At 45.6% G+C, this 72,089-nt stretch overlaps 1 protein-coding gene across 4 annotated transcripts; it reads left to right on the forward strand.

The window, feature by feature from the left end:
• The first annotated feature begins 21,068 nt into the window (after positions 1-21,068).
• On the forward strand, positions 21,069-36,410 carry MAS1 (MAS1 proto-oncogene, G protein-coupled receptor). 4 transcript variants are annotated; one of them, XM_032837237.1, is made up of 2 exons: positions 21,069-21,415; positions 35,084-36,410. In XM_032837237.1, exon 2 carries the CDS (start codon positions 35,120-35,122, stop codon positions 36,095-36,097), a length of 978 nt encoding a protein of 325 aa, XP_032693128.1. In that variant the 5' UTR covers positions 21,069-21,415; positions 35,084-35,119; the 3' UTR covers positions 36,098-36,410. The 4 variants fall into 4 exon arrangements, with proteins under 4 accessions (XP_032693128.1, XP_032693127.1, XP_032693130.1 ...); XM_032837236.1 differs by having other exon boundaries at positions 21,069-21,350; XM_032837239.1 differs by having other exon boundaries at positions 21,069-21,317.
• Positions 36,411-72,089: the final 35,679 nt, after the last annotated feature.

Below are 72,089 nucleotides of genomic sequence, written 5' to 3' on the forward strand. Positions count from 1 at the left end.
ATTAGAACCATTTGTTAGAAACAGAAAAGCCACATAGTGGCAGCAAAAATCAGAAACCAAAAAGGGGTTTCCACTGGTCAACTATTTTCTCTCGTATATTTGGTATGTAGGCCTGTCCTACAGGAATCTCCTTTAAACAATATGCAATGGGCAAAAATATTCAAGTCCCAAACTTCCATTCTTCCTCCTCCTTGTTTCTTCCCAGATACGTTCATAAAGAAGGTAACAGGCTTGTTTTCTTTCTTCCTCCTCAATCGTTTGTGTTGGGCTTCCCTTTGCCTTCGGTTGTCCTCCTGGACACGCCCCCTTCCTTCATTACATGCCCTTGCAGGATTCCTTTCCCCTGGCCCCCACACGGATTTGCTCTCTCTGAGTGGGAGCCAGAGGCGCTGGTGGCAGGGGGGGAGTGTCACAGACAGCGGGATGATGCTTTTGTTCCCCAGACGAGGGGGCCACAGTTGGGAGCATCAAATTCATGGAAAAGGTTTTGAAGAAAACTTCCTGATGCCATCCCTGTGTCTGTCAAAGCAAAGACAGAATTGAGTTGAGTAAAATGTCTCTCAGTCTTTTAAAAAAAATCCACACTGGGTGGTACATCTCTTCCTCTGTATCTGCGTATCCTCGCCAGCCCAGAAAAAGTTCTTTTTATTTTATTTTATTTTTTATTAATCTATAATGTATTATTTGTTTCAGGAGTACAGGTCTGTGATTCATAGTTTTACACAATTCACAGCACTCAGCATAGCACATACCCTCCCCAATGTCCATCACCAGCCACACCATCCCTCCCACCCTTTTCCCTCTGGCAACCCACAGTTTGTTTCCTGAGATTAAGAGTGTCTCATGGTGGGGCGCCTGGGTGGCTCAGTGGGTTAGGCCTCTGCCTTCAGCTCAGGTCATGATCTCAGGGTTCTGGGGTTGAGCCTATATCAGGCTCTCTGCTCAGAAGGGAGCCTGCTTCCTCCTCTCTCTCTGCCTGCTTCTCTGCCTGCTTGTGATCTCTGTCTGTCAAATGAATAAATAAAATCTTAAAAAAAAAAAAAGAGTGTCTAATGGTTTGTCTCCCTCTCTGGTTTCATCTTGTTTCATTTTTTCCCTCCCTTCCCCTATGATCCTCTGTCTTATTTTGCAAATTCCTCATATCAGTGAGAGTGTATGATAATTGTCTTTCTCTGATTGACTTATTTCACTTGCCATAATACCCTCTAGTTCCATCCACATTGTTGCAAATGGCAAGATTTCTTTTTTGATGGCTGCACAGCATTCCACTGCATATATATACAACATCTTCTTTATTCATTCATCTGTTGATGGACATCTAGGTTCTTTCCACAGTTTAGCTATTGTGGACATTGCTGCTATAAACATTCGGGTGCACGTGCCCCTTCGGATCACTACATTTGTATCTTTAGGGTAAATACTCAGTAGTGCGATTGCTGGGTCATAGGGTAGTTCTATTTTCAACTTTTTGAGGAACCTCCATGCTGTTTTCCAGAGTGGCCGTACCAGCTTGCATTCCCAGCAACAGTGTAGGAGGGTCCCCTTTCTCTGTATTCTTGCCAACACCTGTCGTTTCCTGACTGGTTAATTTTAGCCATTCTGACTGGTGTGAGGTGGTATCTCACTGTGGTTTTGATTTGTATTTCCGTGATACTGAGTGATGCTGAGCACTTTTTCAGGTGTCTTTTGGCCATTTGGATGTCTTCTTTGCAGAAATGTCTGTTCGTGCCAGAACAAGTTCATGACCCTCAGGTAGTTTGTAGGGTGAAAACAAAGGTTTCACTCAGAACACGAATGGTGATTCTTACATGAACTTGGGATTAAAATTTTATTTGATTTTTTAAAGGTATTTTTAAAAGATTTTATTTATTTGAGAGAGAGAGAGAGCATGAGCAGGGGGAAGGGGCAGAGGGAGAGGGAGAGGGAGAAGCAGGTTCCCTGTTGAGCGGGGAGTCTGATGCGGGGCTGGATCCCAGGGCCCTGAGGTCATGATCTGAGCCAAAGGCAGATGCTTAACTGTCTGAACCCCCTGGGCGCTCCAGAGATTAAGATTTTAAATCTCCACAGCAGGGGCTATCAGTCCTGGCAGTCGCTTGCAGAATGTGACAGTCACTGGGACAAGCTTCTGTGCCAGTCGTCAGAGGCGCCCACAGCAGCCTCACCCAGCAGGGGGAGGAGTCGCAGTGCTGGGAACTGAAGGTGCCTGCTCAGAGCCACAGAGCTGGGGGATGGTAGAACCAGATAGGATCTGAGCCCAGGACAGCTGCCAGGTAGAGGGCAGGGAGATGGGGGCAGTTGCCTTGCTGGGGACGGGCTCGAGGCAGCCGGCGGTGCTGCGGTCCCTCAGTGAAGGGCGGACAGATCTTGTGTTCTGAAGGCTCTAGAAGCTGCAGCATCTCCCGTCTTGTGAATTCAGAGCCACCAGTTCCACCCCTCCTGCCCCTCATGGCTCTGTCTGTAGGGGACAGCGGCTCTCTCGCTCCTGGGCCTCGGATACCCGTCCCAGCAGCCGCGGCTCGTCCTCTGTGTCTTCGTTAGAGTGTGTCCTGTTTGATGGGAACATGGTCGCTGTCCAGTGTATGTGGTTTATTAGTGCCACTGGGTGGCATCTGTGTCACGTCAGAGCCGTAGAGAATATCTCCTCTGTGTAATATTATTACTCACGCACGGGCCAGCGCCGGGTGGGCTCCTTTAGAAAACTGGGAGTCACTGCCCGACTGTTCTGGGCGGCTGCTGCGGACGCCCTGCAGATACCCGGGACTCCTGCAGTGTTGTTCATTTAGATTCCGATACAGAACAAAATAATTGCCTGGGACTGTATCCTTGAACAGCCTGATGATCTACTTTTATCAAGAACCTACCTAGAGAAATCTGAGTTTATGGAAAATATTTTGTGAGGATTGTCAGTCCATTCCTAGGTGATGTAGCCTTTGAAGCTCATTCTAAGCTGGACCTCTAAAAAGCTGCGTACTTGGGCTACAGTGTTTTTATGCTACAAAAGCATTCATTATTCCCTCCAAAGAAGACCGGGGAGAAATTGTATTCAGCTCTAAATGCAAGGAGAGCTAAGAAAAAAACATCACTGTAGTCTCCTTTTGGAGAATGCCAACGACGTTTCCTGTTTGCTTTGACCACCAGGAAGCTCAGATCAAAATCTGTAGATAACTGTGAATTCATATTAGTATCTGTGAGACTACAGTCTGGAGAGCTACGTGCTAATTTTTCCTTTGGACTCAATCTTACATCTTACCTGTGCTTCTAAGGTCTTAATTTTATGTACATCATTTATAAGCATTCATTAAAGTCATCTCGAATGTTTTATGTAGTTGAGAAGGCTGGAGACAAAGTAATAAATACATACTTATGGACAGACATGTCTTTTTTAAAAATTTTATTTGTTTGTTTATTTATCTATTTTTAGTGGGCTCTATGCCCAATGTGGGGCTTGAACTCGGGACCCCAAGATCGGTAGTTGAATGCTCTATTGGTGGAGCCAGCCAGGAGCCCCCTTGGAAGGACATTTCCTACAACTGCGGGTCTGTAGGGGTTTATTGTGTTCCCCTTCTTTTTCCTTGCAGCCATGTGACCAGGGCTATGGGAACAGGGCTAATATTCCTGTGGGTCACCACAGCGGCTGGGGAAGAGAGGGCAGGGGACAAACGTACCTGCCTATCCAGGAACTCTGGCCCTGTTTGGTCCTGCGAGCTCCCGTTTGCCGGATGGCCTCTGGCTCGCCTCCCACTCCTGGAAGATGTGGGGGTGACCTCACCTTCAGGACTGCCAGTCTCCAGTCTTGAGCCACAATCCTCTGCTTTTGTGTTTCCTACCTGAGAAATGCATTGAGAAAATATAATATAGATAAATGGAAGAAGTTTGCTTTTCATGTGCAGAACAATAATCAGTTTTGCCTAGTATTTTAAGACATCTAGCAGCCACATTCACAGGACGTGGGGCAGCCCCAAGGATCACTCTGAGTTTTTTGGTTACAACAGGTGTTCCTGGGACCCTGGGCAGAAGCAAGCAGGACCCCTGCCCGAACCTCCCTGGAGAGCCAGCCCAGCAAGGCCCCAGAGGTCCTCCTGGGGGCGCTCTAATGATAAAGCAGAAAAAGAACTCTTCTCTGGTCTTTAGAGCCTTCTTTATGCCATGATAGCTTTTGTGTGCTTGTCTTTTTCATCATGGCTCTATTAGTGATGTAGGAGCCCACCTTTCAGTGTCCCCAAAGGGAGAGAGGGACAGTTGTCATTGGCTGCCTTCATTGTCAGCCATCTTGGGGCATAAGAGAGGAAGTCAGGCCATCTCACAAAAGGGGAGTGGGGCTGGGCCGGGTCCAGGCTTCGCCCACCCTCATAAGTCTCTGCTCGAACCTTTGGAATTCAAGGAGGAAACATCGATGAGAAGATGTGGACAACTGGGGCGATATATGAATAGCGTGATGGTGTCTTGTGTGGGAGACAAAGGGACTTCGTTAAAACCCCTTTTGAGTGCTGCCTTTTAGAAATTCAGAATCTCTCACTTGCTTAAAAACAGCCTCTCTCTCACTCATTTAAAAACAGATTTAATTTGGGGTCTGCCAAGGTAAGGGGATCTTCCTTGGTTTGGGGTGGTGAAATTCCCCTAAAAATAGCTGAAGAGATAAAAATACCACTTCTTATAGAAGCAGGGAAACCGAAGAATACATATAAAAATTACGAGAACGATTTCCATTTTTTGAAAACCTGAGTCACCACTTGAGGGCACCAAAAATTAAGAAATCCAAAAGGGCTTCTCCTTGCCTACAGGTGGAGGCGTTTAAAACTCAGTTTTTTTTCCCAAATGGAGGGAGGGATGCTATTTTTTGAACTATGTTTTGATGTATTTTTGTTCTCAGGAGGTTTTGCGACCTGTGTCTGTCTTCCTCTGCCTGAGACAGACATCACTGCTCACATGAGGGTTTAAACCAGTTGGAAAAAGCTTTCTGAGACGCTCCAAGGAACGGCTTCCTGCGGGCTGTTTGGTGGGGCTGTGGGTATCAATAGCTCTGGCCAGGAGGACAGGACCCAGAGAGTCTATTTTAAGATACATCGGACATTCAGGGGTTAATGCGGGTCGTGAAGCCCCTGTTGGGACCAGTGTGGGGCCTGGGGACGAAGGCTGGAACGTGGGATGCTTGACACGGAGCCCGGCGGTGGAGCGCCCCGGGGTCTGAGAAGGTGCAGGAGAGGCGGTTTGCCCCGCTTCGGGTCTGGAACCCTGGGTGGAGGGGTTCAGGGTTCTCCAGATACCATCCCACCTGGCTGTCGGCCTCTCCTCGCATCCTGCTCGACGCCAGCCCTCAGGCCACGGGATCCCTTTGCTGTCTGTGCTCTGCAGGGGGAGGGAAGGAAAGGGGTCTTCAGGGAGGGACGGCTGTGTTTGGAGTGGGTCTTCAAAACAGCTGAACTGAAAGTCTTCTTGCCTTCCTACCAGAGAGAAACTATTTAAACTGGAAGAGATGAGTACTGTTGGGGTGCCGAGGTTAAGGACCCCTCCTACCCAGGGCAGGAGGCCATGGCGATGGAGACAAGCGGTTGGTGATGTGGCCTGAGCCAGGGGACACTTGGAGCCAGCAGACGATGGAAGAGTCAGAGAAGGACCCTTCCCTAGGGACTTTGGGGGGAGAATGGCCCCAGCTGGTATCTTCCGGTCTGCGGAACAGTGACAGGATACGTGTCTGTTGTTCTAAGCCCCCAGTGTGTGGTGGTTGTTTCTCTAGGAAGCGAACGCACTCTCCAGTGTAGATGGTGAGGGTAGGCCCAACCCCAGCGATTCTGGCTCAGAGAGGAGCGCACACCGTCTGCAAATTGCGATCTCCACGTCCTAAAACCAGATACCGGCCCCCCACCCCAGGCTGGCTGTTATTAAACACACAAACACACAGCGAGGATGTGGAAAGATCCAAGCCCGCCGCCGTTGCCCACCCGGCCAGCACCCGGCCCGGGGGGTCCCACTGCTTAGGAACAGACCCCAAAACCCACAAGCGAGGACTCCACACCATGTTCACAGCTGCTCTGCTCACAGCAGCCGGAAGGGGAGCGGCAACCTGGAGTCTGTGGCCTGAAGACGGGGTGACAGTGTGATGTCCCGTCACCCCTCTCGCCCCCGCCCAGTATGATGTGGCCTCGGGGAACTCAGACACTCGCTGCAACGTGAGCGGACCTGGAGGAGTCGGCAAACGGGAGACGCCGGAGCACAGAACGGATACTCTGTGCGGCTGCCTCCAAGGGGCTCCTGGAGACAGAGCAGGGCTGAGGTCTCAGGGGGTGCTGGGCAGGGGTGGAGCCTTTCTGCTCAACAGGGGCAGGGTTTCTGTTTGGGAAGATGAGGAAGTTCCAGAGAGGGTTGGTGGTGGTGGTTGCCCAACAGCGTGACTCCATAAGGCTGCTGAATGGTGCCCTGAAAAGGGGGGAACGCGATCAATTTTATGTTATGTCTGTCTTACCCCACACCCCAGCTGCTGCACTGTTCGCTCCGCCCTGTCCTTCTCCCTTGACAAATCCACCTTTGTCACAGTTGGAAGGCCAGCTTGGAGTTCTGTGCAGAGACACCGTGGCGCGGGGCATCTGGCCCCTTGGCCCGTGTCCCGCCCTGTTCCCTGCCTGCACTTGGCCCTGTCCCTCACCAGGAGCGGCCTCACGGACACAGGCGTGGGTACCCTGGCAGCACGCTGACTGCACACAGCCTGGTTTGGGGGCCGCTCCCAGCAGCACCGTTCATCCGCGGGTGGGTAGACCCAGGGTTAAGGTCTCTGCACGTCCTGAAAGCAGGCCGAGTGCTGCCTGGCTGATGGTACCCAGAGTGTGACCTCCAGGAGGAAGACACAGGCCAGGCACACTGCTTGGTGGCCATGGACTATGGTGAATGGGACATGATGGAAGTGAGCCACGGGGGGCTCAGGGACAGGATCCCACTTAATCAGGCCAAAGTCCTTATTGGATGGTTTGGGACACCTGCTACCTGGGCTGAGGCTTGCCATAGGCCCGGATAGGTGACTAAAAGTTGACGTGGAACTTCATCCCTCCTTCTGGCCGTGCAGAAGCCGGGCAGTTCCCATGCCAGGAGACAGTCCACCCTGGGAGGTCTCACACTCCTGGCCTACCTCTCTCGGGGCTGTGGGCATCTGCCCTTGGGGCCGCCAGCCAGCCAGGTCTGGTCCTGACTTTGCCTCAGCTGCTGGTGACAAGAGGGAGCGGGGACACCAGGAATACGCTCTCTGGTGGGGGCGACTGGTGGCCGGGGAGACTCCGACGAGCCCAGGGCGGCAGGACCGCGCCCGGTGCCGGGCGCTTTGCTGGTGAAGGAGACACTGAGTCATCAGAGGCTTGGCTGAGCAGCCGTGTCCTGACCGAGCTAAAGCGGCCTCACGATTTTCGCAATCATGCAGTTGTTTTTGGCACCCTCGCTGAGCCCAGAGTTTTCTGTCCTGGAGGTTCTGTGAGCTAGCTATATCCTTTGAATAAATCCCCTTTCCACTCAGATTAGCTGAAGTCTGTCTCAAGACCCTACCCAAACGGGTCCCCGGGCACACGCGTGGTTTCCGGGCAGCAGGATCTGCAAGGCACCTTCCGGGTGTCCTGACGGTGGCTTCGGAGAGGGGTCCTAAAAACTAGATGGAAAGAAGGGGGTGTAGGCATGTCCCCCAGGCAAACTCTTCAAAAGGACATCCTTCAACAACCCAAGCTCAGCGACAGATAAGTGGATCGGGAAAATGTGTTGCGATCACATTCCGCTCCATACAATGGGGTCTTAGGGAGCCGTAAAAAGGAAGGCGAACCTGATGCACACGACAAGGGGGCCGGACCTCGAAGAGATCGTGCTCTGTGAAATAAGCCAGTCACAGAGGGACAGATACTGCACGCTCCTGCTTACAGGGGGCACTTCGGGTGGTCGGACTCAGAGACAGAAGACGAGAGCCCAGGGGCCGAGGGGAGAGAGGGACACGGGGTTCCTGTTTCATGGGGTTAGAGCTGAAGTTTGGGAAGATGAAAAACATCCTGGAGGCGCGGAGGTTGTGTGGTTGCACAATGCTATGAATGTGCTTAACACACTGCATTGGGGGCTTAAAATGGTCAACGTGCTAAATTTTATGGTAGGTACATGTTAACATGGAAAAAGTACGTGGAAAATAAGAGGTTTTCCAAAGAGCTGCTTTCGGGTTCATCTGTCTGATGATGAGACTTGAACCTGCATCAGGCTGCATTTCCTAGTCCTCAGGGGGGCCTTGGCAGGCCGGTCTTGGGAGCAGGGGTCTCCTCATGGCACTTCTCACCGGGACCGAAACTGAGGCTGGCTGCCGGGTGCACGGCCTTCTCTGCTGGTGGTTCCTCATGGATGGTGTGGACGCTCGCTCCTGCAGGGACCACGTGTCCAGGACCCCAGGGAGAGCTCGAGAAAACTTGAGAGGTTAGCAGGGGTCTGCCATGGGGAGAAGCCTCCCGAAAGGGGCAACCAGAATGCTCGTGGGAGAGGAGCAGGGTCACAAGCCCTTTGCCCCAGGGGTGGACACGTGTTTGTTGTGTGTGTGTGATGGCACACATGGGGCCACATCTTGCTGGAGAAACAGACTCAGGACAGAGTCCCAGCTCCTCTCTTGTGGAGGGAAACCAGGCTTAGGGCACCAAGAGGTTCTAATATTTCCATTGTCCCTCTCTTCGTCATGGTACCTTGAGGGCTCTTCCCCAGCCCCCTGCCTGCATTGCTCAATCATCGGAGGCAGTGACAGGGGAAAAAAAAAGGAGGCTGCAGTTTGCTAAGATGGAAAGAATCAGGCACGTCCTTGCAGAGCAATTTTTCCACTGACCGTGACTGGGTGAGTGATAAGGGGCTGGAAAGAAGGGGGAGAAGAGCCATGAGGACCGGCGAGGGGCAGGGCGGGGGTGTGTGGGCTGGAGGGTGTGGGGGGCCACCCCTTCTTGCTGTTGACGGCCCCTGAGGTCAGTGTGGTGCACAGCCCAGCTCGGCTTGTGCCCAGCTGGGCCAGACTCCCCCAGCAGTGCCACCCCCTTGTCGAGGAGATGGCCCCTTGCTCCACAGTCCTCCAGAGCAGAGCTGGAGACTTGGTCATCCTCAGACTGATAAAGGGAAAGGCTCGATCCTTGCTGGAGGGAGGACAATTTTACACACCGACAACATGAATGCTACAAAGCCATCCGCTAAAATGCCCAGTGCGTAATAACGTTATACCTGTGTTTTCTATCCTTTCACTCTTTCTTGTTTCTGGACATTTTGGTTTTGTGTTAGTTTCAAAGAAAAAAAAATTTTTTTGTGGGTATATAATTTGCATACAAAAAAGCAGCTCATTTTAAGTACCCAGCTTGGTGACTGTTAACAAATGCATACACCTGTATAACCACCACCCTATTCAAGAGGGAGACATTTTTTCTTTGTTCTCTCTTATGTTTATTTTTTTCTTTTTAGTTCCTTCATGTGAGTTCCTTGTACACATTTTAGAACTACACATTATTTTATATGTAGTGTTTTGGTATGGCTGTTTTAGTAGTTGCTTATAAACCCAAGGCTACTCACGTCATCTTTTTAAAAATTCAAGTATAATTCACATGAAGCGTTATGTTAGTTTCCGGTGTTCAATATCATGATTCAGTGCTTCTATACATTGCTCAGTGCTCCTCGTGATAAGTATCCTCTTAATCCCCTTCACCTAGTTCACCCGTCCCCCCGACCCCACCCCGAAAACCACAAGACACTTTTCTATTGGGATGTAATTGATATAGAACACTGCAGTAGTGTTTTTTGTTTTTGTTTTTTTTAAAGTAGGCTCCACACCCAGCATGGATCCCAGTGTGGGGCTTGAACACACGATCCTGAGATCAGGACCTGAGCTGAGATCAAGAGTCAAACGCTTAACTGACTGAGCCACCTCGGTGCCCCATGACATTGCATTAGCTGGTTTTAGGTGTGCAATGTAAGATTTTTTTAAAAAGATTTTATTTATTTATTTGACACAGAGAGAGAGATCACAAGTAGGCAGAGCAGCAGGCAGAGAGAGAGAGGGAAGCAGGCTCCCTGCTGAGCAGAGAGCCCGATGCAGGACTCGATCCCAGGATCCTGAGATCATGACCTGAGCCAAAGGCAGAGCCTTAACCCACTGAGCCACCCAGGCACCCCCAACGTAAGATTTGGTATATGTATGTATTGCAAAATGATCACCACCACAAGGCTAGTTAATATCCATACCACACGTAGTTACGTCTTTTCTTGTGGTCAGAACTTTTAAGATCTTAGCAACTTCCTTCTGTACATTACGGTATTGTTAACTATCATTACCTTGCTTGCCTTACATCCCCAGGATTTTATTATCTCAGAACTGCAAGTCTATAGCTTTTGACCTCCTTCCCCCATTTTGTCCATCGTCCACCCCCAGCCTCTGGTAACCACCAATTCTCTGTTTCTGTGAGTTTGGCTTTTTCCCCCACATGTAAGTGAGATCATGTAGTATTTGTTTTCTCTGTCTGACTTACTTCCCTTGGCATAATGCCCTCAAGGTCCATCCATAATGCCTTCAAGGTCCATCTGTCCAACCATTTGGTTGCAGATGGCAAGATTTCCTTCCTTTTTATGGGTGAATAATATTCCACTGTGTGTGTGTGTGTGTGTGTGTGTGTGTGTGTGTGTGTACAAACAACAATGTGGAATATATGTAAATGTGCTGTATAATACATTTTCTTTATCCATTCATCCACTGAATATTTCGGTTATTTCCATAGAAATGGCTTAAAAGGATAACACCAAAGGAGAACCACTTTCTTTCTTAACGAATCCCTTTTCTCCCTAGTCACCGGCCCTCAACACGCACGTGAGATTTTTCAATAATATTAAAATGCTTTTGTGTTCCATGAGCATGCACCAGCGGAGGGCGGGGTTGGGGTCCAGAGCATCCCAGTGTCAAGGACAGCTGCTCACGGCACACAGGATACCCTGTACCCCTGAACAGAGGTGTTGGTGTCCCAGAGCTCCCTAAGCACTGTCCAAAGGACAAGTTCCATATCGTCCTGGGATGTAGGAGGGCAGTAAAATTCAACTCTGTAAAGCTGTTGTTTCGAGCTGAGTCATGTGCCCCCAAATACCGGTTGATGTGCTAATGCCCCAGTACCCCAGAACGTGACCTGATTTAGAAATCAGGTCAATGTAGGCATAATTAGTTCAGATGATGGAATCCAATATGACTGGTGTCTTCATAAGAACACAGCCACATGAGGACATCTGATAATGGAGACAGAGATTGGATAATGTAGCTGTAAGCCACAGACAGTCACGGATTGCCATGGATAGTCACAGATTGCCATGGGGCACCGGGGATCACCAGAAGGCTGGAGGAATTTGGGAAGGATTCTATCTCCAGAAATTCAGCACAAGGTCCTAGCAACACCTTGACCTTGACTCTCAGGTCCAGAACTGTGAGTGAATCCATTTCCATGGTTTGAAGTTCCCCAAGTTTGTGGTATTTTGTTACCATGGCCCCAAAACCATGCCACCTACCACGCCTTCCCATTCTGTTTTCACTGCATCTCATCGGTTAAAAAGACTCTGCTAAACCCTAGTTTTTATAGTTTGTATTCTAAAAACAACTCGCTGACTTCTTAAAAATTTAGGCTGAATTTTAAAGGACACATTCTCTGAGCCACACTAACCCAACCCCACTACAGCCACAGAAGCAAAAAGAACAAAACAGCTAAGACTTACGAACACTTGGAGGATTCTTGCTGCATCTCCCATTTAATGCCCACAGAGCCTGATGGAGGGAGTATGATGATGTCCCCATTTTACAGGTGAAGCAGTTGAGGCTTTGGAAAGTTAAAATGTTGTCTGAGGACTCCAGAGGTGAAGTGGATTGAAACCCTGGATGGTGTGAACATGAAGTCTGTGCTATGACATGGGCCTGCTTGTCCCCACAGCTCCTTCCCTTTCCCCTGCTCTGTACAAATGTCTGCCCAGCCCCTACCTTACCAGCAGGAACTCACCATGTTAAGGTCTGGTTGGAGGCTGATACGAGGAGCAAGACTTTACTGTATGTGTAACTGGATTGTTTCTTTTTTTTAAATTTTTATTTATTTATTTTTAAAATTCCTTTTTAGTGTTCCAGAATTCATTGTTTATGCACCACACCCAGGGCTCCATGCAATATGTGCCCTCCTTAATACCCACTACCAGGCTCACCCAACCTCCCACCCACCACCCCTCCAAAACCCTCAGTTAGTTCCTCAGAGTCCACAGTCTCTCATGGCTCATCTCCCACTCCAATTTCCCCCAACTCCCTTCTCCTCTCCATCTCCCCATGTCCTCCATGTTATTCCTTATGCTCCACAAATAAGTGAAACCCTATGATAATTGACTCTCTCTGCTTGACTTATTTCACTCAGCATAATCTCTTCCAGTCCCGTCCATGTTGCTACAAAAGTTGGGTATTCATCCTTTCTGATGGATGCATAATACTCCATAGTATATATGGACCATATCTTCTTTATCCATTCGTTCATTGAAGGGTATCTTGGTTCTTTCCATAGTTTGGCGACTGTGGCCATTGCTGCTATGAACACTGGGGTACACGTGGCCCTTCTTCTCACTACATCTGTATCTTTGGGGTACATACCCAATAGTGCAATTGCAGGGTCATAGGATAGCTCTATATTTAATTTCTTAAGGAATCTCCATACTGTTTTCCAAAGTGGCTGAACCAACTTGCATTCCCACCAACAGTGTAAGAGGGTTCTCCTTTCTCCACATCCTCTCCAACACATGTTGTTTACTGTCTTGTTAATTTTGGCCATTCTAACTGGTGTAAGGTGGTATCTCAGTGTGGTTTTGATTTGAATCTCCCTGATGGCTACTGATGATGAACATTTTTTTTAGAGAAGTGTCTGTTCATGTCTTCTGTCCATTTTTTGATGTGATTATCTGTTTTTTGAGTGTTGAGTTTGAGAAGTCTTTTATAGATCTTGGATATCAGCCCTTTGTACTGTCATTTGCGAATATCTTCTCCCATTCCGTGGGTTGCCTCTTTGTTTTGTTGACAGTTTCCTTTGCTGTGCAGAAGCTTTTGATCTTGATGAAATCCCAAAAGTTCATTATCACTTTTGTTTCCTTTGCCTTTGGAGACATATCTTGAAAGAAGTTGCTGTGCCGATGTTGAAGAGGTTACTGCCTATGTTCTCCTCTAGGATTCTGATGGATTCCTGCCTCACGTTGAGGTCATTTATCCATTTTGAGTTTATATTTGTGTATTGTGTAAGAAAATGGTTGAGTTTCATTCTTCTACGTATAGCTGTCCAATTTTCCCAGCACCAATTATTGAAGCGACTGTCTTTTTTCCACTGTATTTTTTCCCACTTTGTTGAAGATTATTTGACCATGAAGTTGAGGGTCCATATCTGGGCTCTCCCCTCTGTTCCACTGGTCTATGTGTCTGTTTTTGAGCCAGTACCATGCTGTCTTGGTGATCACAGCATTGTAGTAAAGCTTGTGTTTGGATCAACCAGGAAATCAAAGAAGAACTTAAACAATTCATGGAAACCAATGAGAATGAAGACACTTTGGTCCAAAACCTATGGGATACAGCAAAGGCGGTCCTAAGGGAAAATACACAGCCATCCAAGCCTCCCTCAGAAAACCTGAAAAATCCAGAATACACCAGCTCTCTTTATACCTTAAAGAACTGGAGAATGAACAACAAATTAAGCCAACCCCACACACAAGAAGGTAAATAATCAAGATTAGAGCAGAGTTGATCAATGAGATAGAAACTAGAGATACAGTAGAATGCATCAATAAAAGTAGAAGCTGGTTTTTGGAAAGAATCAATAAGATTGATAAACCATTGACCAAACTAATCCAAAAGAGAGAGAGAGAGAGAAGGCCCAAATTAATAAAATTATGAACGAAAAGAGAGATCATGACTAACACCAAGGAAATAGAAATAATCATCAGAAATTATTATCAACAGTTATATGCCAATAAGTTAAGCAACCTAGATGAAATGGATGCATTCCTGGAAACCTATAAACTTCCAAAACTGAATCAGGAAGAAATTGACAACCTGAATAGACTAATATCTAGTAACGAGATTGAAGCAATGATCAAAAACCTCCCAAAAAACAAGAGCCCAAGACCTGACAGATTCCCTGGGGAATTCTACCAAACTTTCAAAGAAGAAATAATACCAATTCTCCTGAAGCTGTTTCAAAAAACTGAAGCAGAAAGAAAACTTCCAGACTCTTTTTATGAAGCCAGCATTACCCTGTTCCCCAAACCAGGCAAAAACCCCATCAAAAAGGAGAATTTCAGACCAGTGTCCCTGATGAATATGGATGCTAAGATTCTCAACAAGATCCTAGCTAATAGGATCCAGCAGTACATTAAAAAGATTATCCACCATCACCAGGTAGGATTTATCTCCATGGGATGCAAGGGTGGTTCAACATTCCCAAATCAATCAATGTGATAGAACAAATCAATAAGAGAAGAGAGAAGAACCACATGGTCCTCTCAATCGGTGCAGAAAAAACATTTGACAAGATACAGTATCCATTCCCGATTAAAACACTTCAAAGTATAGGGATAGAGGGAGCATTCCTCAACTTTATAAAATCTATCTATGAAAATCCACAGCAAATATCATCCTCAATGGAGAAAAGCTGACAGCCTTCCCTTTGAGATCAGGAACATGACAAGGTTGCCCATTCTCGCTACTCCTGTTCAACATAGTACTAGAAGTCCTAGCAACAGCAATCAGACAACAAAGAGAAAAAAAAGGTATTCAAATTGGCAATGAAGAAGTCAAACTCTCTTTTCACAGATGACATGATACTTTATACGGAAAACCAAAAGACTCCACCCTCAAACTACTAGAACTCATACAGCAATTCAGTAATGTGGCAGGATACAAAATCAACGCACAGAAATCAGTTGTCTTCTTATACATTAACAATGAAAATACAAAAAGGGAAATTAGAGAATTGATTCCATTTACTATAACACCAAGAACCATAAAATATCTGGGAATAAACCCGAACAAAAAGGTAAAGGATCTGTACTCAAGGAACTACTGGATTGTTTCTTGATGTAGCTCAGGGCACAAACAGCATAAGAAGCCGGCTTCCAGATGCAGCACTTAGAGACCCACCTTCAGGTCATGGCAGGCAGTAAGGTGCCGCCTGCTCTGAGGCTTTCTGATGTATCAGAGTTGAAAAAAACCTCAAATTTCATCTCTAGGAAGATCCCAGGGAGGGCCCATCGCCCCTGGGAAAGCAATGAGTCAAATGGCGTGTCATCTTGTCGAGACTGCACCAGGTGTGGGGTGAACACAGTATCAGAGGATCTGTGTCTGTGGAGTTGGTCAGGAAAGACTTTCCTGTTCTAGAACTTTCACCTCAGGTTATTCGTTTTACAGTTCCAGGGGATCAGCCCTATTTAAGGGATTTGACAGTAACACAGATAAGTGATGACATCAACCTGGGTTGGGCTGAGCTGGACCTATGTTAAGAGGTCCCTGCCCATGACCCCTGACCTCTCCCTGCAGGCTCCAGGGATTCCCTGAGGGATGGAGGTGCACTTCTCAGGGGTCACTCATTTTTGCTTTGTGTTTGGAGGCCTTCTGCTTCCTTAATCCTCCATACCTCTCCTCTCAGCACTCAGCAATCCCCTTCTGTACCACTCCCTTCACCCCTGCATCTTCTGACACATGGACAGCGACCCACCCACACATCCTTGTCATCAGAGCACAGGGAGAAGAGAGAATGTTCAATGGAACATTCTGAAAATCCCTCAATCTCATTTTGGCAAATAGTACAACCTCCCTCTCAGGCACATTCTCCCAAAAGTATGGTGGGCATACCCTCCTCTTGTTCCTCTGGCTCGGCTTTATACGGTGATGGGTCTGCAGGACGAGGATAGAGCAAAGGCTGGAAGGACCAGGTCAAGGACTTGGAGAGCCACTGACCAGTGGTCCAGTCCGAATCACTGGAACTTGACTGTACTTTCCTCTTCACCCTGAACAATGATTGAAGTTGGGCCAAAATTGAGAAGGTTGATTTTATTTATCTTGTCTCTTTATACTGTCGTAGGCTGGACATTTTTGTTTCTGATACAGTTTTTATTAGTAAACATGGGGAAGCTGGGCAACACTAAGGGAGATACACCTGCCAGAAATATTTAACCATTGTTTTCTTGGCCACAGATGCTGAGTGTCTCTCTTTAGGGCAACATACGGTTGTCAAATTACTGATAATGAGCCCCATGAATGGTGTGGAATTTGGGTGTTAACTCCGATTGTTTTCAGACAAGGGAGGCAAGGCTCCATTTTCACCTCTGTAAACCACCACTAAAACCATCTGCGGAGTGTCCATCAGGCCATGACTAGACACTCTGGTTCAGCAAGAGAGAGATAGCAAGTCCTCATCTCTGTACTATGACAGGTGGCGATGACTGATGCCACGCATACCCCAAACAAACCTCAATCATCAGCATGGTATCGCGTTACACTCAGGTGACTGGTTTGCTAGATGCTGCGGGGTAACCAGCCAAGATAGACCGTTTCAGCAAAACATCAACCTGGGGCCCCACCAGCATTCCACGGAGCCCAGTACCTGTCCAGTTGCCCGGCAACACTCACCTCCACTGTTCTCAGCCCTGTACGGGCCACACAGGGAAGCCCAGACGTGGTTCCTTTCCCGGGACTTACAGTCTATTGGGAAAATCAGATGAACACTCAAAAAATCATAAAACAATTTTATAACCATTATAAAACCGTCATAAAGCAACCAATATCTGAAATTGTGGCAGCAATTCTAAACAGAGTTGGCTTATCTAATTTGTTCTTTTGCTCAGCTAGTACTAAATGAGTAAGGCATTGCCCCCACCTCACGGAGCTCAGTTTTGTGGGGAGAATGGACACGTAAACAAGTCCCTCTAAAAGTGTCATTTAATAGGTGCGACCACCGTACTTAGAGAATTCTTCTCTGCACGGGTCCAGTCACTGCTGTGGAAGTTAGATACTCGTGGTAGACCCAACACTGCCTTTGGAAGTGACTGACCTGTTTCCAGCTCCTTCAAGATGTTGTAGGTAAAAACGAAAATATTGTCCAAATCCACGTTCAGGAGCAGGAAAGGGATAACGAATGCAAGTTTAATGGTGCCCACATACACCCCTGACTCAATTTGTGATTGCAGACATTTTTTCTTTTAAATAGCCCTGGGGTCCATTTTCAAATGCAGGTCAAATATGTTGCTTTCCAACAGAAAAAAAAAAAGAAAGCCCAGTTACACAGCTGATGGAAGCTCAGCTATTCCTAAAGCAGCAATCTCCAGGAGGAGACTCTGTAGGTCTGGTGGGAAGGCTGCTAGCCAGATCCTACATGAACACAGTTTTGATCTTTTTATGTCTCTCTCTCTCTCTTTTTTTTATAGAGCCTCTAAATGCTAGCTGATGACTATCTCCAAAGGGTAATTTAGAAATTAGAGTTTTATGAAGGGCCAAGACAATGCTGGCCAAGTACGCAGGGCTGAACCCAGGGTAATATTTAGAACATCTAGAGGAGTGGATAGACTCCATGTCCCAAGGCGAAGCTCCAAAAATATTCTTTCTCACAACTGGATTTTTTTCATGATGTTTGGACAAGGGAGAGCACAGGATTACAATCTAGGTAAAGAATCTAGAGGATAAAGTGTCTGTGTAGCCGATTAGGTGCTGATTGGGAGGACAAGGAGATATTCCCTTTGTTCAAATTAGGGAACCTGCCTGAGATGTGTCTTTGTGGAGGAGTGCCATACAGGAGTGTCCCCACGTCCCCACACAGCCTCATCTCACATCCTGCACACTCTCCTCACCACCTTGCAAAGAGTCTCCTTTCTGGCACATTCTAAATCCGGTGGGAGGCTGGAGGCCTCAACTCTCACAGCTGGGTCTCATCCTCCCAGGGTTCATAGAAGACGGTGACCTCTGTGACCTCCTGGTGGGTTCGCTTCCCCGTATTATCTTACCTGCTGTGGTCTCTGCCCCACCACGGGGGCCTGTCTCCTTGCAGGAAAAGAAATGACAAGGGGGAGAAGTATGCCATTTTTCTTTAAGATTTGATGTTTAAGAAATGTGTACTGAGAGTGAGGCTCATTACTTGGGAGAGACCCAACCAATCCCAGACAGGGCAGGCTAGGAGAAGCCTGGAGAAGATTGCCCGAGGCTGATGGGATTCAGATCAGCCTGGGAGAGTTCTGTTCTCAGGGTTTTATCTTGGATTTTTATCTGGCCTGTGAGATCTGAAGTCTCCCGTGCAGGACTGCGGGCAGAGGGTGGGGCCTGCCCTGTCAATTAAACAGATGAGTGAGAGAATCACACTCATCACTCTGGTCAGGGTGGCAAGTCCACATTTCTAACATACCTGAAGTTGCTCGGCTCCCAAATGCTGGAGCAAGACAATTTGTACAGGAAGGGCCGTCTGCCGCTCTGAGATCTGCCGTTTCAAACCCAGACTCTGAGGTCTGTTATCTTCCTATGAAAATGAGCCCTTGCCCCTGCCCCAGCCCCAGCCATCCTCTCTCAGTATTCTGACCAACACCCGCCCCCGCCCCCGCATCTAACTCTAAGGGGGAGTGCTGGGCTCTGGGGAAGCACTTGATGGCTGTCTCCCCGTCATCCTGAGCTCAACATCCAGGGTAAGGCCGACTTCCTTCCAGCGGAGGAGTACGTTCTAGGATGTGAGTGGAACTCACTGGGCGTCCCTGGGTTTAGCACCGGAGCAAGCGCTCCATGGCACTGAGAGCGTTTGGAATTGGAGTGAGTTCCCCTTACGGGTTCTACCACTTAGGGGTCCATTCTCTGGCCTTCTGGGTTACTAACTCCCACTTTTCTTGTTCCTATAATGCCCTTCCTGAGGCCCGAGGCCCCATTTCCCTGTTGTTTGTTGGGAGAAAGAGGAACGGTGTTTCTCTAGAGAACTTTGGAAGGTGGGACTTGGCTCATGGAGGTAAAGCTAGAATTTTCTTCCACGCTGGACGTTGAGGACCACAGACTTCACTTCCCCGGGCTCCGCTGGCTCTGTTCCCTATTCTGTCTACACCTCCCTCCCCCAAACTCTCCCTACCTCTCAAGAGGAGATGATTACTCACAAAGACAAGCCAGGCACAGAAATAGCCAACCTATTTGTGGCTTAAATGCAAGCAGTTTTATTTTTACAGAGAGTTGCTGTATTTTCTCTAAGTAGAAATCATTATCTACCACAAATGAAACCCCAGCTCCATCTGCAGGGGCCCCGCTCTTGTTAGGGGTGCCAATTAGTCACAAAGCAATCGGAGCCTCCTACCACCCACTCAGTCTGGGGGCAGAGCGCACCCTCTCTTCCAGGCTCCCCCTGACTGGCCCCTGCCCCTCTCCGCCCTCTGCCCTCACCTGGGCACCACCTTGTCTCTCCACCATCCTGGTGGCCTGGTCCTTGTTCACCCCGTGACTGTCACCAATTTACAAATTGGGCAACTCGTTCTCTGCCAGCATGGACAGACTTTTCTGTTCTGTGGGGAGCTGGAAAAAGCGAACTGGTGAGGCCCTGTGTTCTGTTGACTTAAATAATGACGTTGGAGTCTTCCTTCCAGTTGGTCACTCTGCTCAGGGTTTCACAGCCCCTGTAGGGACAAAGCGAAATGTTCATAAAATCCGGACAGTCCCTGAGCTTCTGAGAAGCAACAAATGTGGAACAGAGGAGCAGAGTGGATCCTTCTGGCCCTGCCCGCTCTCCTTCACTCCCCTTTCCCTTCGGGGCATCTCCTCCTTCTGGATCTCGACTTTGCACCCTTCTCAGCAGCCTGGTACTTCTCTCCGAACTCCCTCTGCCTGCACCTGTCTGACCCCCTTCCCGCCAAGTGCTCCTTCTTTTCTGCCTCGCGGTTTGCTTTAGGCGCTCCCAGGTCTCTTTCCAGCTTCTGATGATCCTCTGGGAGTGTGAAGTCCCGGAAGGCTGCCCCTCTCCTCCCTTGGAACGTCAACACCAGGTAATGCGAGCGCACTTGGGCTTCCTGGGCCAAGCACCCCCGAAGTTCTGATTTGCTGCAGAAAGCACCTGCATGGTCCCCCAAACCTCATTTTGAGTTGCTCGTGGCTTGGAGGTCCTGAGGGAAAGCTCCTGCTCTCCTTTTTCTTCTCCGCCACCCACCCTGGGGAGGACAGAGCCACCCGTCCTGCTTCCCACAGGAGCAGCAGGGCTCACTTCAGCCCTGCGGCTTATGGAAACAGTCCGAGGAAAGCCTGATATATGGGCTCCCGAGTCTGCTTTCCCACAGAATCTGAAATCGCCTTCTTGCCCTGTGTCGATCTAATTGGTCCCCAGGGTCCCTCCCTACTTTGACACAGTAACCGTGAAGGGGTGCTTTTGACGAGGAAGAAATAGGTGGGTCTTTGTGGCAGGGCTGGGTGAGTCAAACCACCCAGAATTTTCCAGCTTGGCCTTTAAGCCCTTACACTGGGGCTGTTGGAGAGAGGACAGGGGTCAGGGTGAGGTAGGGGAGGTGGGGGAGGTGGGGGAAGGGTAACATGACTGCAGGGGTGAGAATGCATGTCACGGGAATAGGTGCTGGAGGGGTGAGTGTCCGAACCAGGCGGAGAAGCGGTCTGGGCACCCAGGTCCACCGCACCGTGCTCGTGCGCTAACATGGGCTGTGACCCTGAACACAGGCTGTAGGGAGGGAATGGGCACTTAGTGACCAAACAGCGTGTCCCTTACTATGCAGGTTGACATTGACACCCACACCTCATTTCCTCATTGCAACTTCTGGCGGTAATAGGATTGGCCCCATTTTACAGGCGAGCAAACAGAGTCTTAATGCGCTTTGCAGAGACCAGTCAGCTAGTTCCAGGCTGTCAGGAATGACAGGGGTCTGTCTTTCTGCCCCCTGTGTGGTTTTGCCCTTCCGTAGAACACTCCCCTGGGTCACCTCTCTCCTGGGCCCTGGCTGGCCCCGACGGTTGCCGGGGGTCGAGCACCCTGCCTTCTCAGCAGCTCGTTCCCACTCCGGATCCGCGTGAAGATTTCCCCTCGAGCGTCTCACTGAATGATGCCATTTGAAGCACGGCTTCTGCTGATAAGCGTGGGACCATCTGCTTGGCACATCTCAAATATTTTCAGCAGTGGGAGAGCGGTTCTGCTTTCTCCAGGGAAGGAGGCTGCCGCCGTCCTCGGAGACGTGGGGACCGGAGACCCTGCAGGCTGGCGGGGTGGCGGGGCCCCAGGACGCGAAGGGGCACCGTCCCTGCTGTCACCTCTGACCCTCCCTGAGCAAATGGAGCTAGTGAGTCTGCGCCCCAGGTTTGAATTGTTCAGCCGCCCTTGGCAACCAGAGTAAGATCTTCCCTCTTCAAGAACCTATTGCCCGGTGAACTCTTTCTGTGCCGGCTGTTGTGACGGTGTGTTAGGCATTTGGGGTGTGTTGGTCCAAACCTCTATACCCCCCTTCCTGCCTTTGTTTTGAAAAATGTGCTTCTTTGCCGGGTGAACTGTCCTCAGATGCCGTTTTTCAACTTTGGGGTTGAAACTTCTGTGTTGGCTTTTTCTCTTTGGCTCATGATGGGGGGCAAGAACCGGAGGGTTGATTCATGAGGCTGCTGTGGCCGTGGGGGCGGTCAAGGCTATTTAATTTGTTGCTACGAGTGATAAAAGAGTTGGGGTCTGAAAGGCTTGTTACTATATTTGAGTCCTCTGGGGAAATCACTGGACTCTGGACGCAGCTGGGCAGGGCCAGAGGCAAGCTGGGTTTTTGTTTTCTTTTGTTCTGTTTTGCCTTTCCTAGTGGGCACCAGAGTTCGTCCCGGCTTCTGTGGTTTATAAACTCGGACGTGCAGCCCATGGTGGCAAGGCTCCACCGAAAGAAATCTCCGGCTCCGTCTTGTCTTTGATGTCTCTTGGCAATTATTTCCGGGACGGGGGTGGGGGTTGTTTGGAGGGAAAACGTATGGGATGTTGTTCAATTGCTTTGTAAGCAGCAGCGAGAAGGTGGTCTGAAGCCTCCGTCCAGAGCAAGGTTTCCCAAGCTCGCACCGTGACATTTCGGCCAGATCCTTCTTTGTCGTAGGGAGCGGTTCTGTGCGTGGTGGGGCGCTCAGCAGTGTCCCTGGCTGATAGACCCCCTCTCATCGGCAACAACCCAGATCTCCAGGTGCACCAAATGACTTCCAGGGGACAGGGTCAGCCCCTTGCCTCTCCTTGCCCTGAGACCAGTGTTGTAAGTTGATCCTGCTGTACACTTGGAAAGGGAGCAGAAAGCTTTTGCGTCTCCATGCACGCGGCTCAAGTAAGAGGAAGCCGGACACGAGGCGTTTAATACCAGGACAGATGTCCCTGCCCTGCACGTTGCCGTCAGATCCCTTACCTACCATGGAAATTCCATCTCACAAATAGGTTTCTGTTTGTCCAGCTTGCTGCACACACACAGAAGGAGGAATTTGTCCTTTCCTCTGGAGCTGCACACCTGGGAGGTCCAGCCTAGGGTCAGGCCTCTCTTTTTGGTTGCGGAGGAACAAGAAAGGGTTTCAGATGACCCACTATGGAGTTTGTTTTTTTTCTCTCTTTTTTTGTTTTGTTGGTTTTTCTTTTTCCTTTTCCTTCCTTCTTTCCTTCCTCCCTTCCTCCCTCCCTCCCTTCCTTCCTTCCAGCCTTTCTTCCTTCCTTGTTTTCTTCCCTCCCTTCCTCCCTCCCTCCCACCCCCTTCTTTCCTTCCTACCTTCCTTCTTTTCTTCCCCCCTTTCATCCTCCCTTGCTCCCCCTTCCTTTCTCCTTCCCTCCCTCCCTTCCTCTTTTCCTCCTTTCCTTCCTCCCTTCCTTCCTTCTTGCTCCATCTCCCTTCCCTCCCTCCCTCCCTCCCTTCCTTCTTCTAAGAGTGATGTGGCAGGCTAGGAATCCAGGACCATGGGAGGACTGTGGCCATTGAATGGGAATCTCTAGAGAAAACTTCAGCAAGCAAAATATATAGCATTTAAAACTTTCTGCCTTATGCCCCGATAAAGCTGAAGAAACCCCACAACTCTCAGCTGTCTTTGGTTTTCCTTGCTTGTCTGTCAGCTCCACTGTCCATCTGTTCCTCTCTCTTTCAGGGAGAGGGAAGTGCAGGTAGCAGTTTCAAGGAGACCTGTCAGGACATGGGCTCTGTGAAGCCCACATCCTTAACTGTCTATGGAAACCACCAGGCTTGTTTTCCCTGCTTGCTGATTCGATATCTCCATTTGGCATTTCCACAAGTCTCACAACTGCAAAGTGCTTTTCATTACCTAGGTTGTCTTACACCCCAGCCTTCCAGAAATACATTCAAATGCCAATTATGCAAAGCAACTGAGGATCAGGGGGCCAAACTGCTCTGCTTGGGACTTGCATCTAGGAGTCACTTTGACAATGTGGCTTAGGCAAAGCAGCCTTAGGCACAGGCAGAAGAGGCCCTTGTCTCTACAGTGTGGTTTGAACAATGTCAAATCTCTCTTCTCAAACACCTCTCTTGCATTCAGATGCCAAATGGCCTATAATTCTTTTTTTTGGGGGGGGGGCATATAATTCTTTTGATGTTTGCAAGAGGGAGGTGTGTGCTAAGTGTACCCTTTACCGCCATCAGCCTGACTCCCGTGGCCTGTGTGAGGTGTTGAGCTGCAAGCCCGGTGAGGGGGCAGCAGCCCAGCCTGGGGGAGGCCATCTGCACAGCGTGGGGAGGGAGGGGTAGAGGGGACTCGGCCCTGGCTTCAGGGCTTCTGCTGGGTGAGGAGTGGGTCCCAGAGCAGAGGCAAGTGGCAGCGGTGGCCTGACAGCGTTGGGGGAATATTGGTTCAGGGGTGGGGGAAGGGCAGTGGCCCACGTAGGAGGTGATTTACTGCCCGGTGGATGGACCAAATAAGTAAATATGTTGAGGATAATGGCGGCCAAGTTTCTCACCATCAGAGAAGAGAATTAGAAATATGGAGAGGAAGAAACTAAACTGAACTCAGTGGTGTTGGATTCCAATCAGAGATATGGGTGGGAATCCATTGCACACACTCACACAGCAGACACAACCACACAGACACACACGTGGTTGACCCTTGAACAACATGGGTTTGAATTGCTTGGGTTCACTTACATGCAGGTTTTTTTCTGATAAATACAGTACAGTACTGTAAATGTGTTTTCTCTTCCCTATGATTTTCTTTTTTTTTTTTTATTTATTGATTTGACAGAGAGAGATCACAAGTAGACAGAGAGGCAGGCAGAGAGAGAGAGAGAGAGAGAGAGAGAGAGAGGGAAGCAGGCTCCCTGCTGAGCAGAGAGCCTGATGCGGGACTCGATCCCAGGACCCTGAGATCATGACCTGAGCCGAAGGCAGCGATTAACCCACTGAGCCACCCAGGCGCCCACCCCTATGATTTTCTTAATGACATTTTCTTTTCTCCAACTTATTTCATTATAAGAATACAGCATATAGGGGCATCTGGGTGGCTCAGTGGGTTAAAGCCTCTGCCTTTGGCTCGGGTGTGATCCCAGGGTCCTGGGATGGAGCCCTGCATGGGGCTCTCTGCTCAGCGGGGAGCCTGCTTCCTCCTCTCTCTCTCTGCCTGCCTCTCTGACTACTTGTGATCTCTGTCTGTCAAATAAACAAATAAAATCTTTAAAAAAAAGAGTTAAAAAAAAAAAGAATACAGCATATAAGGGGCGCCTGGTGGCTCAGTCTGTTGAGCGTTGGACTCTTGAATTTGGCTCAGATCATGATCTCAGGTTCGTGAGATGGAGCCCCACGAAGTGGGGGGGGGTCCAAGCTCAGTGGGGAGTCTGCTTGAGATTCTCTCCCTCTGCCCCCCTCCCTCAAATGAATAAATAAACTTAAATAAAATATAACATATAATACATATAACATACAAAAGGGACAGGTGCAGGGAACATATAAGAGGAGCGGTGCCCCAAAATATCTAGTTTTTTGGCTTATAAGACTGGGAATACCAGAGCAAGCGTAGAGTAGCCGGGAAGGTCTGATCTCTGCTTTGGGTCAGCTGGGGCTGGTGTGCCTCTGTGAGTGGCCCAGCTGGAGACATCCAGATGAGGGGGTTACAGGGTCTGATATTCTAGGGAGCTGTCTGAGTTAGAGCTAGAGATTTTGGTGTCATCAGAGTGTGGTACTATTGAAGGAAGGAGTTTGACAAGGCCACCTGGGAATAGACTGGAGAGTATGAGGGGAAGAGGGTCAGCAGGGACCCCAGAAGCCCAAGAGCTATGTAGGAAGAGATCCAGGGAGGAGACAGAGAAGAAGCTGCTGGCAGCGAGGAGGAGAGCCAGAGGGAAGCAAGCACGTCTAGGCAATGGTGTCGTCATGCAGCAGAAACATGGAGGAAGAATCCATAGTCCTCTGTGTGTGAGCTGGGGAGCAGGGTGAGAATGATACCGCCTCCCTTTTGCAGGACTCTTCTAGAAGCACAGTGCTGATGACTGGATGCAGCTCATTCTTATTATTTGTCCTCATGAAAGATCATAACCTGAGTGTTCCCTTTTGACTTCAATTATCACTACCTGAAAGGGTGAAGTATGGTGCCCTTCATCAATAGAAGTGTTTGTTCATAGTGCTGATGACTCTGGGTCATCCCACGTCACAGAAGAAACAGGGATCAGAAGAAACTGAAAGCAACTCTAACCTGTTTTGTTGTTGTTGTTGTTATGAGTTTGGCATTGGGTGGATGGTGCTTTAATAAATAAAAATCCATCCTCTAATAAATAATATTCATCTTTTAGTAAGCAGTTATTATCCTTCAATAACAATACACAATCCATCCTTTTATTAAATAACCTTTAACAAAAGTCCATCCTTTGAGGCACTTATTTATTTATTTCTTTTAAAGATTTTATTTATTTATCTGATAGAGATAGAGTGAGAGAGGGAACACAAGCAGGGGAAGTGGGGAGAAGAAGAAGCAGGCTTCCCAGCAGAGCAGGGAGCTGGATTTGGGGCTCCATCCCAGGACCCTGGGACCTGAGCCAAAGGCAGACGCCCAATGAATGAGCCACCCCAACTTTGAGGCTTTTAATAAACTGACAATCAAGTTGATGGTGGGGATGGTTTCTGATGACATTAAGGCCATTATTAAATGTCCCAAAAGATGACGGTATGTATAGGTAGTGAGCTCCCCATGTCCATGAACCATTGACAAAGAACTGGCATGGGGAGCAGAATCAGCACTCACGTGGACCCAGGCAATGGAGGCTCTGGTTCGGGCCTCAGCGCTCACTAAAGATGTGAACTTGGGCTCCTTGTGGCTGAGCTTCCTCATCTGTGAAATACCAGCTTCTTCCAAGTTCCAAATGTCCCCAACCAACACAGAGCAGTCAGACTTGTAGCAGTAAGGAGATGGTGTGAAGAAGAAAAATAAATCATCAAAGAAGAAAGACAAGTGAATATTAACCATGAAAGAGCCTCCAGACTCATTAGCAATCAAATAAATGCAAAGTAAAACAGGAACCTTTTATCACCTACTGAATTTGCAAATTAGAAAAATAAATGGAGACATTGGGTGGTGAGGAGAAAGTTTATGCATATATACGCTGTGGGGAAGAAAAGCATAAATATACTGTAGATGTCCGTGTCATTGGTCCAGGTGTTTTTTGGAAGACAATTTGTTAATAGGCTCTTAAAATCTTCAAAAATATTTGTACCCTTTCATCCAGCAATTCCACTTTTAGAAATATGTCCTAGGGAAATAATTAAAGACGTGCACAAAATTTGCATCCAAGGAAGTTCATTAGAGTGCTTTGTTTTTAGAAATAATGATGAAGAATACGAAGCAATGGGTATGTCCAAGGTTAGAGGATTATTAAAGCTAAATGATGATTCATCCCCACAGTGACTAGGAAAGTCATGTCTTTGGAGACCATGTTGACACAGAAAATGTTTACAATACGGTATTGACAGTGAGTAGAAAAAAGAAAGCAGGACACCAAAACAGATTTAAAAAGCAATTTCAATTTTAAAAAGGAGCATGTGTGAGGCACAGGAACAAGATGAAAAGAAAGTATCCCCAAACGTGAACGCAGATTAATTTTGATTAGTGGTTTTACATGTGATTTTTTTTCCCCAGTAAATGTTCCAGATCTTCTTTGATGAACACATACTGTTTTATAATTAGAGAAAAAGGCAATAACATTTAGAAAATACCCCCTTTCTGGGCTGGGATGAGACATTATAAAATGAGCGTGTGGGGGTGCTCTTGGGGGCTGAGCCCTGTCTCCCGTCCCTGGGGCTAATTCACTCCCAGTGGTATTCTAGTGCAGAGAGCACTCAGCCCCTGGCTCCCATCCTGGCAGACTCACAATGAGAAAATCATCAAGTCTTTGGGGGAAGAAAATCCCCTATAATATTAGGGAATCTGATGCCTTCAATTCCTCAAGTAGGAAGATTGGAGGCAGACTAGAACAGGCTATAAAAGGCAAAGTCTTAAAAATAGGGTCCAGCCCCAGGGCAGAGTGGGAGGAGTTCCGGAGTCAGCCTCCAGCGCTCCCAGCCACAGGGCGCCCTCCACCTGGATGTGACAGGGGCTCTCCCAGTGTCTCCACTGCAGGCTTCCGTTTTCGGGTCTGTAAACCTGAGGGGGTTTGGTTGGACTTCTTTCTGGGGGCTCTCCTCCCCGATGCCCTGCAGGGTCCCGGGAACACCCTGGGGTTGGGCCCTGGGGAGGTGTGTGAACTTGGTCTGTTTACTAAGCCTTCCTTCTTCCCCTATAAAAAGGGGGCAATAACAGCTTCCTTATCATTTCTGGAGCTGATTGGAGGATCCAAAGTTAACTGGGAGGGAAGATGCCCCAGCTACCTTCTCCTGCTCTGATGTATTACTTTTTCCATCCGGGTTCTGTGAGAAGGAAGAGAGAGCAGGAAGGTGCTGCTTTGATGCTGCCAGTAGTTCATACCAATAGTGGTGCCATCCCCCACTCAACTTGCCGTCTCTTCCGACCCAGATCTTAGGCTGTGTTGGGGGATTGACCACATCGGGGCACAGAGGGCTATAGGGACGACCTCTCCTTCCCCCCTGGATTGTTACCACCAGGTAAGACACAGCACTGCAAATATGACATCTCTCTAAAGATGAGATGTATTAAAAATAAACGATTTGCATGTCTGGTCAGAGTGCACAGCACTAGACCCGTGCGGACATGGAGACGGGTTACCTTCAGTGTTACTCCTGTCTGGTAATTGCGTCCCCGTGTCCTCAGGGTTTTCTGAGAGCTCAGCTGTGTGCTGTTCTGAGCTAGGTGGTTTTGTCGACGACCAGCAGCAGCCACCCTTCCACCATCCTCCTGGCCAGCCTCGCATGGCCAGCCTCGCATGTCCTAGCCAGCCACCGACAGGGGGGATAACGCACAGAATGGCCAAGGAGCCCCGAGGAAGGGGGCAGGCAGTGAGCGTGTTGGGCCAGCTGTGTCCAAGGCGCTTCTGGCCACCTGCTACTTCCCTGGGAGGGGGGGGTGCTGAAATTCAGTTTGGTCTGGTAAGACTAGGAATGCATTTTTTAGCAATGCGTCATTTAAATAAAACACCACTGTAACAAAACAACGTGGAGAGTTATCATTAGTGTTTTTGTTTTTTCAGAGAATTTATTTATTTGAGAGAGAGAGAGAGAGAAAACGCAAGGGGTGGGGGGAAGAGGAGAGGGAGAAGCAGGCTCCCCAATAAGCTGGGTGCCCGATAAGGTTCGATCTCAGGACCCCAAGATCAGGACCTGAGCTGAAGTCGGACACTTAACTGACTGTGCCCAGACACCCTGAGTTATCATTAGTTTTTAATAGGAATGAGTTTTTATGGGATTTTCATTTGCTTTCCAGTCACATTCTGGCCAAAATCAGCCTTGGGATTTTTGCAACAGAACTTTCTACTAACTGCCACGTCCTGGACTAGAGCTGGCGGTTTTCTCCCTTGGACCGCTGTGATGGGCTTTATTTCTTGGAATAATTCAATATGTACTCATTGGATTCCTACTGGGTGCCAAGTGCTAGAGATTCAGGGAGGAATAAGATAAAGCCCTGTTTTCCACGAGTTTGCTGGTTAGTGTGGGAGATGCAGTTTGAGCTCCGCTGCAATGAGGAAAGTCATGGAGAAAGAGCACCAGAGTGGTCGAGGGAAGCTTTGGATGGTTGGTGCAGAGAACTGGGAGACAAGGAGGTGAGGGGGAGATAGCTCCGGAGGGTCCGGCCCAGAGTTACGGGAACGGAAAAGGGGCATGCTGAGGGTTGGTCCTGCATTTGAAATTCACAATCAGGCAAATGCACTGTGATCAATAATGTTCTGAAGATCTCACACGTTTATCTATTACCTTTTGTTTCATGGACTTCTGCTTACTGAAGAACACAGTAAGGGGAGCCAGGCACGTACGGACGCGCCCCTTCCCCCTCCCCGATCCTGCCCTGATGTGCCCTTCCCATGCTTCATGGGCACGCAGCGCAAGGCAAACCAAGCTCTGTTCCCTGGCTGGATAAGCCGCTACCCTCCCACCTGGGTGTCCCCAGCAAGCTGTTCACTGACACAGCCCCCTGCTGGCTTCTTCGCTCCATCCAGTATCTCCCTCCATCCAGCCTTTAGACTAGGACCAGGGTAACCTTTCTGAAACACAGCTCAGGGCATATCTCAGCCCTGCGCTGAAACCTTTCATGGCTCCCCAGTGCAATGGCAGAGGATTTCCCAGCACGGCCCTGGCGCACCTGCATCAGAATCCCCTGGGCTGTGGAATTACTGATTCCAGAGCCCCAACCCAGGCTTTCTGAAACAATGGGATCTTGGAATTTGCATTTTTCCTAAGCAATCCCAGGTAATTTTTAAGCACCAAGCTGGATGAGCATGGTCTATAGAAGAACCCTAACATTCAGAGAAGAATCGTAACCTGTCATGCTTCAGCCCCGCTGTCTGCCCCGGGTCCACCAGCCTTCTCAAACCCCCACCCCCAGCACCTTGTGCCCTCTTGCCTCCATGCGTCAGTCCATCTGTTACTTTTTCTTAAAACGCTGTTCTTCCTTCCCTCAGCTAACAAACTCCTACTAACCCTTCAAGGCCCAGCCCTGGAGTGCCTTCCTTAAAAGCCCGAGACGTCGTCTCCCGCTGCATGCTTGCCTGGCGCACAGCCAAGGTCTCCTACCTTCCATTTCCTGTATTGAGTTAGGTTTAGTTCTGTTTCCCCTACAAAGCTGTGCAGAAGACTGTGTCTTATTTATTTCTTCATCCTTAAGACTTTGGACAGTGCCTGAAATCCAAACGTTTGTTGAAAAATCGACAGACGGTGATCTCTCCAGAAAGTGAATTTGGTTATTTTGGTTTGACTTTAAAAGAAAAATAGTTTGATTTCATGTGTTGAAAGACCTTTCCTAACTGGCTTTTATGGGGAGTACATGACAGCTCTCTTGCACATAACGAGTATCGGAAAGCTGAACGACGCTGTGGTCTGTGAGAAGTTCAAGGATGTGAGCCTGAGTCAGAAAGATGTTCTTGCCAGTTTCCTTAAACATTTTGATTACAAATCAATTAGAAATTAGAAAAGTTCTGATTTGACATATCTAGTCTTTGATTTAGGTTTGCTGTGAAAAGATGAAAGCATTTGATTTCCTTGTGATGGTTCCCTACCTGGGCTGTCCATTATGGTAGCCACTGGCCCCATGGGGCTATGGAGTCTGTGAAATGTGGCCAGTATGAAGGGAGATGTGCCTAAATGTATTGGAGTTTAAAGACACACTGTGAGAAAAGGAATATAAAATATCTTATTAATAGTTTTTATGTTGATTATGTTTTGAACATATATTTTGAACACATTAGGTCAGATAAAATAGTTATTAAAATTCATTTCACCTGTTTCTTGTTAGTTTTTTTGTATGTGGCTACTAGAAAAATTTAAGACATATGGCCTGCATTATCTTTCTACTGGCTAGTGCTAATCTAGACCCTTCTTAAACCTCTACCTCTCTGCACTACAGATTATTCTGTTTCCTCTCTTCTACCTCTAAAACACCACCCCCCAAAACAAAAGCACCTATCATCCATCTGTGTTACCTATGACTCTCCTCACCGTGACTATTTATATACACTCCTGGTTTGCGTTCCCAAATTTCTTGAAGAGTTTCACACCTGGTTCTTAGTCCTTCCTCTCCCCCCAAGCATATTACACTATTCCCCAGTCATTTCAATGTTTATGTAGGTAAGTCTTCCAAGTCTTTAAAGCCTGGCTCCAGGTCCTGATCTCACCTCAGATGACCTCGTCCTCCACACTCCCTCTGCTGTTCTTTCCCCTGGTCGAGCTCTGCAATTGTCAACAGCGATAAGCGCAAATCTACGCCGCCACAATCTTGGTTGCAATCTCGGTTGCAATCCCTTTCTCCAGCCCCACCTCCTTTTTTCTGGTTCCCTACCTTTAGCACTTGGACTTCCACAGTCCTCTGTTAGCACTGGGTCTATCAGATGGCTCCTGTGTCCTGGTCACTGTCATCTTTCTCCTGACCTCACCTTTCTTCTAATCCCATTGAATTCTGTAGTCCGTCATCGCACCCATTCCCTTCCATGTCCTTTGATCCCGTCGGCGCTCCTCTCCCACCATTGCACCAGCCTGGGAAAACCCGAGCCCTGGCTAAATCCAACCCCTCCTTCACTGTGCTCCCACCTGGACAGCTGAGCTGTAGCTGGAGAGAAGCACATTCATGATGAATTTTTAAATTCCTGGGGGTTTGAAGACGCACTGGTGGGCTCTAAGGTCTGCCTGAAATCTCACTCTTTGGGTATTTCCCTGGTCCTTTCCCTCGTTCACTGGATTATTTCACATGCTGCCCACATGAAGAGAACCCTCCACCTCTCCCTCCACCTCTCCTCACTCTTAGCTGATGATCTAGCTTCTTACTTTGCTGAAAAAGGAGATACTGTGCATTCAGAAGAGAATGTCTTCCAACTTCTAACACTCCTGCTGTCAGCCTACCTGCCTAACTGCATTTTTAACTACACACTCTGCCTTCCCTTCTGCTCTGATGAATAAATTATGCTACCAGCAAAAGCCAGCAACTCCACCAAGCTCTAGACCCCTAAGTCATGAATCATCCATTGTTTCTTTTTTCCTGGAAAATTCTTATTAGTTTATCAACTCACCCCAAACCCCTGCAGCCCTCTCCAGTTACTCCTCCATTTCTGCTTGAATTTGCACTGAATTTCCTCAAGAGGGTTGTCCATACTCCCCGTCTCTACTTACTCTCCTCCCATCCTCCCTGGAATCCATGTTGGTTAATCAGACTTTCACTTTCTCCACTGTGCATGAACGGCTCTCATCAAGATCAACAATGACTCTACTCTAATGGTCCATTTCCAGTTCTTATCTAATTTGAACTTAGAATAGAAGTTAGCACAGTTGATCACACTATGAGAAACACCTGGACATCACTCTTCTGTGGTTGTCTCTTATCTCTCTGCCAGATCGTTCTTAGTTTCTTTTGCTTCTTTCTCATCTCCCTGACCTGTGAACTTGGAAATGTCCCAGGGATTGGTCTTTGGACCTCTTCTCCTTTACATGTACCTGTATTTCATAGATAACCTCATTTAGCCTCCTGATTTTATTTTATTTTATTTTATTTTTTTTTAAAGATTTTCTTTATTTATTTGACAGACAGAGATCGCAAGTAGGCAGAGAGGCAGGCAGAGAGAGAGAGGAGGAAGCAGGCTCCCCGCTGAGCAGAGAGCCCAATGTGGGGCTCGATCCCAGGACCCTGAGATCATGACCTGAGCCGAAGGCAGAGGCTTTAACCTACTGAGCCACCCAGGCGCCCCGTAGCCTCCTGATTTTAAATCCCACCTGGTTGCAAACAATACCGGTATTTCTACGCCCAGACTGCACCTGTCTCCCCAGCTCCTGACACTACTAGACATCTCCATTTGCATAGGCTTTTCTTTTCTTTTTTTAAAGATTTATTTATTTATTATTTGAGAGAGAGAGAGGTGAGGCAGTGCAGAGGAAGAGAGAGAATCTTAAGCAGACTCCCCACCAAGAGTGCAGCCTGATGCGGTGCTCGATCCCACTACCCCGAGACCATGACCTGAGCCAAAATCAAAAGTCAGATGCTTAACCAACTGAGCCACCCCGGCGTCCCATGCATGGGCTTTGCAAACTCAATATACCTCTCCTAACCCACTCCAACTGTACCTTGTCCATTCAGTAAATGGCTGAAAACTCATTCTCTCTCTACAATAACACCTCTCATCCATCAACGAACCAAACTGCATCCGGAATCCAACCACATCTTGCTGCCTCCACAACCACATTCTGGTTCGTACGTGGTCTGTGCTTTTTCTGTGTGGCATTTATTGGGACTTGATGTCTTTTTACTTGTGGTTTTTGTTTGGTTATTGGCTGCCTTCCCACTGGAATAGAGACTCTGAGAGGTTGATGCTTGCTCTGTTTCCTTCACTGCCGTGTCACAACGCCTAGAACAGTGCCCAGCAGGAAATTGGCTTTGAGTGTGTATTGCGTGGGAGAATGTGGGGAACGTGACCATCTTGCTTACAGACTTCTAACGAAGGCGGGTCTCTCAGCAGGTCTTCGGTCTGTCATGCCATGGTGTTCTGGATTCTGGTCCTGGTGTTGGCTCCTGAGGGTATTGGGGTCTATTTATTCTGTTTAATTATGAAATGAAAGGAGAACTTGCCCCAGCGAAAATCCTTTCCAGTACCTCATCTGAGTAACCGAGGGAAGTGTTAGTCAGGAGATGAGGGATAAGAACAGTGGAGGCAGAGGCCCCAGGGGCTCCTGAAGCACACCACTGGGGAGTTAACTCTCCTTCTCAGCCGGCTGCCTGTGAATCTGGGTGTCAGGCACAGCTGTACTGAGCTCTACATGCAGAGATGTGCCAATGCTGGGCTTCTGCTGACTCAATCCTGAAAACATCTAAAATCACTGAGACATGCAAACTTCACAAAACATTGCATCTCTGCACTGTTCTGCTTCAGGGAAGCTTGTGAGGAAAAGGCAGATATCTATTAATTTAAGATACTGGTTTGATTAACTTCCTAAAGGTTAATTATTTTGCATATGGAGGGACCTTGGTCTACAAGGTCAAAATTCAAAAAACAAAGGACAGTATTTTACCGCCACCATCCAAATGACAACAACAACAACGACTTGACAAATTCAAGGACAAATTAAAGTTGGCACCAGGCAGAGGATCTCTGTCGCTGCCTACCTTGTCCTTTCTCCAGTGGGGGAAGTGGCATCTGTGTATTTGTTACATAACAGGAAGAAGGCGGGGACTGTGCATATATTTATTTTGCAATTCATAGACATGTGATAGGAAGTTTCTGAGACTCTTTGCTTTGCAGTTTCAAATATTTAGTGTTTCTATTGGTTTCCGGTTAGTGCTTTGTTGAATGTCTGTTAGTAGTGTTTTCCTGCACGGTCTGGCCTGTGCTTTGTGGCGATGTGACCACACCTTGTTAAGGCTCACCATCTGTCACTCAGGTCGTTGGTTTGCCTGGCACACCTAGTCTGGAGAGGTGCCCAGTTTTGTCAGAGATATTGAGACCACGTAAGATAAATGCCTTCTAATTGTTCACACTTACAAAAATATCGGTACGTGATTGAACAAAATTTTGCTAGCTATTCTCTCTCATTTACCCATCACTTATGGTACTTTATGCATTAAAAAAATGACAACAACAACACTGACCAAAAATATATTTTGTCTTTGCTCCTGAATGCAATTAATCTGGTTCCTCAGATGGGAGACAGGTGAAGAAGATGAATGATTTTCAGGATGCCCTTCTGAAAGCATGGGCCAGACCAGATGTGGACACCAGGCACTCTGACCCTCCCGCTTTGCCAGACCCTTTTGACACTGAGCCACAAGCAAGTAATAATACAGAATTAAGGGCTATTGGAGGACCAAAACAATCATGAAATCAGTTCTCTTTTCTGGTAAAATGTCTAATTTTATCATTGTCAGAAAGATAACTGTAGAGTCAGTTAAACATATTTGTTAACAACATGACGTTCATGATCCGTTGCTGAAATTTTCCTTTCTCCCCCAATGCATCCATTTTCATGCTGTCTTTTTTGTTTTTGTTTTACTTATTTATAGAAAATTACCTGAAGAGCCCCTGCCTGAGGCCTCCTCATGGATGAGTCGAACGTGACGTCATTCGTTGATGAGAAGTCCACCAACGCCTCCACCGCCAGGAATACCTCGGCTGGGAACCTGCGCCGGGAAATCCCAATTGTGCACTGGGTAATTATGAGCATCTCCCCTCTGGGCTTTGTCGAAAATGGAATCCTCCTCTGGTTCCTCTGCTTCCGGATGAGAAGAAATCCCTTCACGGTCTACATCACCCACTTGTCTATTGCAGACATCTCATTGCTCTTTTGTATTTTTATTCTGTCTGTTGACTATGCCTTAGATTATGAGCTCTCTTCTGGCTATTACTACACGATAGTCACATTATCAGTGACTTTTCTGTTTGGCTACAACACGGGCCTCTATCTGTTGACGGCCATTAGTGTGGAGAGGTGCCTGTCTGTCCTCTACCCCATCTGGTACCGATGTCATCGCCCCAAGCACCAGTCAGCATTTGTCTGTGCCCTCCTGTGGGCACTTTCGTGCTTGGTGACCACCATGGAGTATGTCATGTGCATTGACAGTGAAGGGCAGAGTCACTCTCAAAGTGACTGCAGGGCAGTGATCATCTTCATTGCCATTCTGAGTTTCCTGGTCTTCACTCCCCTCATGGTGGTGTCCAGCACCATCCTAGTGATTAAGATCCGAAAGAACACATGGACGGCCCATTCCTCGAAGCTGTACATAGTCATCATGGTCACCATCATCATCTTCCTCATTTTCGCTATGCCCATGAGGCTCCTCTACCTGCTCTATTATGAGTATTGGTCAGCCTTTGGAAACTTGCACCATATTTCTCTTCTCTTCTCCACAATCAACAGCAGCGCCAACCCTTTTATTTACTTCTTCGTGGGCAGCAGTAAGAAAAAGCGGTTCAAGGAGTCCTTAAAAGTGGTTCTGACCAGGGCTTTCAAAGATGAAATGCAACCCAGGCGCCAGGAAGACAATGGCAACACCACCACAATTGAGACTGTGGTCTGAGGACAGTGGCAGGAAACCATGGACAAAAATGGTGGGGCACAGATTATTTGTACTTTGTGCTTGGACTACCACTTCAGTGTGTCCTAAATATGGCATGGAAGGATGCCTCATCACCTGCATGAGATACTCATTGATGATAAGACCCTATCCTTGTACTGTATCTTCTGAAAAAACTCAAAATATGTTGGACCTCTATCATTTCTGTACCTATGAAGAAACCTTCGGTTCCTCCTCAGCTCTTCCAGCAGCACGTCCCATGAATTGTAGAAATCACTCTAGCAAGAACATGTACAGATGAGTATTGGAAAAGGTAACAAAAGCTTTTGTTGGAAATTAAGAAGGTGGAGCCATGTAGCAGGAAGAACATGGGCTTTGGAGTCAGATCGACTCTTATCATTTGCTGCCTGTGGGAGTTCAGGCAAGTGGTTTGACCTCTCAGAGTCTCTTGTCCTCACTTATAAAATGTTTAATAGTAATAGTCCATTCCTCCCAGGCTAGTGGTGAGGATGAAATGGGGAGTTACGATATGCTGAGCACTTGGCACGTTGTCAATGCTCAATAAACATCAGTCTTTCCACCTTGAAGTGCAAGAAGAGAGACCAACTTCTGTTTTGTAACTTGTGCATGTACGCACACACACATACACACAGTTCTATCATGTACAAATACTGTTATGTGTTTTCCAATGTTGAATGTACATTTATGAAGGTCTTTTTGCTTGAAGCATGAGAGCTTTTCATGGCACAACTCCTCTGCTGGAAACATCTGCAGATGTTACAACATCCAACCAGCCACGTGTTAGAGCATTATCTCGGGTTGTGAAGAATAACATTTGGCCACCAGTAGAGGAGTTTCTCGTGGCTTTTCCTTCCTTCTGTGAGAATGCTTGATGTAATGAAAGTCTGTGTGGAAATCCTTTGCTTGATGTAAGTTTTCATGAATGGAACTTAAGTCACAAGTCTGTGAGGGTGATTATGTTTTTGGAACCTCCCCTCCCACTCCCATGAAGTGATGGGGTATTTATAGCCACAGAGTTGTCACCAGCAGCCAGATGCAGGTTTCTGCACTTTCAACCCCATCTCCTCCTGAGCGCTTCTTTGTGTTAGTCCTGGGAGGAGGCCCTGCAGCAGGGGCTGATGAGAGTTTTGACCACATCTCAGAGGTTACATGGACATTTTTCCCAAGAAAATCTGTGCAGAGCTTGGTCAATATCTTATTGCTCTGCTGCTCTCCTGCCATGACTTGTGTCTGAGTCTTCAAACAGCATGTCCTGGGTCTCCCCTAGGAAACCCATCAATGGCCCATAGACTATATTACCGTGTTTTGTTTCCTTCTGCTCCTTCTAAGTGCTCCACAAAAATGGCAATGCTTCATGTGGTCCTAAGGGAGTAAAATGTTCATGCTTATAAAGGAACCCATTGGGATTTATCTTAACCATTTGTCTCCAAAGGGTCAGAGAAGCCGTGATGAAAGGGTTCTGTTGCTGTTCATTTCTTCTCCATCCTCTGACTCTCGAAATGAATGATCACCTGTGATCTGATCATGGGAGGGGGGTGGTGGGCAGCTTCATTGGGGGAGATGCGCAAGTCTCTCCCACCCAGCCGAGCTTGGAGGCAGGTGGCTCTTTAGTGGGTGATGACATCTGATTCAGAAACCAGGCAGCTTGCTTTCAGGAGCCCAGATGGGTGTGGAGTGCTGACATTTACAATGATCTTGTTTTTGATGGAAAACAGAGCATCTTCCCTGGGTAAGAACAGAATATGGAGGTCAGAGCGGCCCTCAGATTGCCACCATCCTCCAGGTGCTGCGTTGGCTTCTGGGTAGGAAAAAGGGATCGGCCTCATCTCATCTCAAAGGGATCTTTGGTTTCAAAGAGGAACCTAAAGACCCCAGGGAACAAGGACTTTTCACCCATGGAAAATACAGTGAACTCATGAGAAGCCTCCATTGATTGCCTTCCTGCAGATAAAGTGGGGAAATTGAATGTGATCATAAATATAAAAATTCTTCCAAGCTTTTAAAGAGCAATGTCTTGCAAACAGGTAAGATTCAGAGTTTAGCAGTGTTCCAAGGACAAATTCCTCTCTCTTAACTAAACCCATTCCCCAAAGTGAACTATAAGGTTAAAACTAAAACAGGAAGAGTTAAGTAAATGTGCACATATGGAGGAGAGTAGGCTAGATATTTTGTACCCTTTGTGCATGTAGACACTTTGGCTGAGTCATCATAGGCTGTGTGTGGGGGGGTGCGTTTCTATGACTTCCCTGGGCCCCAGGAGAAGGTTGTTCAGATACAACGATTGTCCTTGATGAAGGGAACAGATAATCACAGATTGCCTTCTCTGCCAGACTCCATGATGTGAGCAAGGCTAAGAGGAGCGAGTGGAAACCCCCTGTGGTCTAGAATAGGAGTGAAGGACGCACATGTGTACTACAGCTCCAAGCTGCACACGAATCAAGGATAGGGGAGTGTTCTAAACGAAGTTGTGTTGAGGTCAAGAGGAAGGTTAAATCCCATGTTTTGTAGTAAAAAAAAGACCATATCATGGAGATGCCTTTTGGTTGCTGGAGGGCAGGTAGGATTTCAGAGGAGCAAGGAGGTGGGAAAGCTGGTAGAGCACGACCTGAGCAAAGGCACACACACCACCACCAGGGAGAAGCAGGGCCAGTTGCTGTGTCTGCCAGGAGCGGGCTGGAGAAGCAGACCTTGGAGACTTATATGGTCGTGCTCACCAACCGGCTCTTCTCTCTTGGATGCTCTGCCTCTGGTCTCCTGGCTTCACATCCTTCAAGACTATTGGAATGTAGCCCCCAGGACTTCTCTCTACATCCTTTCTCACCAACATCCTGCCTTGCCATGGGTGGCAGTCTCAAGTTCTTATCTCCACAGGTCATCCACTGGCCTTGATGAGGTGGCCAGGTGACCAGGTGACCCAGCTCTTCTCCTTTCTGGGTGATACTCTGAGTCTTATGGCAACTCATTATCAATCTACTTCTGAGAAAAAAAATCCCCTAGGTCTTCTGACTATGCTCTCCCATCCTTCACATCACTCACCTCCTGATGCCCACTGCCTTGGACTTATATATCCTGAGACCTCATGTCTCTGACCTCTGTGTCTGCTGCTTCCAGGTGTCCCCTCTGTGTTGTCTTGTCTCTGTGCTGTCAGACCTCTGGTGGCCCCAGTCCATCACTCTTCCTGTGCCCCTTGATTCTTTTGCCCCCTTGCTCTTCCACCTGCTCTTTGTTTGGTTGCCCCTGGCCCCAACAAATCTTCTGAGTGGCATGGAAAACCCTGGCCACCATCAGTGGAGGGCTCCTGCAGAGTCAAGGTGCCAACAGCTTGGCCCCTCTTCATGAATCATGCCCTGGGCAGCTCTTCCAAACCCTCTCCCTCCTTGTCTCTCTATCGGATGTCTTTCCCCTCACTGCTACTCTTTCCTCACCACCTTATTCATGGATCGCTGGAAACAAATCCAGGCCATTAGGCAATAACTCTCCAATGCTCCCTACTGTCCAGAGTGACCTGATTGGTGCTGTCCCTTCTTTTTCTCTTGCCTGAAGGTTTTTCTCCCCTTCCACGTTTTCCTATCCATTGGCTTCTCGGCTTGTAGTCTTACTCCTGTTAGCAACCAATGTTATTTTCTTGTTGCAAGTAAAAAGCCAAGTCCTTATAGTGATCTATACAGGGTTCTACATAATCTGGGTCCCCTCACTCTCCCCAGGGTTAGTGGGGCTCCTCCTCCAGACATACCTGCCTCCTTGCAATCTTTCAAAGATGCCAAGTACACTCCCACTTCTGGGCTTTTCACCATGATGTCCCTTCTACCTGGAATGTCCTCCGTCCAAGTCTCTCTCATTTCCTTCTTCCCTCAGGCTTCTGGTCAGAGGTCACCTCAGCAGGGAGGCTCCCGCTGCCACCCCACACATGGCCACCAGCCTCTCTGCCTCTCCCTCCCCACGTGGCTCAGTTGATGAGCTCCTCAGAGGTCATCACATTGCCACTTGGCACATCCATCTGCATGCTCGCTTGTTCTGGAGGATAAGTTGCTGGAGGGCAGGGACTTCCTTTTGCTCTCGGCTATGGCCCCAGCCCTGGAGGAGTAGGTGCTCCTTACTTGTGGTGGTGAGATCACGGGCCTCTTACAGGCTCAGGTCACTCCCATCTTAACACAAACAAACCATCAAAAACCAAAAGCCAATCCCTACAATCCTGTTCAGCATCTATCTCATCTCCCTTGCTTCACAGGGAACCTTCTGGAAAGGCTCCTCCACACTTTCTGTGTTATGGTTCACTCCTCTACACTAGCCGGCTGACTTATGACCTTACTGCCACACTGAATCTGGCCCAGCTTGGAGTACAACATTGCCATGTCTGTAGGGTTCTTTTCTACCTTTTGTGGCACTGGACATATTGACCATACTCTTCTTGAAAATATCTTTTCTTTTGAGTTCTAGTTGGTCATTTTCCCTTTAACTCTCATTTTTAATCCCAGTCTACCAATCTGGAGGTTTACCACCTGTTAGCTTGTCCTTCCCGGCTCCTACCTTAAATGGCCATATCTTCTGTGATTCAGCAGCTGGACCTCTGCTCTCTTGTTTTGCACACTCTCCGTTGGTATCCTTACCCATAACTGCTTACATATTTATGATCCTCACATCCCACTGACTGACTTAACTCTGTCGGGTTCCAGTCTGGTGTATCCAATGACCTAAAGGGCATTTGGATGTGATGTTTGCAAATACCTCAAGTGCACCATTCCTCCTCTATTCTTTTCTCAGTGGATGACACCACTAGTCACCCTGTCACCCCAGCAATGCTATTCCCTTTGCACAGACTGCTCTTCTCTCTTTTTAATCTAGCAAGCTCCATTCATTCATCTACATCCAGCTCATGGATCAGCCACTCAGGGGTGCCTGAGTTCCTGGATGACAATTTCACAGTTTGCTTTCTTTTTCACAAGAATAGAAGCAACTAGAAGAAATCTTCCTCATCTTACCAACATCATATCTATGGATCTAGCTGCATGTCTCTGTGCATAGGCTCCTCCCTTTTTATTCTGAAGGAACTCACTGTGTCCTTGGCTAAAGTGAGCCCTCATACCTGGGCTAGCTACAATTTTGGTAGGTACAGTTTTGAAAAATGACTCCAAAAATTATTAACCTCTTTTCTGTGACTAAAACCAAGATATCATCACTTCTCAAGGTTTTGTGGGTTGACTGAGATCAGCTGGGTTCTTCCTATTTGGGGTTTCCTATGACTACAGTCAGACGTTGGCTGAGGCAGCAAGGGTCTGAAGGCTGGACTGGGTGTGGCATCCATGATGGTGCCCTCATGGGGTTGGTAGATAGTTGTGGGCTAAGCTGGAGAGATTGTCCAGAGTTCCTACACTTGGCATCTTGAGGTGGCTAGAGTTTTTTACAACACGACAACTGTGTTCTGAGAGGAACTTTCCTGAGAATGAGCTTTTCCAAGAGGCAAAAATCAACTGTTGATTTCTCACTTATTTGAATGAATTAACATGTGGTTCAAAATACAAGTTTTCCCTCTTGTTTCATTCATATATAATTGACATGTATGATTGGGTTCGTTTTAGGTGTATAACATTACAATCAGTTTCGATAAAGACACAATGAAAAACTTTCTCGTAATTCTAATTTCACTTTTCAAGATAATGTATTTCCCACCAGGACTGACTATGAAATCTTGGTCCTCACTTTAATAAGATTCCCTTTTGACAAATATTTACAAAAACTAGTCATACTTGGATATGGATATCTTCTTGTGCTATTTTTAAATGTGTACATATAAGTGTTAACACAAAGGGTTGAGTTGTCAAAGCAGACTCTTTGTGAATTACAGATCTTACCTCATGGAAAGGTAATGATTCAAAGGTCACAGGCAAGCACAGGCACAAATGAAACACTCTTTTCTGGAGGAACCCCAAACTGAGGTGCAGCTCCCAAAACATCCCCTTTTCCTATGTGAGAATGTAGCTTAGCTTTAAGCTGGTGAGTTCTGAACAATGTAGGTGAACACGTTGTTTTCAAAGGAAGGCATTTAGGTTTGAGGTGTGTCCATTTTGCAATTCTGTTTATCACACAGAAAATGTGCATGTCACTATTCCTTCTTCTCCAGTCTTCTGTGTCCCATAAATCTATAAATTCTAAATTTATTTACAATAACCGATCTTGATAGATCAGCTGTATCAGGTTGAAAATAGGACTAGTTTCCCAAGTATAATACTTTTATAAAGCCGTGTGAATGAGATTAGGGTCTTTACAAGGAGTTCTGGTTGAAGTCATTCATTCCCCCAAGGCACTCCCTGTAGGGAAGGAGCAAGTTACACCTGATGCTAAGGTTTCCTTTCTAAGGTCTCAGCTAACACCAAGACTGTGAATGCCTGAGGCAGAGACTGTTCTTACTGCAAGGCAGACAGAGAGGAGGACCCCTTGCAGCAAGAAGACTAGGACTTAAAGCCTGACTCATCAGCTGTGTGCGAGTCAGCAAGTTTCCTCCCAAAGCAGATTCTGAGGCAAGGATTTGGTGCAAGTAATTTATTTAGGAGGTCATCCTAAGCAGTGATGGAGGGATTGAGATATTTAGACAAGAAAGAGAGGAAGCCAATGTAGAGTGAGTTAGTGAGTAAAGGCCCAGGAGAGTGGACACTCCTGAGAGACACATGTAATCCACTCAGCACCACCCTCCTGGAGGGATGAAGATGGTGCTGAGCCACCACCTCCTGCCTCTTGTAGGCAAAGGTTGCTCTTAGTGTGACAACTCCCAACTCCTCTGGGTATGCCCTGGGTCCAGGCAGTGCACAGTTTGTGGGGAGAACACTGTAAAGCAGAGAGGCTTAGGAAACTTAGGCACGTGCAGCTCCGCCTGTAGGTGACCTCAGGGTGCTTTCAGGGCTAAAAAATAGCATTTGCTCTAATGGGATAAAAATAATCTGCCTCACAAAGCACAAAGCAGTCATGCCAGATATAAATGAGATAATGTGTGTGAAACTCTCCATAAACTGGGAAACATCAATCAAAATGCAGTTATTCCTTGGGGCACCTGGATGGCTCAGTTAGGAGAGCAGGCAACACTTGATCTCGGGGTTGTGGGTTCAAACCCCACGCTGAGTGTAGAAATCACTTAAAAATTAAAGAGAAAAAATCTAAAAAAAAAAAAAAAAGCTAGTCCTTGAGGACATCATGCTAAGTGAATAAGCCAGGCATAAAAGGGCATGAGATGCCTGGAACAGTCAAATTCATAAAGACAGAACGGAGAAGGGTGGCTGCCAGGGTCTGGGGGGAGGGGCATGGAGAATTCATGTTGGGTGTAGACAGATTTTCAGTTTGGGGAGATGAGAAGGCTCTGGAGACGGACGGTGATGATGAGTGCAGAGTATTGTAAATGTACTTAATGCTACTGAAATGGACACTTAGGAATGGTGAAAATGGTAACTTCTATGTCCTGTATATCTTGCCACAATAAAACAATTAGTTCTTATACGTTCAAGGCACTGGTTGTGCTCCTCAGAATGCTTGAGTGTCTGGCCCACCAATGGGCCCCCAGCCTGTTGATGACAAGGAATGAAGACAAACTCGTCACTCTGGGGGGTGTAGCACCAGCAGCATCTCCGGTGTGAGCAGACACGGGGCCAATTCAACAATACCTCTCACAATCTGTACTTGCAAACGAGTGTGCAAGCCCTGCAGGATCTTGGTGAAACCACTGCAAAGGACCAGAGGGCAACCATTTTGGGGCTTTGTGTTGCAACGTGTTGCAATGACTCAACTCTCTCTTCGAGGGAAAGCAGCCACGGACGATAGATCGGCGAGTGAGCATGGCTATGTTCCCATAAAACTTTATGGGCAGATACTGAAAATTGAATCTCGTGTAATTGTCACTTGCCACAAAAATTTCTTCAGCCGTTTGAAAATGTAAGCAACTACTCTTAGTTTGTAGCTTGCATAAAAACGAGTGGCAGCTCGCTTCGGTGGTCGCGGGGCTTTGCCACCCCGGACCTGGAGTATTTTGGGATTCCCTCTTCTGGAATTGCTTTTAATGTGGCCGGAGCACATCTGTCTATAGTCCTGATCTCAGTGGTGGCCAGTCGCCATTGTGCCCTGAAGATCTGGCTGCAAAAGGAACAGCAGACACCTTGACTCAAACCTGATGGATGAAATTGACAAATCTGAATAAATCAGAGAAACATAAGGTGATACTAGAAAATGAGGGAAAGATGTTCTTTGGTAGCTCACTTGGCTATAAATATAATTCCTTTTCTGTACTCGGACCATTTTATTCAGTCATAACAAACTAGATGCTCTGGATTTGGAAAGAATTCTTGGAGTTTTTCAGAGACGAGGAATGAAATGTTCATGTGTAAGAATTCATGTTGGGTTTTTAGAAAGATGAAGATCTCACATATGGCTTTTGGGTACAGCATGAATAAAGTCCAATTGCCGACAAATTAGAAAACCAGAACATTCCTAATACTGGGTTGATTAGCACTGGCAAGCTTTGTACCATCACCATCTTAAATAAGGAACATAAGCCTGTCTAGAGTTGTGGGATAAATATTTCAGGATGTTATTAACGCAGAGTCATGATCACACTGATACACTGATATATGCTTTTGATCAAAGTGTACCCTTAAAATTATTTGGTCTTGGGCAAATGTAGAAAGAGAAAAAGAGTCCTTAAAACACAATAATGGTACAATGAAACACCATTAAAAGTCCTTCGGTCCCATTAGCCCTGGTGGAGCGTAGTTGAGTGTTTATGGGAAATCAAACTGAGGTCCCGAGGACTTCCCACCTTTCTTCTTTCGGGGAGAGGAGACAGGTGAGGCTCAAGGGGCAGAGCAACCCTTTCCCTTTCTGCATGACTGAGCCAGGGACTCACTAACACAGAGTATGTGTGATGGTATTGGTTGTATCTGGAGAGCTCAGCACCTAAAATCTTGCCTCTTATCCCTGCCGACTGAGAACAAGGGTTATTTCCCAGGTGACTGTGAGGATCCAAGGGCCTACTGTCAGACGCATGAAGGAGGAACATGAGTGTTAGCCCGACTTAGATAGAGCTGGTCCATGGGCGGGCTCAGTCGTCCATGTGTGGCCATTTTCTCCAGGCCTGTCCTCGGGGAGGGGGAAGCTCTCTGCAATGACGCTCTGAGTATTACCATTCACAGATGGTTCCTGCTGGCTTAAACTTTTCCCTACAGACTTCGTTCCCAGCTTTCAATCATTCTGCTTCTTCATCCTAACGTGCGGTGAACTGAGGTGGGAGAAGAGCATGCTGGTGAGGGCAAAGCATCCTGGAGGGCTACAGACAGACTAGAGTGGCCCACCATCCCCACCCCACCCGCCACCCACTCCCACACAGGTCATACCACTGCTGGCTGTGGAATGAAATAGAATGCTTGGGAAGGGGCCTGGGACATCTGAGGAACCTGTGCCCTGTCTCCTGGGTGACCAGAGATGAGCCTGAGTGACTGGAGGTGCTCATGAAGTTTGCTGGAGTTCAGTGAAGGGACTGTTGGGTAAGACGAGGCAGGACATTAATGTCTTAGGAGCTGAGCTGTATCTGTTGCACGAGTGAGACCTCCATAGGGTAAGGTCTCTCCAGAGGGTCCCAGAGAGGCCCCAGCCCGTGCCTCCATTCACAGACGGACAAGGACAGCTGCTGACTCAGAGAACGTTCCGTACTCTACCTTGGGAGGCTCCCTGACAGGGTTCTGGCCCACAGGGAGACCAGACTCCGAGGAAGTGTTGAGAAAATTCTATGGTACTTCGACAGAATAATTTCCATTTAAATGGAAATATCTGTTAAAGATAATAATTAAAATACTGGGTTTGTGTTTTGTGTGACTTTGTTTTTCATTTCATTTGTCATGTCATTTTTATGATATTTTGAAAAAAAAAAAAGTCCATGGGGGATTGGAAATCAAAGCAGAGGGAAACGTCCCTTGCTGTGGGTCATCAGGAAGCCCATCTGGAGGCCCGTGACTTAGATTCTGTTTCTTTTGCTTTCTCTTCCTGGGGACTTGTGCTTACCTGTAGAGTGACACCGTCGTGTTGCGTTATGTTGTGTGATGCTAGGCCTAAAGAAAAATAGTCATCGGTGACACAAAGAACAGAAAGTTCTGGGGTTTTCATGGAGTAGGCTGAGTGACCACATCGGGAAGATTTTGAGTGGCCAGGTCGCTGCTACTGACATTGCTCCCTACCCCCATCACCTAGACACCCCCCAGAGGTTGAGCTGCCGCCTCCTCCTGCCTCTACACACCACTACCATGATGCTCCAGTCACAGATTTGTCTGTGCCAAGTGCAAGGTGAGAGCATAGCTGGAAACACCGTTGACTAATCCCATCCTGCATCTGCTCCCTTCCCGTCCCTTCCCTACCCTACCCTTCCCTTCCCTTCCCTTCCTTTCCCTTCCCTTGTGGGACCCGAGTCTCTACATTCCACAAACTCTATACATAATGGGATGCTCAAGAATGACAACTACCCGCTATGGCCCATGCCTTTGGCTGCCCAACATTCCATACATCCTTTCCCCATTGGTAAGCCTCCCACACCCTCCACACATGTCCTGCCTCCCTCCCTGCTCAGAGCATTTCCAGTGAGCACAACCAGCTCCGAGTCAGGGATATCCGGGCGGCACCCTTTCCTCTCCCTTTTTCCTGCCCCGAGACCATTCGTCTGAGTTTAGAGAGAAGCAATGAAATAGAAAACCCTGAAAAGAAGAAAATCACAGGGTAGGAAAATGTTCATCCTCTGGGTAATTAGTCTCTAAAAACACTGCGATATTTTCCCTTCCATTCACACTCTGTCAAACATCAGTCTGCACACACTTGAGATGAGTTCTACAGTGTAGTGTTTTGCATGACCTACCTGTGCATGGTTTGATAATAAAAAATTTTGTAATGATGGGCTGTCTGAATTTTTTCAATTCCATGATTTTTCACCAGAAACTAAGGCAACAAATTTCTGTATTGCTTCTAAAAACTTAAGGAGCTTTACGTTTGGGTATGTGCGGGACTCCTTGTGTTTTAAACAGAAAGGAGAGAGTCAATTTTGTGCAGCGAATTTTCCACATCTCTCCCAACAATATTCTTTTCTGGAATGCACTGAATTGAGAAGCAAGACCAACTGGCCAGAATTGTGAGACTATTGGTGTCAACAATAATACCCACTTCACGAGAAGTAGAGATTAGTACTGCCAACTCAAATAGCTATTTGCCAGATAATTTTCTTCAGGCTTCACGTACATATCCCATGCAAAACTCCCAACTCCGTCAGCACATACTTTTATCACATCTATTTTATAAAACTAGTAAATGGCAGAACCAGAACTCAAACTCTGACATCTGACCCTGGAGCCTCTACCCTTCAGGTTACTCAAACATTCAGATCTTTCTCATATTGGCTAAAGACCTGTTTCACTGTTAACCCTGAAAAGGAAGCTGAGAAATTTACATGTCATATGGATGACCCGAGGAACCACTGGGGAAATATGAAGGTGTTCCTTCAAGCCTAATGTCTTTTACAGAGATAAGTAGTGCAGAGGTTAGCATTAAGAAAACAAAACCTTGGTGTTCTGGCCCTTTCATTGTCCCTGTCTTCCTCCTCCAGCCCCGTTGCTGTAGGTCGGTAGTTACAGTTAAAATCCATGGAAGAGATGGAATTGGGGCCATGTCAACATTCGCATTTCAGGTTTCAAAGGAAGGTTCTGCATTAAGCTGAGCTTCCCCTGCCTATAAACAAGACAAGACGATCCCGTGGAAGATAGTGGAGAACTTAATGCTGGGGCGTGGATCCTGTTTCTAGGTAGTATCTGGAAATTCCTTCTGGGGGGTCATTTTCACGTGATGGTTGTTCCTCCTGAAAACAAGTCCTGTGTCCTGTCCCTTGAAGGGACCAAATGACATAAATGTTCCAGAGCAGAGCCTGGCAAGTCGGAGGGTACATGAAAATATATGACAGATGGGGTTGGAAACATGAAGGGCAGTTCTAAAGCATCTTGGGAGTAGGGGAGAAATTAGACCATAAAACATAAGGGTAAAGGACGTGACAAACTACTTGAGCAATGAACTAAGAATGACATTGGTTTGAGAATGAGTTAATAGTACACAAAGTTATGAAAATGAATTTTGTAACAATTAGCAGGAATCTGTATCTTCTTTCATTAAAAAGCTTTAAATGATTTGAAGTAAAATTTAAAAAATTTATGGACCCCATCCCTCTTCCCTGTTTTTGGAGCACCTTCCTATTCCAGAATGATCTAGACCAGGCCCGTCCACTGTTCTATCTTCAAGTCTCTAGAGAAGCCTCATCTTCCACAGCTTTTGTCTCTCAAGAACTGTTGAATGAACAAAGAAAGCTTTCACATAAAAAACTAACAACCTCTTTCTCCCTCTGTGTGCCATGCTCAGATTCTCTGCTTTTAAAAATTCCTTCGGTGCAACCATGACATCTACCTTAGATCTACTGACACCAGCACCAGCCACTACCCTACATTTTCACTTTATCACATTCTTGCAGTTAGTATTTTGTCACCCATGCTACATAATGTATGTGTACTACATCATGTGTAGTTTATTTGGTGTGTTTTGTATAAAAATTTTATCTTACTCTATGTGGTTTTCTGCAAACTTTTCCCCCTCAGCATTATGTTGAGAGGATTCACCTACGCTGTTGTGTGTAGTGTTATTCATTTATTTTGACTGCTGAAATATAGTCCTCTGGGCAAATAGACCACATCTTACTTATTCTCTGTCAATGGACTCTTTCCAGCTTGTTAGCTTTTTAAAACTGAAAACACTGCTGTTTAGAAGCTTTTCTATGCACGTCTCCTGGTACGGTTGTGCAAGAATTTCTCTTGGGCATGTACCTAGAATTGGGATTGTTGGGTCAGATTTACAAAACAATGGCACAGCATTTTCTGAAGTGGGGTGGGTAGATGGAATGAGCCAATTCACGCTCCCCCAAAATACATAGATACAGATGACTCCCCTCTACACCTCAGTGTTCACCAGTCTAGATGGTACATTGTTGTAGACCTGATTCACATTTACCAGGTTGCTAAAGAGAATGAGCATCTTGTTATGATTCTTGACCCTTCATGCCATATTCGTCCTCTCCACAATTCATGTCCACTCACAACTTCAGAATTTGACTGTTTTTGAAAATGAGGTCCTTGTAGATGTAATCAGTTACGTTATAATGAGGTCATTGTGGATTAGTTTATATCCCCAATCCAATGATGTGTCCTTATAAGAGGGCCTTGCAAAAAACAGGCATGTATGGAGGAGAGATGTCCGTGCGAAGGCAGAAGCAGAAACTGGAAATATGTCTATAGGTAAAAGGATGTTAAAGATTGCCAGCAAAACCCAGAAGCTAGGAAGAAACAAGGAAGGATTTCTTTCCAGAGCTTTCAGAGGAGAATGGCCCTATTGGCACCTTGAATTTTTTTCCATGGGTCAAATTTTTAAAAATTTCTCTTTCAATTTTTTTCATGTGTCTATTAGCCATTTGTATATCTTCCTTGGAGAAGTGTCTGTTCATGTCTTCTGCACATTTTTTTTAAAGATATTTTTTATTTATTTGACAGAGAGAGAGAGAAAGGTCACAAGTAGGCAGAGAGGCAGGCAGAGAGAGAGGAGGAAGCAAGCTCCCCGCTGAGCAGAGAGCCCAATGCGAGGCTCAATCCCAGGACCCTGGGATCATGACCTGAGTCAAAGGCAGAGGCTTTAACCCACTGAGCCACCCAGGTGCCCCTTCTGCACATTTTTTGATGTGATTATCTGTTTCTCGAGTGTTGAGTTTGAGGAGTTCTTTATAGATCTTTATAGATATCATATAGATATCTTTATAGATATCAGCCCTTTGTCTCTACTGTCATTTGCGAGTATCTTCTCCCATTCCATGGGTTGCCTCTTTGTTTTGTTGACTGTTTCCTTTGGTGTGCAGAAGCTTTTGATCTTGATGAAATCCCAAAAGTTCATTATCGCTTTTGTTTCCTTTGCCTTTGGAGACATAGCTTGAAAGAAGTTGCTGTGGCCGATGTCGAAGAGGTTGCTGCCTATGTTGTCCTCTAGGATTCTGATGGATTCCTGCCTCACGTTGAGGTCTTTTATCCATTTTGAATTCAGCCTTGTGTATGGTGTAATAGAATTGTTGAATTTCTTTCTTCTACACATAGCTGTACAATTTTCCTAGCACCATTTATTGAAGAGACTGTCTTTTTTTCCAATGGATCATTTTTCCTGTTTTGTCGAAGATTACTTGGCCACAGAGTTGATGGTTCATATCTGGACTCTCTACTCTGTTCCATTGGTCTATGTGTCTGTTTTTGTGCTAGGACCATGCTGTCTTGGTGATCACAGCTTTGTAGTAAAGCTTGAAATCAGGTAGCATGATGCCCCCAGCTTTGTTTTTCTTTTTCAGCATTTCCTTAGACATTCAGGATCTTTTCTGGTTCCATACACATTTTAGGATTTTTGTTCCAGCACTTTGAAAAATGCCAGTGGAATTTTGATTGGGATGGCATTGAAAGTATAGATTGCTCTGGGCAGTATAGACATTTTAACAGTGTTTATTCTTCTGATCCATGAGCATGGAATGTTTTCCCATCTTTTTGTGTCTTCTTCAATTTCTTTCATGATTGTTCTGTAGTTTCTGGAGTACAGATCCCTTACCTCTTTGGTTAGATTTGTTCCAAGGTATCTTTTGGTTCTTGGTGCTAAAGTTGATGCAGCCACTTTGGAAAACAGTGTTTTCCAAAGTGTGGAGATTCCTCAAAAAATTAAAAATAGAGCTACCCTATGACCCTGCAATTGCACTATTGGGTATTTACCCCAAAGATACAGATGTAGTGAAAAGAAGGGCCATCTGTACCCCAATGTTCATAATAGCAATGGTCAAAATCACCAAATTGTGGAAAGAGCCAAGATGCCCTTCAACAGACGAATGGATAAAGAAGATATGGTTCAAATATACAATGGAATATTATGCAGCCATCAGAAAGGATGAATACCCAAATTTTGTATCAACATGGACGAGACTGGAGCAGATTATGCTGAGTGAAATAAGTCAAGCAGAGAAAGTTAATTATCATATAGTTTCACTTACTTGTGGAGCATAAGGAATAACATAGAGAACATTAGGAGAAGGAAAGGAAAAGTGAATTGGGGTAAATTGGATGGGGAGATGAAGCATGAGAGACTGTGGACTCTGAGAAACAAACTGAAGGTTTTGGAGAGGAGGGGGATGGGGGGGATGAGTGAGCCTGGTGGTGGATATTAAGGAGAGCATGTATTACTTGGAGCATGGGTGTGGTGCATAAACAATGAATCTTGGAATACTGAAAAAGCAAAATAAAAAAAAAATCTCTGGCAAATCTTGATTTTTCCTAATTACGTAAATGTCTTAAATTACTATAGTCTTATATAAGTCTTGATATCTCTAATAGGAAAATTCCCTTGCCCTATTCATTTTACTTAGGCATGATATAGAGGAAATGATGCTAATGTATTGCCCATACCCCTTTGGATTCCTTCACATTCTCCAGTTCACTACCAGTTTTTCCTGGGAACACTTCCTAATTAATCACTTTTACCTGCATCCCTGTGTATCCTTGTTTCAGTCTTCTGGGGGAACTATTTTAACATTTTGATATTCCATATACATTTTATTTATTTAAAGATTGTATTTATTTATTTGACACAGAGAGAGAGAGAGATAGAGAAAGACAGAGAGGGAATACAAGCAAGGGGCGTAGAAGAGGGAGAAGCAGACCTCCTGCTGAGCAGGGAGCCCAATGTGGGACTCGATCCCAGGACCCTGGGATCATGAACTGAGCTGAAGGAAGATGCTTAATGACTGAGCCACCCTGGTGCCCCCACATACATTTTATTTATTTGTTTATTAAATTACTTTTTTAAAAAGTTAAAAATTTTTTTTATTATCCACATACATTTTAGAATATCTTTTCAGGTTACATGAAAATCCCGTTGAGATTTTGTTTGGAATTATATAGAACATACAGATAAGTTTGGGGGAGAACAATACCCTTCTGATATTACATTTTTTTACATATGAATATGAAATATGTTCCCACTTATAGGTCTTCTTTAATAACTTTCAACAAAGTCTTATTATTTCCTGAGTAATAAAATTAAAACATTTTATTAGATTTTTTTCTAGGTAATCTATACCTTTGCTGTGATAAATGGTGGGGTTCTTGTTTTGTTTTGTATTGTTTTAATAATGCTTCCTAACTGTTGCTAGTGTATAAATATGTAATAGATTTTTACGCTTTGTCTTATTTTTCTTTTGTATGCCTGGTAATTTTTGGCTGAGTTCTGGACATTGTATATGAAAAAACTGTTTCGGGACCCTTTTGTCAGTCTAGTGAAGCCTATGGACTCCTTCTTAGAAGAATATTATTAAATGAAGAAAATAACATGCATGGAATTACAAAGAAATCAATTATATTTAATTACAACCCAAAGGATCTGGATGTACATGGACCCCAGGTTAAGGACAGTATAGAAGTTCTGGATAATGTTATTTTCCTCCAGAGGGGGTTCACTGTAAACTTTGGTGAGGCAGATAGAGTTAAATCTAATCACCTATATCTAACCATGAATTGAGTTGATTGGAGACTAAACTGGAGTTTTGGAAGGCTTCCTCTATCTCTGGTTTGCTCTCCCCTGCCAAGGTGTACCACTCCAGGAGCCCCAAGATCAGAACTTATTTTAGTGTCACTTCCACTGAAGAAAAAATCCCAACCACCCAGTGTTTTAGGGAATAATATATTTGGCAGAAGCAAATACATTTCTGCAGATAATAACCTCAGACAGATTGTAGATATCAAGATATTTCATCACAAGGTTCTGACATTTAAAAACTGAAGAGTTTTGAGTTTTGTTGGCTTTCAGAGATAGGCTGGGCTTAATAAGCCAAATAAATTATTCTTTAGTTTTCTGCTGAAAACGCTGTAAATAGAATTTTACAAGTTCCGTCTGTCATCTTTTTATGAGGAATACTAACTCTTCCTCTAGCATAATATTTTTCTGAAGGAAATAGCACTTCTAAATATATTTGTTAATTACCAAATAACAAGGCAAATGAAAGATTAGAGATCACTTGCCTTCTGTCCTTTCACTGATCCAAAAATTGTTTCAGATATTTTAAAGGTACAATTCTGACCTGCTAGTTAATTTACATTGGGTTTTGGCAACAGAAAGGGTTATGTAATAGTGCAGCTTCCTTTTATCAAATGGAGATCTGAGCTTTAAAAAAAATCTGACTCTTTAAATTTAGAAATGTTGAATGTTTGGTTAAAAAGGAATTTTTTTTAGCACTTTATTTTGCTAGAGTAGTTTTAGATTCACAACAAAATTGAGGGGAAGGTACAGAAATTTCCTGTATGTCCCCTGCCTCACACATGCACAGGCTTCCCAACATCCTCTACCATGGGGTACATTGATTAGCACTCATGAGCCTAGATTGACACATCCTAATCAGTCTACAGTTTACATTGTAGCTCGGTTTTGGTGTTGTACATTCTATGGACTTAGACAAATGCATAATGACATGTACCCATCATTATAGAATCATGCAGAGTATTTTTACTGTCCTAAATATCCTCTGTGTGTTGCCTATTCCTGCCTCCCCCAAACCCCAGACAGCCACTGTTGTTGGTGGTAGTTTTTTTTTTTTTAACAGTCTTATAGTTTTGCCTTTTCCAGAATGTAGTATTGTTGAAATCACACTGCATATAGCCTTTTTAGTTTGGATTCTTTCACTTAGTGATTTATATTTAAGATTACCTATGTTTTTCCATTGCTTGACAGCTCATTTCTTTTTAGCACTGAATATCATTCTATTGTCTGGAAGTACCATAACATAATTATCCATTCACCTACCAAAGGACATCTTGATTGCTTCCAAGATTTGGAAATTATGAGCAAAACTACATCCATGTGCAGATTTTGGGGTGGACCTAAGTTTTTAACACCTTTGGGTAACTCCTTTGGGTAAATACCATGATGTACAGCTGCTGGATTGTACGGTACGAGTATATTTAGTTCTGTAAAAAACTGCTAAATTGTCTTCCAAAGTGGCTGTACTGTTTTGCATGCCCACCAGCAATCAGTGAGGGCTCCTGTTGCTCCACATCTCCACCAGCATTTAGTGAGCTCAGTATTCTGGATTTGGCCCATTCTAATAGCTGTGGCATCCCATTGTTGCTTTATTTTGCATTTCCTTGATGACGTATGATGTCGAGCATCTTTTCATATACTTATTTGCCATCTGTATATCTTCTTTAGTGAGGTGTCTGTTAAGGTCTTTGGCCTATTTTTAAACCAACTTCTCTGTTTACTTATTGTTGAATTTTAAGAGTTCTTTTTATTTTTTTTATAGTGTTATGTTAGTCACCATACAATACATCATTAGTTTTTGGTGTAGTGTTCCAAGATTCGTTGTTTAAATATAACACCCAGTGCTCCATGCTGTAATACTCCTTAATACCCATCACTGGGCTAACCCATCCACCCACCCCCCTCTAAAACCCTCAGTTTGTTTCTTGGAGTCCATAGTCTCTCATGGTTCATCTCCCCCTCCGATCTCACTTCCCCTTCACTTTTCCTTTCCTTCTCCTAATGTCCTCCATGTTATTCCTTATGTGCCACTTTTTGTACTTTGGATAATAGTCCTTTATCAGATGTATGTTTTTGCAAATATTTTCTCCACAACTGTATGGCTCATCTTCTCATTTTCTTGACATTGCCTTTCACAAAGGAGGGTTTAAATTTTAATGAAGTCCAGTTTACCAACTATTTCTTCCATGGATTGTATAAGAAGAAATTTTTGATATTTGATATTTGACCTTCTGATATTACTTATTTATTTATTTATTTTGGCTAAAAAGGATACAACAATCAATATAGTAGTCTCCATATTATATTATTTCAACTTCTTGAGGTCAGCTAGAAGAAAAATATAGTTCTCTATAATATGTGGCTTAAAAATGGTCATTATAACCCTCTAGCTTATCTGTGCAAATCAATTCAAACATTTACCGAGTGTCTTCTTCATACCATGAACCGTGGTAAGCATAAATGACATGGTTTTGCCTCAGAGAGTCTATATTTTGCACCATGCTTGAGTGTAAGCAGTACAGGATTTCTCCATGGGCTAAGTGTATTAATAAATCTGGAATCAAAACCAAAACAAAACAAGTAAAGAAGAACAACAACAAATATATACAACAAATATATATATGTATATATATGTACACATGGGGCGCCTGTGTGGTGTAGTGGTTAAGTGGTTAAGTGCCCAATTCTTGGTTTCGATGGTTCCGGTTCAGGTCGTGATCTCAGGTGGTGAGACTGAGCCCTGCTTTGGGCTCTGCGCTCAATGTAGAGTCTGCTTGAGACTCCCTCTCTCTCCTTCTGCCCTTTCCTACTGCTTTCTCTCTCTAAAATAAAATGAATAAGTCTTAAAAAAAATAAGTTTCATGCCCAACATGGGGCTTGAACTCAGAATCTTGAGATCAAGAATTGTGTGCTCTACAGAGGTAGCCAGTCACCACAACTAAATATTTTTTGAATAAAACATTTATTTTCCATAAAATTATTTAGCATTTTGCAAACAATTCAGAAAAATCTAGAAATTGTTTTCAACTTCAGCACACATATAAGTTTTGAGTTTTATGATTTAGTGCTGTTCTCACTTTGAGGTGCATAGAGGGCAGGCGGTGGACACATTAACCTTCCCAGTGCTGGGGTCCACTAAAGGTCTTAGCATAGTTTGAGTTTAAGCTTTGACTTCATGAATTTGATTGAGAGAAGCTAAGAAGATGGAGACAGAATACTTGATTCACCATGCCTGCTTCTCCCCAACACACCCTTCAGGATTCTTGGGCCAGGGATAAGAAATTCAAGGAACATGGTGACAGATTTGATGCAGAAAGCATGGTGATTTCAAAGTGATCACTCTCTTCCCAAGAGTTTGCACAGGGGGAGGAAGGATCATACAAAAGTTCTTCCATGATACAATGAATATTCTGGTCAATTTGAGGGATTCTAAGCTGCTCGAGGACGAGACAGAACCATAGGGTGACAATGTTGCCCAAATAGCCTTACTGGGTGGCACTTGGTCGGGTTGCTTGCAGGGAGGTCCCCCTGGGCAGGAAAACCTCCAGGGACAGCAGGCAACCCAGAAAGGGAAGAGGGCATGGGAACTCCCAGAGCAGATGGGAATTGGAGAGGGGACTTATGTGTCTGGGGGATATCACTCAGCGGCAGGGGTGGGGAAGAGTCTGGGTCATAGAGCTTCCAAGGGCAATAGCATCGTGGGGTTTTGAGAGACTATTGCATATGTTAACTTGATTGGATCACAGAATGTTTAGATTTTTGGCTAAACATGGTTCTGTGTGTTTCTCTGAGGGTGTCTCTAGATGAGAATAACATTTGCGATGGTAGACTGAGTGAAGCAGATTGCCCTCCCTAACGCGGGTGGGTCTTAGTCAATTAATTGAAGGAGAATTTGCTCTCTTCCTGTCTTCAACTTGGGACATTGTCTTCTCCTGCCTTGGGACTTGCACTTGACCTGGAAGTTACACTACAGACTGACCTGGGTTTCCAGCTTCCCAACGGCAGGTCTGGGACCATTCAGCCTCTATAACTTCACGTGCCAATTCCTGTAAATAGATAGACAGATAGATAGATAGATAGACAGATAGATAGATAGAAGATAGATAAAATATTTCATTAGTTCTGTTTCTCTGGAGAAACTTGACTGACACGTGTTCTTTTCTAGCTACATCATTTTCTTATCCATGGCTAGCAGTTGCTGGGTACAATTTCAAAGGGTCTATCAAGTGGGTAGTCTCTGAATGGTGAAAAATAATGTTTATTGGGACTGTATGTAAATCAATTGAGTATAAGAATTTTAGTTTGGGCTTTGAGCTAATAGTCCTGGTTTCTGTGAAGAGGAAAACAGAACGGGGACCATTTAGGCCCATTTATATGACAATTGCAGAGAGAAAAGGGGAGGGTCCCTAATGAGTAAACATCCTAATAGCTAATGGCGCTTTTCCTAATTCTGGAGTCTTCTCTGTTACAGATGGCGATGAGCTGGGAGGGGTGGTCTTCATTGGCACTCGCCTTGCCTTGCCTGTCCACACCACACCGGCCCAGAGTGAACCAAGGGCTTGGGTAACCATGGCAACAATAACAAAAATAGTTGCCTCTTCTCAGCCACAGTCTATGTCCTTACTTTTCCCTGGCCACGTCCCAGGCCATTCCATGAGCTCCCCTTGGCTGACAGCCACTTTGGTACATCTACGGCAGTCACTGGTGTGTTTGCTTAATAATTTTTTTTCCTAATTAGAAGATATTAAGTTCCTATTATAGAGGATCTGAAAAATAGAAAAATATAGAGAATTAAAAGTGACCGATGTCAGAAATAACCACTAACATTTTTATATATTTCCTCTTTGTCTCTTTTAAGGCATATTTATAATTATTTAACATCATTACTGTTTTACATTCACCTTCTTGCATCTTAAATTAAACCATACAATTTTCCTGTGACATTAAATATGTCTTAGAAGCTTAATTTTTAATGGCAGCATAAAATGACATTCTGTGGTTGTAGCATGATTTGTCTGATTTTTTGATATCCAGGTTCCTGATTTGCCCATTAACAAGGTTCAGTCTCTACAGGGCCTTGGCTACCCCACTGGTACTGGCTCCAGATGAGGTTGGGAAGGGCTATTTCCCCTGTCAGCTTTCTTATTTGCAGACACCAGAGAAGATGGAAAATGCTTTTTTAGTTTCTTTCTTTTTTTTTTTTAAGATTTTATTTATTTATTTGACAGAGAGATCACAAGTAGGCAGAGAGGCAGGCAGAGAGAGAGGGGGAAGCAGACTCCCCGCTGAGCAAAGAGCCCAATGCGGGGCTCTATCCCAGGACCCTGTGATCATGACCTGAGCCGAAGGCAGAGCCTTAAGCCACTGAGCCACCCAGGCGCCCCACTTAATTTTTTTCTTCATCCCTCATCTCACAACATTTTGTTGATCTCATTTTACAAACCCTCTACTCAGAAACATCGAAGCTGCCAAAGCCAGCAAACCAAACTTGTTGGGAAAGGAGAAGAGCTGGGAGAACTGGAAGTTTGTGGGGGTGACAACTGAGACACCATTTTGACAAGAACACTTCGGGAAGATGGGTTTTCACATTGAACTCACACCAAAATTCATGATGGGTCAGTCCACACTCGTGAGGATGGATGTTGTCAAAAACATGGAAACTATTTGGTGTTGGCAGGAATGTGGAGAAGGTGGAACTGGAACGAGTCAAGCAAAAGTTTGTCTACCTGATGTGCTGCAAGCCAGGAAAGGACTGACATGGAGCTTTGCAGTAAGGAAAGGCTATTTATGGGTGTGGTGCCACCCAGGAGAACAGGAGCTAACGCTGAAGGTCCTGAACTCTCCAATGGCTTACAAGTAAGGGCAAATTTGGGGGAAGGATCTCCAGAGAAGGTGAAAGCCATTGATTGGAGGCTCATGAAGTCATGTCTACAGATGTTACTTAGTCACTTACGGTGCCACTTTGTCTCATCCCATGGAGCTCTATTCTATGTCAAGACACTTGGAATATGAAAAATATTTTTATTTTCTATGTCAGAGATTTCATTAGGTATATGGCGATTATGTGGTTAGGGTAGAGCTTGCCAGCTACTTGTATGTACTTAAACTAACCACTTGTATATGCATAAGTTAGTGGGGTTGTGTTCTTTCATGTTCCTTTGAGTGATTAGCAAGCATCCCTATCTCCAGGGTCTGGGTCTGCATGTTCCCTGCCCAGTCCACCCGTGCCTGGGACGATATGACCACTAGTGTTCGTTCTTTCACCTGATGAGATGGATCCTGGCTGATGAGATGGATCCTGGCTTCAGAACCCTGCTACACTGGTGGTGGGAGTGTAAAATGCTATAGCAACTGTGGAAAATAGCATGGTGGCTCCTCAAAAAGTTAACTTAGAACTAGCATAGGTCCCACAGCTCCATTCCTATGTATACTGGGTATGGATTGATTATGAAAGAAAGCAGGGACACTCAGTTCATAACAGTATTCTTCACGAGAGCCAAAAAGTAGAAACAACCCAAATGTCCATCAAGAAATGAATGGATGAACAAAATGTGGTATATCTGTACAATGGAATTTAGGTCAGCTTTAAAAAAAATCAAATTCTGTTTTTAAAATTTCTTAAAACGATTTTCTTTCTTTCTTTGAGAGAGAGAGAACAAGTGGTAGAGGGGCAGAGGGAGAGGGAGAGGGAGAAGCAAATTTCCCAGCTGAGCAGGGAGCCTGACTCGGGGCTCAATCACAGGACCCTGAGATCATGACACAAGCCGAAGGCAGATGCTTAACTGACTGAGCCGCCCAGGTGCCCCGGAAGTGAAATTCTGACACTTGCTATAATCTGGATGAACTATGAAACAATTTGCTAAGTGAAATAAGCCAGACACAAAAGGATAAATACTCTATGATTCCACTTATATGAGGTCCCTAGAATAGTCAAATCCATGCAGGCTGAAAGTAGAATGGTGGTTGCCAGGGGCCAGGGAGCGGGGGTAGGGGGAGATGGGGAATTGTTATTTAGTGGGCACAATTTTGGTTTGAGAAGATGAAGAAGTTCTGGAGAAGGATGGTGGTACAGCACTGTGAGTGTTCTTAATGCCACTAAACAGTATGCTTAAAAATGGTTAAAACACAAATAAGCGAAACCATATGATAATTGACTCTCTCTGCTTGACTTATTTCACTCAGAAATAACATGGAGGGGGCACCTGGGTGGCTCAGTGGGTTAATCCTCTGCCTTCAGCTCAGGTCATGATCCCAGGGTCCTGGGATCGAGCCCTGCATCGGGCTATCTGCTCAGCAGGGAGCCTGCTTCCCCCTCTCTCTCTGCCTGCCTCTCTGCCTGCTTGTGATCTCTCTCTGTCAAATAAAAAAAAAAAAGAAAGAAATAACACGGAGGATGTGGGGAGTTGGAGAGGAGAAGGGAATTGGGGGAAATTGGAGGGGTAGATGAACCATGAGAGACTATGGACTCTGAAAAACAATCTGAGGATTTTGAAGGTGTGGGGGGTGGGAGGTTGGGTGAGCTTGGAGGTGGTTGTTATGGAGGGCACGTATTGCATGGAGCACTGGGCGTGATACATAAACAATGAATTCTGGTACACCCAAAAGAAATAAAAAATAAAATAAAATAAACCTTATGCAAGGGAAAAAATGGTTAAAACAGTAAATTTTGTGTTATGTATAACCTTACCACAACACACGCACACACACACACACACGTACACACTCATACCCACACACACTGAATACACAGCTGCGGGGGTGGAGCCCAAGCAGGAACTTGGCAGGAGAGTGAAAAGCACAGGTTCACCCTGAGGTGTCCCAGGTCGAGAGTTGTGTCTGCCTTGTTAATGATCCCTCCCTTGCATGTGGAACTGAGCTGACATCTAGGAGGTGTTCAAGGTTTTGTCCAGTGAATGGGCTGCATTTGACGGGGTGAGCCCCAGCACTGGGTCACAGGGAGACTTTGGGGCCCATCACTACATTGTTGTCTGTCAACAAACCCTTCTGCACTCAGCTGTGTAATGTGGGGGCTCTGCAAACATGCTGGGAGCTCCCTCTGAGGTTCTGCTAGCTGGAGGGGTGGGACTCAAGAGGGAAGCTGGGGACAGTATGACCCTTCACCTTAGTGTAACCCATCACCCTTCCCTGCTTTGTTTCTCCATGTCACCATAGATGTACACATCTGTTTTGTCTTTCCCCACCTCCTCCCACACTGTGGACTCCACGAGGATGGGGATCAGTGCGTCTCCTTTGATGTCACATCCCTGGTACTAGGAACCTTCTATGCCACTTGCGCTCATGTCAGGTTGGCTCAGACCTTCTAGAGCATCTCCTCAGAAACCCTGGGCTTCTACAGAGCATAGGTTGAAAAAACACCAGATTCAAGCACCTTCTGTGGTCTGTGTCTATACAACATGGCCACATCGAGTTATGAACATGAACTTGACCTACTTGATCTCCAACTGACCTTCTCAGACAAAAACAAGTCATGATGCTCCATAGCGTGAGAATACTCACCCCAATGTTCTACCCATGTCAGCAGGAAACGCTGGGCTCCCAGTCTATCAGAGGTGTCTACGTCTTTCTAAACCAACATGGGGACTTGACATCTACTTTAAAAAAAAGTTTTCTTATGGGGAACTTCAAATATAGACAAACACTGAGAAAATAGTACCGTGGATTCCCATGCAGTCAGTGCTTAGCTGCCACAGTTTTCGACATTCTGCAGCTCATCTACCTTTCCCCAGCCCATTTCAGGGTCCTCGTTTGTACTTACTGCTGCGAAGTGTGTTGAAGCAAATCCCCGTATTGTGTCCCTCATTAACATTTCAATCTCTGAAGGTCATTCTTGATCCAAGAAGGGATCTTCTCTGTTTGAGAAGGTCATGCCCTTCAGTCAAGTAAATATCTTTGTAGGTAAGCATGTGGACAAGGAAGAGAAAGGGACACCACTGGGTCAGCCATTCTGGAAGCCCACTGGTGACTTTGTAGTACAGTGGGGGCTCCTCCAGCCAGGTGGCCCAGACAGCTAAGTCTGGGGTTCAAGGACCCCATCACTTGGTGGGGGTGAGTAGCTGCTTTACTTGCTAATGTAGATCATACACATCTCTTGTTGCTCCTGATCCCGCTACATCAAATACAAGCAAACTCAACAACACCCACAGCATCTCAGTGGCTCACTGGTTAGGAATGAGGAGAGGCTATGTGGCCAGACCATGAAGATGCGCCCAGACCAATATCTCCAGACCGGACAGCACTGGAAGCTACGGCCACTGGATTATCAGATGTGGTTTTCCAAGCGTTGCTACAAGGAATAGAGATCTCCACTTGTAAAACGTATTCAACAGCAATAGGAAATGCACCAAACCTTTGAGGCTGAAAACTGGAAAAAAAGGGATTTTTTTTTTCAAAACAGTCTTTTGAGTTCATGACAATGAACTCAAAAGACTGCACACAAAGGAAAAATATATTTCTATAAGTGACTTGGAAGTAGTGCCCTGTGGCTCTACTGTGCAGCCCACAGCTTGACCTGATGCCAAAGATCCCACTTCCGCAGATGCTGGAAGGGAGATGCTCTGTTCCTCAGCTCCCCCCCCCCCCCAACAGTGTAGTCAGAACATTTTACAGAATCTGTGACAGCTCATCAGAGTTCAAGTGTAATCTCTTTTCCTTGTGTTGGGTCTCTTTTTCCTCCTAGGGCTTACCTGAAAGGCAACTCACTACCAGGGCTGCAGATCTCTTGCTAGGTTCCATGTAGTTGTTGGCTAGCATCATGCTGACATTGGCAGGGTTGGGGGTTTTATGTCTGTTCATGCTATATTGGCTGCAATGGGCCACCAAGAAACCTTCTCCGCTAAATGACCAACAATTGCAATCTTCCTACCTCCCCTTCTAGACAGGCTCTGGGTCAGGTGGAACACCTCCAGCCTGCAGGATGGAGCTGGGACAGCCCGAGAGAAGGCTACAGGAGCTCAGTGGGCACCAAGAAGGCAAGTGGTCCAACAGAGGAGGTGATGATGGTAGGGGCTCAGGGAGGGGTGGAATCCAGGAATCTGGGAGTAAGAGAGGAGTCCCAGAACTGAAGAGAGTTGGGGGACTAGTAGTGGAGAATGGGAGGAAGGAGGAGTGGGAGGATGGGTCCCTGAGCTCTTTGGTCCATTACCCGGGGGACACTTCAGTGATCTGAGAGAACGTGGCAATGAGACACCTGCAGCCTGGACCTTTTGCCTGAGTCTGTGTTCTGGCTATACTAGCACACCAGCTAGTTACTCCAAACAAGTGTCTCAGCCCCCGTGACTCGGTTTCCTTACCTGCACAGCGGGGATGGTTATAATCGTGTTCACCCCATATGTGGTTGTGAGGATCATGTACTACTCTGTGGAAAACACTAAGACTGTGTTCACAGCAAGCCCTGCATGGGACCCATCGTTTTTACATCTAAGCCCTTGGGGCCTCAGCTGAGGGCAAGAAGTGGTTATGGGTGTAGAACTGGCTCAGACGAGCATTCATGCATTTATTAAACACCTTGGACATGCTCTCACCCATACACCATTTCACTTGCTCCCCATGGTGAGGTTGCTGGCAGCAATCAGTACTTCAGCTCTAGACAGGAGAAGCAGAGACTCACAGAGGTTGCTCAGCTCTGAGCCAGACAGCAAGGCTTGGCATTGCCCTCACTCTCTGTCCTCTGTCGGCTCCCTCTGTCCTCCTCTGCCCCCTTGGCCTTTGCGGAATCAGGACCATCTCTAAGAGCATGCCTGCTGACATAAAAAGGGGAAAGCAATGCAGGAAGCAAATGCCAGAAGCTATTTTCTGAAGCCCTGACCAGCAACATGCTATTGAGTACGTATGGGCCTTCTTCCATGATGCAGCTGCTCTAAGGGCACCGGAGCCACTGTGGGGTCAATGAGCAGTTGGGTTCTGACCTCAGGAAGCCACTTACACACCTACTGGTGCCCTTGGAATCTCCCGGAGCTCCAGGAATACGGTGGAGCCCGACAGAAATCACATGACAGAGGAAGGAAGGAAACATGCCAGAGCCTCTGATCCATGTTACAGCCCCTGAGCCCCCCAGAATGGGTCCCTCCACCTACTTGTTCACTGGTGAGGAAAGCAGAGTGGTTGATTCAATAAGCTCAAAGCTTTCTTCCAAGGGGAGAACCTCCATTTCCACCTCTTTATAGAAGACCCCAAAGAGTTTATACATGTAAGGAAAAAAGGGGGCAGGGAGAGAGGAGAAGAAAAACACTGAATTCTTTTTCTCTTTCTTTGACAGGTTCGTGTTTTCTATTCTGTTGTTCTTGATTGTGGGAGTGATTCGAAGTCCCAAGTATGCACAAATGGGTGGGAAATGTTTTCAAAGGGCAGCCAAATGGGCGTTTCTCTTCCAAATAACAAGTTTGATTCCGCGGTTGGATTTTTCAAACTTATGGTTATCTTCACTAATTATTTCACTTTGATTTTAAAGCTTGTTTTCTGAATAAATATTCCTAAATAGGTTAACCGAATAGTGAAATAAGATCATCCAGAAACATTAGTCATACAACTTGCTCTAGTGATAAGAGTGCTGGATTAAGGATGGGGAAAGAGTTTTTCTTCTGGCTCTGTGTAGAGTGGTGACTTTGGAAGCCATTCACCTCTCTGGGCCTATTTCTTCCTTTGTCAAACTAAATGGGTTGGACTCTCAGGTGGGAAAGCATTATTTTTAAGATGTTCACTTTCTACCTTCTTTTTCTTCTAGTCATAGGACCCTCGTTTTTTGTTTGTTTGTTTGTTTGTTTTTTTAGGGAACCACTGCTTTTCTACCATTGTGTATTTCAGATGCAGTCTATCACAAGTTTGGATTTCAGGGTCCCCTCTGTGGCAGTGGGAGGTGGGGGAGATGCCTCTCCGAGCATGAAGGGAAATGAAATTTTTATATTTGGAAGTTTAAGTGGCTAACGCACAAAAGTGTATCTTGCTCTGGGTATGAGGTAGCTATTGGTGCATCACAAATCATCACAAACAGCAGCTTTAAACAACGCACATTTATAATCTCAGCGTCTCTGGGGGTTAGGTCGTGGCTTAGCTGGGTTTTTGGGTGCAGTATCTCACCAGGCTAGTGTTAAGGTATTGGCCAAGGCTGTAGGATCATCAGAGGCTCTGTTGGAGAAGTATCAGCCCCCACACTCCCTTAGTTGTTGGCAGAATTGATTTACTTCTTATTACAGAGCTAAGCCTTCAGTTTCTTGCTGGAGGCTGCTCTCAGCAAATAGAAGTTACTCATGGTTCTCTGCCACATGGGCTTGTCCACCATGGCCACTTGCTTCATGGTGCCTTCTTCAAGACCAGTGAGGAAGAGTCCAGCATGTCTGCTAGCAAGACAGAGTCTTATACATGCATATAGTAACCTAACCATGGAGTGATAGCCCATCACCTCTGCCATATTCTCTTGGTTAAAGCAAATTACAGGTCTTGTTCCCACATACATACATGTGAACCCCAGGAGGAGGGTTTTCCATGGGGGTCACCAAGGGTCAGGATTAACCTGACCTGTGAGTGAATATTTAATGCCTTCCCCAACTCATTTATAAGTACCTCAAAGTCTTGGACTAAAACTGCCCTTTTACGCACTAAGCAATCATCTCATCTTTAGCTCCTTGTGATTTTTATTGGTAATGAGTCTCTATGACAAGGTCTAAGATAGACTTGACATTGATGGAATTCCATTTGGTAGTAAGCATTGTTGTGTTGTTTCCAGGGCTTTTGTTTTCAATTTGACACCTTTGTTTACCAGATGGCCTCCTTTCCTGGGCAAAGCTGTACTTAGGTGTTAGTGGGTGACAGATCCTTGTGTTTTTGTCTTTATCAATATGTGGGATTATCCCATTAGTGGGATACTCTTGAGTGAAATGCTTTTGTCTATAGGAGACTCTGATTTCCTTGGAATGGATGTTCATATGTCCTCCATTTTTATTACACCAGTACAGTAGTGATACATGACAACAGCCTGAAGTTCTCATCTTTGAATTCCCACACTTTCATACCTTCCACAAGTGCAAAGCATCTCTGGACTCTCCTTTAAGGAGGCTTTCAATATCTATTCTTCTTATCTCTGATTAAACCAGGAAAAATGATGCAATCTGGGTTGGGGAGAAAAGGAACAGATGGAAGGCTGTTTGTACCCAGAAGGGTTGGGGAGAAACCAAAACACTCTCACGCTGTTTCACCGGGCATCTAAAGACCATTTTAGAGCTTGAAGAAATAAATAAATACCCAATCAAATAGAAGCATCTGGAAGGTTGAAGGTTAATGGTCATTTTTCAGTTGGGAAGATAATAAACAAAGAGGATGATTACTTTTTAGAACTGCAGTGTTATTTTAGGCAGTCTTAGTAAACCTTCCCTTTCTCTAACTTTTCTTTCAAATGGCTACTCTGGGTTTTTAAAAATAACATTTTAATTTTAGAATAGCTTTATATTTACAATTTGTGAAGATAGTACAGAGAGACTCCATACACACTATTTCCCTAACTTTTTGTTCAAACCCTCCAGTGCTCTGTTGCCAGGCTCCTATATTTATCAATACCATGCCCCTGGTGTGTAAGAGAGAGAAATCTTTTTTTCTACCCCCTTTTCAGTGCTTAACTAGGTCAAAATTTTCAAAGCAGAGAGATTAGGAGTGATGGTGGAAGAGAAAAGGGGAGAGAAGGGGGCAGATACAATAAATTCTTTAGTCTCAAATTTTATTTTAATGGTTGACTTCAGTTTCCCTACCTGCAAATCTTTACAGAATTGGCTAGCAAGTGTCCAGTTGGGTAACACAGTGCTAGGAACAGCAACAGTCCTTGTTCCTATAGGAGAACATGTCTCCCTCTCTTAGAGGTAAATTTTCTGCAGAGATTCCACCATTTATATTGTCCACATTAGCCCGGAATATTCTCAGCTGCAGCATGTGTGGTGGCTCTTCTAAGACCATTTAAGCAAAAAATAGACTATGCTGAGCTCTGGGAAGAGAATGCAGGTTTCCACCTTGTCCTGGGAAGGAAAGAGGGAGGTGCAGACTCTCTAGGATGGAGTGGATCTTGGGGCCATTTTTTAAGCTTCTCATCACACCTTAAATTCTACTATTGCAATCAAAATAGTGTAGCATTGGCATAAAGATAGACAAATAGATCAGAAGAATAGAGTCCAGAAATAAACTCACCCATATACTGACAACTGATCTTTGACAAAGGTGCAAAGGTGGGTGCAAAGGCAATGCAATGGAGAAAGAAATGTCTTGTCTTTTCCTTCCTTCCTTCCTTCCTTCCTTCCTTCCTTCCTTCCTTCCTTCCTTCCTTCCCTTTGTTTCTTTCTTTCTTCCTCTTTTAGTGGGGGGAGGGTGGCAAGGGCCAAAGGAAGACGGAGAAAGAATCTTAAGCAATCTCCATGCTTAGCATGGAGCCTGATATGGGACTCTTATCTCAGGACTTTGAGATCATGACCTGAGCAGAAATCAAGAGTCAAATGTTTAACTGACTGAACCACCCAGGCACTCCAAAAATTGTCTTTTCAACAAAAGGTGTTGGAAAAATTATATATTCACATGAAAAAGAATGAATTTAGACCCATAACTTGAACTGTATACTGAAATTAGCTCAAATTAGATCATATACCTAAATGTATAAAATTTCTAGATAAAAGTATAGAAGATCTGTTACCTTGGGTTAGGTAAAGATTTCTTGCATGTAACACCAAATTCATGAGCCGTAACATAATTGAAAATTATATTTCTCCAAAATTAAGAGTTCTGCTCTTCAAAAGATTCTGTTAAGATAGTGAAAAGATATACATAACCAGTGAGGAAATCTTTACAAAGTGTATATCTGAAAGAACTTGTATCAAGAATATACAAAGAACTCTCAAAGCTCAGCAATAAACAAACAACCCAATTTAAAAATGGGCAAAAGGTTTGAATAGACACTTTGCCCAAGGTATAAGGTTGGCCAATAAACATATGAAAAGATATTCAGCATCATTAGACATTAGGGAAATGGAAATTAAAACCAGAGTGAGATAAAAACTACATGCTTATTAGAATGGCTAAAATTGAAAAGACTAACCACACCAAGTGCTGGCAAGGATGTGGAAAGAGTAGAACTCTCAGATACTGCTGGTAGAAATGTAGAATGGTGCAACTGTTTTTTGAACACAGTTTAGTAGCATTTTTAAAAGTTAGACATACACTTACCATATGATCCATCTACTCCATTCCTAAGTATTTACCCAGGAAAAAAGAAGACATACGTCCAAAGATATGTATATAATGTTCATAGCAGACAGCTCAAATGTCCATTAATAGATGAATGGATAAACAAGCAATGTTTACAACACAATATTACTCAGCAATAAACAGGAATGAGTTATTGATACACTGACAAACATTGATGAATCTCAAAATAATTATTCTGAGTGAAAGATTCCAGACCAAAAAGAGTACTACTGTATGATTCCATTTATATAGAAGTCTACAAAACGCAAACTAACCTATAGTGACCCAAAGCAGATCATTGGCTGCTTTGGGGGAGGAGGAGAAAGGGGGATTACAAAGAAGAGGCACAAGGAAACTTTTGGTAAGGATGGATGTTTTCAGTCTCCAGTGTGGTGATGGTTTCATGGATGGATACATCCATGGAAACTTCTCAAGCTGCCTGCTTTAAATGGACAGTTTATGGTATCTCAGTATGTAATTTATTGTATGCCAATGGTATCTCAATAAAGCTATTTAGATTTTAAAAATTCTTCTATTGCACAACTTCCAAGAGGTTTTCAGCAAAGCTCTCTTTATCAAAATCTGAGATAAGGCAGTGCCAGAAGCTGCAAACTGAGAGGAGTCACTTGTACGGAATGAGAAGACATTCTAGAGCCTAGTCTTCTGTGGAGCCGTCAGTCAGAGGCACTGGGAGAGGGGATGAGCAACAGCCAAGAGCCTGGACTTCCTCTCTGCACTGAGTGCCCTCATCTGTAAGATGGCGGCCTTGGGCAGCTTGACCTCTAACACCCAGTGCTTCATGGCTCAGTGGAAGTACCCCGTGATTTTTCACTAAAGAAATCTTGGTTTGGCTTCTGGCTCCATCTGTACTGACCTTTGCTTTTGTAGCCCTTGACCTCTGCTCCTGGCTGTGCTCCATTAACATGGAGGGGGGATTGCTAACCCTTGATGCTGTGGGGAGGATCAGTGTACCTGGGATGGAGCAGGAGTGTTTGTTTTCCTCCTTTTCCTCTGTCTACTGAGTAGGAGATGTAAGGAATGATTTTTTTCTTCTTTCCTGGCACTGAGTTTAATTTCTACTTTGAGTCATAGAGAGTAGAAAGTAATCCATTTGGTTGGTTCCTCTCCTCAGAGTAACAAAAGTTTATGTCAGGCACAGATGGGGTGAAGGTCTGGGTCTCACCCTTGCCAGGGTTACTCAGATGTCTTGATTGACACTTGGGGGATGATCCATAAAACAGTTGAGTCACATGTCATGTGACCTCAGCTCCCTACAGACTCCGCCCTCCTTCGCTTCCTCCCATCCTGTTCAGGGAGGCAGTGGGCACTAAAGTTGAGGCATGAGCCTGAGGACTCCTTGGACCTGAAGCCCAGCCCCACCATTCCCTAGCCAGGGCAAAAGCTTTGTTTTCACACCTGAAAATAAGGGGGATTAAAATAATTTCACTCACAGAGTGGTTGTGAAAATTCAGTGAGTCAGCACTTAAACCAGTGCCTCGACTTTGGTGACATTTGTTTTGTCATGCCAGAGAGTCGGGGGACCCTGTCTGTCCTTCTGCTGGGGCCCTTGGTCCCTCCAGGCTCTTCCAAGAAAGACAGCTCTTGGCCACTCTGATCTCAGCTCCTGCAATTGATCTGGCATTCTGAGGGATAGAGGGGACAGAACTTCCAGTGTAATCTATCAGGGCTTCCCTCTCTGGAGAGGCCCCGGGGAGACCTAGTTCTGGGGAAAGAGGGTAAGGGCAGAATGCTTTGCTACCCCTCAGCATGCATTCTCCCCCACCACCTCTCCAAAAAATCCCAAAACACCTTCGCCAGCCTCTCGAATGTCAAAGCCAAGGATTTACTCCTTTGCTGTTTGCATTCTACTTGGTACAGAACGTTAGTGAGGAGCCTCACACGTGGGCACCCTGGATGACTGGGTGTAGGATGCTTAGAAATACAGGGGCATACAGGGGGTGCCTGTATCACATCATCAAATGTCAGCTTCTTTTGGTCCTCTGGGGTCTATGGAGGTGCCTGGTGCAGAAGGGAAGTTGCCAGTAGAAGTTTCCTTGGCCCCCTGACCCCCACAAGAATTGATGCTGGGATGGACGCATTAGACATGTTGGTGCAGGAGACCAGGCCCTCTGAGTCAGAATCACATGTGCTCCAGAGATGGATACTCCTGTTATCTAATGCCCTTTGCAAAGGTCAGAGCTCAGCATGACAGGAAGTGCTCCTAGTGCACTTTCTTCTGGGGACATGTGCCATGTTCTGAGGTAGCCTAACTGGTAGGTTAATAATGTTTTCAAAGAGAATTCAAACTGAAAAAAAAAAAAAAAAACAAAAACACCCCAAAAACAAAAAACATACATTGAAGAGCAATGTCGTTCTGCCACCTTGTGGTAGTATCTTCCTGTGAGTTCTTCTTGTTGCTGTAGCCTGTAACCCAGCAACTGCTAGGGAGCCCTGGCTTTTCCTAAAAAGGATGAGCGTTTAAGCCTGAACGATGTCTTATCAACTACCATTACCTTCTCAAAAAAGGAAAACACACACACACACACACACACACACACACACACCAAAAAAACCCCTTGATCATTTAGATGTAAGCTATAGTATTAGGATCAATCTTTGAGGTATATGATACTTAAGATATTCATTCAACTAACATTCATTTTCCATATGCAAGGAGAAGTGCTAAGTTCTGGGAGAAAATATAAATAGAGTCTCTATACTCAATGAGCTTAAATTGTGCCAGGGAATAAGGACACTTTTACATCAATTCTATATTATAAGTAAAATATATATATATATATATATATATATATATATATATATATATGCTAGGAGTTCTGGATACACAGGGAAAGAAGGGGATGACAGCATGGGAAATTGAGAAAGATCTAAGGAGGGAGATCATTTGAGCCTAGGGAGTCACCAAACATCTTTGAGTCAGGGAGGGACACGAGAGGATTGGGAGGGCAAGAAGATCACCCCGGAGTAGGAGTGGAGAGCCATGGTCTATAACTTTTCATGTGTCACTAAGAATCAAACAAAAACAGCGAATAAGCATTCCACTAAAGGTATTGATAAATTATAAGCATTCATGGGCATAGCGTATACATTAAAAGCCACATGTTAAAAGCAACAGAAGAAAATAAAAAAAGAGAAAAGCCCTAGTACTCCTTGCTTCCCATTGGATTGATAGGCAGACCCCACTTTGGAGGTTAATGGTGTAGATCATGTGGGCAGGGAGACAAGCAAAGAGAATCAGACTCTCAGAGCCATCAGGATGGTCCGGTAAGAGGTGATAGCGACCTACGTTAAGGTGGGGGCTAGATGTGAGTACAGAGACAGACCTTCAGAGACAAGCAGAGAACTGGCAGGAGTTTAGGGTGAATGAGCTGTTAAAGGCAGTTCTAGGTTGATGTTGTTTTGTTTTGTTTTTAAATCATGTGTTTTTGGGAAGGTGGTGAATCATGTACTGAGAGAGAGGGTACAGAAGAAAAGGCGGTTGGTGGGGAAGGTAATGAGATTATTTTGGGTACATTAAGTGCTAAGCACCAGTGAATCCTGTCTGGCTTACATAGGGATCTGGAAGTTTATTTTCTCCGAGTCCATAGTAGAATAGTGTCATTGGATCCAGAGGTGATGGCCCTGTGTGGGAGAGCATGACGTTGCCCAGGGAAAGACTACAGAGTAAGAGGAAAACAGGGCCAGGATGGACTCCCATAGTGGCCAAGTCCTAGAGATGATGGTAGCCCAGGTCCCCTGGAAAATACCTTCGGTGATGAAGAATCGCCAGCAGGTGTGCTGGGGAATGTGTTGGAACCAACACTGGTGAGGGAATGGAGACTCGGGATTGGGTAGAGGGACAAGTTGAATGTAATGTGGTTTCACCAGGTCTCAGCCCATCCAATGGCAGCTCTAAAACCCAGATGAGCCCTCTGAGTGACGAGCAGTGGTGCACCGGACTGGTTTCTACCGGCTTGTGTGAGCAACTGTGTGCCTCCCCTCCAGCTCCTTGCTCTATGATGTCAGCTTAATCTCGAAATTGGCCACAACGGGAGTATTTACACCATGGAAACCACCCAACATGACAAGCCAG

Source organism: Lontra canadensis, unplaced genomic scaffold, assembly GCF_010015895.1.
Source record: "Lontra canadensis isolate GAN:19392208 unplaced genomic scaffold, GSC_riverotter_1.0 scaffold97, whole genome shotgun sequence".
Taxonomy (NCBI): Eukaryota; Metazoa; Chordata; class Mammalia; order Carnivora; family Mustelidae; genus Lontra; species Lontra canadensis.

What these genes read in the sequence shown, in the direction of transcription:
- MAS1 (XM_032837237.1), top strand. Translation starts at nt 35,120, where the DNA reads ATGGATGAGTCGAACGTGACGTCATTCGTTGATGAGAAGTCCACCAAC.